We start from the raw sequence: 72,089 nt of genomic DNA on the forward strand, positions 1-72,089 counted from the left end.
GTAGACCACCTTCTTCATCTTCTTTTTCTTGTCGCCGCTCCGATGCGACTTGGCATGTGAAGGGGATCCCTTCATTTTGTTGTCGGACTCTCCCGATGGAGCCTTCCCGTGGCTTGTAGACTTGTCACCGCCGGTCACGATCTCCTTCTTGGCATGATCTCCCGACATCACTTCGAGCGGTTAGGCTCTAATGAAGTATCGGGCTCCGATACCAATTGAAAGTCACCTAGAGGGGGGTGAATAGGCGGAAACTGAAATTTACAACTTTAAACACAACTACAAGTCGGGGTTAGCGTTAGAAATAAATGCGAGTCCGAAAGAGAGGGCAAAAACAAATCACAAGCAAATGAAGAGAGTGACACGGTGATTTGTTTTACCGAGGTTCGGTTCTTACAAACCTAGTCCCCATTGAGGTGGTCACAAAGACCGGGTCTCTTTTAACCCTTTCCCTCTCTCAAACGGTCACCTAGATCGAGTGAGCTTTCTCCTCAATCAAATGGGTCACTTAGACCCCTACAAGGACCACCACAACTTGGTGTCTCTTGCTTTGATTACAAAAGTCTTAAGAACAAGAATGGGGAAGAAGAAAGCCAACCAAGCAACAAGAGCAACAAGAAAACACAAGCGATCCTCTCTCAAGTCCTAGAGTACTAGAATTGAATTTAGGGACTTTGATTGGATCGGAGGCTTTGATTTGTGTCTTGGAGTGTTGCACTTTGCTCTTGTATTGAATGCACTATTGTGAATGCTTGGATGCCTTGAATAGTGGTGGTGGTTGGGGGTATTTATAGCCCCAACCACCAAACCAACCGTTGGGGAGGCTGTCTATCGATGGGCGCACCGGACAGTCAGGTGCGCCACTGGACACTATCTGGTGCGCCAGCCACGTCACCCAACCGTTAGGGTTCTGACGGTTTCGACCGTTAGAGCTCTGTCTTCATGGGGCACCGGACAGTTCGGTGCCGCACCGGACAGGCACTGTTCACTGTCCGGTGCGCCTTCTGGCGCTGCTCTGACTTTGCGCGAACTGTCCGCGCACTGTTTACTTTTGCAAACGACCGTTGGCGAAGTAGCCGTTGCTCCGCTTGGCGCACCGGACAGTCCGGTGCTACACTGGACAGTCCGGTGAATTATAGCGGAGCGGCCTTCGAGAAACCCGAAGCTGAGGAGTTCGGAGTGTACGGTCCCTGGTGCACCGGACACTGTCCGGTGCGCCAGACCAGGGGAGCCTTCGGTTTCTTTTGCTCCTTTCTTTTTGAACCCTAACTTGATCTTTTTATTGGTTTGTGTTGAACCTTTGGCACCTGTAGAACATATAATCTAGAGCAAACTAGTTAGTCCAAATATTTGTGTTAGGCAATTCAACCACCAAAATCATTTAGGAAAATGTTTGACCCAATTTCCCTTTCAGAAACCCCACAATGCAATGCATGTCGAGTTTAGTTTAGTTCCATCATTTAATCATGCGAGAGGATCAAGCTGCTCATGACTGTAAGCACGACTGATATACCAGTTTTACACTATGAAGAGCTTGCACATCATTACCCACAAGTCGAGTTTCCCTTTCTAGCCTGGGTTTGCAAGGCCCTTAGGCATTCCAAGGTGAATGGTCAGGGATCCATTATGAGGCCTTTACAAAGTTTCACTAGCATGAGAAAACTAGTTATGGTTTCAGGCAAAAGGAAGTATAGAAATCCCTCGTCCAAAAAGCTATCATAGACAGATCGACCTGAGAACCTCCCTATACTTGCAGCGATTCACTCACCATTTGTCCCTTTCGGGAAAGGATTCTCACACACTAGCTTTCCTAGTTAATTGGTCAAGGGCGTCCCATTCCACCCTTTAGTAGCACAATTGTCTCAGTTGGCGCCTCATGTTCCATTTAAACACCGTAATCTTATCATGCACAATAATAAAGCCAATAATAACAGAACATGACCATCGTTCATAGGTATCATTAATCCAAAACCAAGTAGGGCAATAGCAAGACGATCCAATTATTCATTTGTATGTAGGGTGTAGGGTAAACAAAACCAGGTAACCTGCTAGGTCCCATCAATTTCATCTAACAGTGCATGCATGGTGTGAATATAAAAGTTAATGTTACTAGGTCAAACAATGTGATCAATAACACAACTTGCCTTTTAATTGTGATAACCTGCTGATGAGAGTCTTCAAAAGTATTGATCTACATATCCACGTACAATCACTCGTCTAATCGTAGCAGTACAAATAGACAGAAAAAATAATAATTAAAAATAACATTTCATCAAACAAAGAAACAAACTGTGTAACAATAATCTACGCGTCGAGACGAGTCTGTAGGTTTGAGAACTACTAAAGTTAGAGTTGAAATGGAGAAGTTATGGATTATCTAAGTTACTAGATTTATTTTTATACTAAAAATTATTTTCCAGTTTTCTTTTATTAATTTCAGTGACAGGTGAACTGCAGGTTTAAATTTTATGATGCTTAGGGTCTCATCCACAATTTAAAGGACCAAACTACAATTACTTTCTACTCTATACAGGACATCAAGTTTATTCCTCAAAATGTGGAGGACTTTTTTAGCAAACGTGCACGAAGGCTTAATACTTGGATGAATCCGAGCCCTCCGATCCAATAACTACGGTCCGATTAGAAGGCCGAAGGGGTACACGGCCAGAGTCGTGCATCCCTTGAGTCGTGCATCCCTTGATTTGTGGTCTAGATTCAAAATATCGAGTTGTTTTTCTCTCATCTAACCATGATACTACACAAGCGATCTGACGGTCCAGATTCTATAAAGCGAATGGATATTTCAGGTTCTAACTTATCATTCATTAATGGATTGACGACCATTGTTTATCTCCTTCTACCTCCCAATGCTCGGACGCGACGATGTGCACTAGCCCCGTGGCGGTGCTCCTACGACAAGCAACGAGCCACCCCCCTCGAATAATCTACTCTAAGCACGAACCCAAGCCAAACATGGAGGAAGCATTGGCAAACTCAGTCCTAGGCATTTTATCGAGAGTAGGGTGATGTAGAGTCTTGACCACGATGTCTAGTGACTCCACGACTACACTGCAACTCCGACAAGAAATTTCGGTTGCCCCAGTGTTCGAATGAAGGTGTGATAAGGTGTGAAACATTCCTAAGCATATGGCAAACTTGATTAGGACTTGCTTACCCTGAATAACTGTGATGACATTCCCTACCCACGGTGAGGTGTGGACCTACAACTGAAGATGAACATTGACGAGTGATTCCCATCCATCCGATAGACCCACACTCGGTAACGCCTTCATAAATCCCCTAGCCTGCACATGAGGTCTTCACCGACGATGCACTAGAGCACCCACCATGGCGGATCTCCCTCCTTGGAGTCTCTCCGCATGACACAGAGCTCTCGAACTCTGGTTTCCTAGTGGTGGTGAAGTTTGATAGGATCTCACGGAGATCTGATGGTTGGGCAAAGGATGCGGGTGCCCGATATTTATCCCCAAGCAAGGAGAAGTCTAGCGTCCGGGGATCATGGCCAGGCGGTTGTAGCCATGATCGATTTGTAACGATCCAAGGGAAGGGGACAAGCTGGCAAGGTGGTCCCACACGTCAGAGAAGACGTTGACACGGGTGCACGTGATCTCGGGGAATAGGAGGCTGGCCACCAGGGCCCACCTGTCAGCGCCAGGTTCCACAGTCAGGCTGGCTGGAGGGAATTAGGTACGTGGGCCAGGTGGTGACCCGCATAGCAAGGGGAGAGGGCAAGGCTGTTGGGCCGAGAGAGTGAGGATTCAACCCATGAACAGGTTAGCGTCCCTTTTTCTTTTTAATTTTCTATTTTCTATTTTAGATTTTAAAATTTGGTTTTGAATATGCACACATAAAAATCCAACATTAATGAAATTATAATTTTATTAAGTTATTTATTTATTATATTATTTAAGCAAAAAAATTAAATATGTAAATCACACTCACAAAAACTGGTACTTTAAGAAAAATATTTTTCTAGTGTATAAAATACTTTAGAGTACTTATAAATATATTTCAACAAAAGGATAACTAAAATCTTATAGAGAATTCTTTTATTTCTTTATTATAAAACATGTTTATTTTAAGGGATGTAACTTCAAAGGTACGAAAATCCTTATTTAGAAGATATTTAATTTCATACCTTTGGAGAACTTTATTAAATTCCTAAATAGATTTTTTGCTTGTTACACGAACTCAGGTAGCCTAAGGGCATGATTCCCTACATAGAACCCGTGTTTGTGCCATGCTTTATGGGAAGACTTGAGAGGGCAGTCACAATATTAATGGTTCATCCTAAGCTGGATCCCAACACCCTAACTACCGACGGTTGATCCTTGATCGGGCGAGGGTAGAGGAAAAGAAGATACTGGGAAAGGGTGAAGAAAGGAGTGATTCCATGGTATGCCTCACAAAGGTGGGAAAATGGCATATGCAAAATCGAGTTGGGATTAAGATTAACTAATTTGATATGATAATAATGAAGATCATAGAAGAAACGATATACATGCATGCGAAACCCATGCATCAAATGGTGAGTAAAGACAACGATTTGGTCAGCTTCAAGCATTGGGTAGGATTCCTTACCTAGGATTTTTTTCCCGTTGAATTATATTCTTCTGGAGCAGACCTACTATCACCAGAGTCCTTAGGTCTTTTGCCTCGACCATGGAGGTTTCAAATTCGTGTGGATGAGAGGTTACCATTGGTGCAATCTCTCGATCTGGTGATGATGAGGGAAAGCTAGGGTTTATATAGAGTTTGGGAATTGAACTGACAACCGTAAGGAACTAGTGGAAGGCTAGAATACTGAGGATGGTACGATGAAGCCCAAAAGTTTTAGGGCATTATTATTTTATCCTATTACAAAGGATGAAGTGTCATGGAGCTATGGAAGTCGAAGCACTACAAAGCCTTATTCTAAAGCTAAAAAGGAAGTCAAAGCGATTTGATTTTTCATAACATGTAGTGCCAGTCCAGTAAACTGACTGAGTCTTGAACAGTAAAATCCCGAGTTCAAGAGCTCGGGGGCTATGGTGTGATGATGGGGACTCGACCAAAAGGCAGAACAATCAGACCAAAAAAGAATCCAACCACATCAAGATCAAGCTATGTTTGAAGAGTCAAGTGAATAGTCTTACATCGTCTGAGTTAACGACCCAGCCAAATAAGGCTCAAGAGCTACTGTTAAAGACATACACCAAAGGTATCCTCCAATCATCCCCCTTGGCACGATGAGTAGCCTAGGGACTCAAACCACATCTCCGATGAAGATCTTCATGCAAGAAAGCTCCTATAAGATTACAATGGCAAAGACCTTATCAAATTAAGAGATAGCTTATGAATGTGGCAAATCATGTACCGATAAGGATATGATCCCTAGTAAATTAGGAGAGGCTCTGCCAAGGCTGGTTATTGTCCATATCCTCTAAGCGATCTAGATTCATATTATACAACCAACATAAACATGTAATTGTCGCTCTCCTTGGACTATAAAAGGATGACCGGGACGCTCCAAGAGGGTAGATCATCTAATCATATGGCATAGACAATAGCCAACACCACACATGATGCATGATATTATCTCACATTAAGAGACATGACTTATCTAAATTATCATGTCCCTTTGTCCCTTTACCTTCATTTCTCTATCTTTCGTGATCCATCCCATGAACTCGCTACCAAAAAATCCTCGACAAATAGATGATGTAAAATCTTTACCAAAACATAGGTTTTGTGTATGATATAAAGAAACCATTAAAACAATGCAGTATATATTGCTATTTATTTTTTAAACAAATGGTTATTTAAGTAACTTAAATTCAGGCGAGTCTTGAATTGAGATATGGAAAATATTATGAAGTCAATATGAATCTCCAATTGCATGTAGTGTTTTCTTTATATTGGATAGGAGATGGAAAATTAATGCTAACTTCATTGTGGCACAATAATGATTATTAAGGCTATTTTCAGCAGCTTACTCATTTTGATCTCTAATTTTAAACTACACAGTAAAATTATAAACCCCGCTCTATAAACAGTATGATCTACAATATAAAATAGTGATTTGTACTGCCTAAGAAACAAAGTATTCTAAGGGAACAATTGGATCTATACCATTAAAAGATCCAAACTTTAGATATATATCATGGACCCCACATGCCATTGACTCATGTGGACCCACATGTAAGTGAGATAGTAATGGTATGGATCCAAAGTGGTGATCTTTTAATGGTATGGATCCAAATTTCCCTATTCTAAGACAACGGTTGATGAACTATGACACATCAAATTTCACGTAGCCTAGTCCATTCCTTTTCTCAGTCTCATTCTCATACTCCCACGGGTCATGAAACCAAACATCCAAAGCTTTTCTTAAGTGGATGTGGATCGATGTCACAGTGATGTCGTGTCAGCCCCGTTCGTTTAGTGAACCGCAAAAATAAGGAAAAGAAAACGTTCCAGTACCACGTGGCACACGCTCACATAAAGGCATGGAACCAAATGCAGCTGCCCATTGACACGGCAGAGCAGGCAGGTAACAAGCACTCTGGTGCAGTAGTTGAGACTCGGGTTCAGAGTACAGACAAAAGTAGGCAAATACAGGTGTCGAATTATGAATTCGAACAGACCAGAGCTGGTTACATACATGTTATATTGTTATTATTACAAAAAAAAAAACAAGACAAGCAAAGCCAGCTAACCATTCTCGAAGACGTGCATCCTTCACGAGAAATCCATGGCATCTTCCGATGGATCATCATACCACTCCAATCATTGACGTTATCCGAGGCTATGATTATGAGCAATCCATGGACACAAAGGGTGAGCAAAAATGTGTTCTATTTCTCCCTTTGGTTTCACTTTTCCTAAGCGTCAGATGTCTGAATCTTGAGTTACACTAGACGTTATATTATGTTCTCTTTTAATTTATTTATAATTTGTTGGTTACCTTTGTATTGTATAATACATTAGTTTTTATCTTTGTCTAGCTATAAAAAATAATATAAATTATTAATCATCTTTGCCAAAATGTATTATGTTTTATTGTTTTATCAGATTTGTGACCTGTCTATCGGATTTTTTTTATTATTAATGAATCTGTCCGTAAACATTGCAACGAACTAAAGCTATATTTTAAAAAATATAAAGTACATAGCAAGCGTCACCTAAAAGGAAGTTAAAATCCACACATCTAAACTTTAGCAACTCGCTTGGTTTTTATATGCCCATTTGCATTTGGTTTTTATATCGTCATCGGCCGTGGCGAATTAGAGAGGAGGGGACCAGAGCGAGTTTTTACAGGCCGGACGCGGTGATGAAGAATATTGCTGTCGTCGGCCTTTGCACGTTGGATCTGCCCACAGCCCCACACGGCACCATGCGAGGTACTCCAGCCAGTCATAACGAGGCTGCTACGTCAAAAGTAGAAATGCTAGGTACACACATAAGGTCATAGGGACATCAACCCCCAGAATTAACAATACCCTGCTGGAGAACTACGAGGCTGTGTTTGGTTATTTTACATGTGGTTGTGGCGTGTCATAATAATTTTCTACCATTGTATCATATATGTTATAGACTTATTTTTTTCGCCAAATTTTATCATATGTGCAGCTTCGATTTTGATTGCCATACTTTTTATGATATCTCCTATTTGTTTAGTACTCTAATGTAGCAATGTTAGCAGCGAATCAAACATGTCATGTTTTTGTTCATGTATGTACTAATTTACTCTTATACTCGTATGTTGCAACAACAAATAGTTCAGCAATAGCACATGTGAGGTGACAACACATAATGCTCCCAGTTTTGTGAATGACCTATAGTCCATAAGTTGGAACTTAAGCCATCAAAATATAATTTAAATCAATCATACGATGTTCTTTGTTTGAATGGGAGCGTTTATGCTACACACGCTTCTAAAAGATTAGACAAAGTGCCCTTTATCTTTCAATATTACGAATTTGTAATCTATTCTAGACTCGAGGTTGCGGTAGAACATCCAAACTCAAAGCAGGTAGGGTCTTTTCATATAGTTGGACCGACTCATGAGAAACTTAATGTTTTTTTACTAATTAACAAGAAAACATATATACCTAAATTCGAGTTGAAGAGAACTCTAACATGAATGAATGAGTGCTTGACGAATGACTCCTAGCCTCGTTTACTCATATACCCTTCATGTGAGATTCTACTATGCTTCACATCATCACATAAGATTCTTGTTAACTATTAAACATATCACATTGTCTCTCTCCCTATTAATCTTAAATTTCCTACATCTGAGATTCCAATATGCTTCAGATAAGATTATTGCTAAGTTTTCAACGTATTATATAATTATAATGACTCTCTCCCTCTTAATCTTAAATGTCCTATGTGGCTATGCTAAAGCACAACAACGCCACCAAGAAAGTTGATATCACACAACAAACAATTAAATCTTAAGAGCAAGGTTAATAATATAGCCCACAACGAGCTTTATGATGTCACCATTTCATATATAGCCAACTAAAAATCTAAGCCATATAACAACTCTTCTATGATATAAGCTGTACATTTAATATTTAGCTCACTCTTTTTATCACAAACTATCATGGAGTTCATGAGTAACCTACTTTAGCTGACTGATGATGCAGTGTGCTTTCATTATTTTCTTTCTCTCACGTAACCACAAATTTGATGTGACATCTCTTGCAATCCACCTACGTCATATTATTATAATTGCTCTAATATTAAACACATACACGCCACCATCAATAATCTATATATGCAATAAACCATATATATGTTGTTGAAACAAAAAAAAGGGAAAGGAGTGCAAGAATGGCGTGGACTTAAGAAAAGCACCAGTGGCATCGAGCGCATCGCGCACTCGTGCTCGGGCTCGGCTCCGTCCGCGACTCCGCCCCACCCCTTTCCGTCAGCGGCCGCAACCACCACACCACCACCCAATGGAGGCCGGGGAAATCGGCGGGGCCCTTGTCTTCATCCTCGCCGCCGCCGCCGCCGTCGCGGCCGCCGTGTCCGTCGGCGCGGTCGACTTCAGCCGCCCGCTCACCGGTACACGCATTCGATGCTCCCATCCGTCATATTTCTCTCTCCCCCACCCCTCTCGCTCGGACGGCCGCGCTACAGCGCACGTGATTTGACCTGCCCTGCGCGGCTGCGCCCGCCGCCCGCTGGTTTTGTCCTGCTTCGTTCCGCAGCGGGGGCGCCGTTCGACTTCCAGGCGGCGGTGTCCTGGCTCATCGGCATCCTCGACGGCACGTCCTCGGCAGCGGCGGACGTGGACGGGGCGTGGGTGGCGGTGCGGGCCGGGGTGATCGCGCCGGTGCTGCAGGTGGCGGTGTGGGCGTGCATGGTGATGTCGGTGATGCTGGTGGTGGAGGCCGTGTACAACAGCGTCATCAGCCTCGGCGTCAAGGCCATTGGGTGGAGGCCTGAGTGGAGGTTCAAGTGGAAGCCCCTCGACAGCGCCGACGAGGAGAAGGGGACCGCCCACTTCCCTATGGTCCTGGTTCAGATACCCATGTACAACGAGCTGGAGGTGAGAACAGACCACCACAAAAAAAAGTCATTAAAATCGTATCGGAATATGTTAACTATCCATCCATTGATTATTTGATGAATTGTCCTTCCTCCTGTTGCTTTGTGAGATTAAAAATATTATTTTGATGCGGTGCGATTTTCCATGTGTGGTATGGGCTCTTAGGTGTACAAGCTGTCAATAGCGGCAGCATGTGAGCTGCAGTGGCCAAAGGACAGGATAGTAATTCAAGTGTTGGACGATTCTACTGACCCCTTTATCAAGGTAACCTGCCTCTCCTAGTTCCTCGTTTCATGGTTGGGGATGAATATGATTTCTACAGAACTCTTTGTTTGGTGGAGAAACTATTAATTTTGGTGCTGTTAGATCCTATCAGAACAAGTGAAACATCAAACTGGTTTGTTATAGCAGACGAATCCTCAAACTCACTACCAGCAGCATGATAAAGTTTTGACATGAGACTAACTGCAATAGCCTATTAGGAGCATGCTAAACATTTGGGGCGGTTGGGTGCAGAGAGAATATTTCCATTGTGAAGTGCGTAGCTAGCATTACAGATTACAGATGCTCCTTCCTACTTTTATGAGATTACTTACATGAAAGCTACTTCAGCATTTGGCATAAAGGGAAATTGAAAGGGTTGCCTTACCGGGATAAAATATTTCGTAATCACAAGTCATCATCCAAGTAGGGGTAAATGATCAGATATTTTAATGAGGTAAATGCAGAACGTATAGAAGAGAACGACACGAAGGCAGAGACGAGGCTGAGAATGAGAGCAAAGGTGAATAGTCATATGGACCATACACTCACATGACCAACTGCAGGTCGGACCCAGCAGCTGTCTGGGTTTTGCTGCCGTTGTCTGTTAGGTGCTAGCAGCTTTGTTTATGTAAAGAACTGAGTAACGGTACCAAAACTAATAATGTCAACTATTGTGGGGTATTGGACTAATGGTATCATTGAAGTCTGTCAGCAGCACCATGGGGAGTTTGGCCCTGAGATCTGCACACGCTGTATGGTACAGCCACATGAGAATAACTAATGCCTCCTGACATTTCACAGCATCATGATTCATGAGCCCCATCTCTGGCTTTCTGTTCACTTGTCTTTGTTTATTCAGAACCACAGATCTGAGGGAACGGTTCAATGATTGGTGGGCATATTCTTCTTTGGAATGGATTTTCCCCACCTCTCAAAAAGTTTCACTTCATAATTTGTAGGGCCTGCTAGATTCATGCATATCAAACACTGCTCCTATAAAATCCAATCTGTTTACATGACAACGAATCAATTTTTTTTTGTCTGTATTCATCCAAAAATCTTGCAATTTTTCATGAAGCTCCATTTTCAGAAAGCGAAGTTTCAAACAAAAAAATGTGAGCCAGTAAATTATATAATGAAAAGAGAGAGAAAAAGACGTCCATGACGTTCCTCTCTGTTGGCAATAGTAGTACGAATATTGATTGATCCATCTGGTTTGATTGAATTGTTCAGCGAATGGGTTGGTTTAGTGCGATGGAGCAGTAGTAGTTTGCAAGCACAGCTATACAAGGAAGAAGGAACCTTTGATGAAGCACCGATGGTCTCCCAAGCAAATAGAAGACACTCCTCTTGCTATCAGACTTAGGGGGTGTTTGAATGCACTAAAGCTAATAGTTAGTGGCTAAAATTAGTTGAGACATCCAAACACCCTAGCTAATAGTTCAGCTATTAGTTATTTTTTGTAAATTAGTTAATAGTTAGGTAGCTATTTGTTTGCTAGCTAATTCCACTACCAATTTTTAGTCAACTAACTATTAGTTCTAGTGCATTCAAACACCCCCTTATCCATTTGTGTTGACATAGCAGCTACTTGCCAGACTATCTTCAGATAGCGAGCAACTAAACCTTGCTTAGTATTTCAGTATCTGAACTGCCATTACAAGAGTTCGACCATCTTATTATCGTAGTGGGTTAGATAATTGAAAATACTACTGAACAGACCCAGTACTGGCGGCTCCCACATGAGTGGGGTCTAGAGAAGGAATATCTGAGGAAGTCCTAACTCTGCATTTTGCAGAGAGGCTACGTCAAACCACTGCACCAGGCTCGCCCTTCAATTGAAAATATTATTGGGTCTAACAAAAAAGAATATATGATGATTAGGATTACTATTACTTCATGCTGCAGAATTTGGTGGAGCTTGAATGTGAGCACTGGGTGAACAAAGGTGTCAATATTAAGTATGCCACAAGAACCAGCCGCAAGGGATTCAAGGCAGGAGCTCTGAAGAAAGGAATGGAATGTGACTATGCATGGCAAAGCGAATACATTGCTATATTTGATGCTGATTTCCAACCTGAACCAGATTTTCTGCTCCAAACTGTCCCATTCCTTCTGCACAATCCAGAAGTTGCACTTGTTCAAGCTCGGTGGTCCTTCGGTAAGTACTCCATTCCCTGCTAGTTCTTGAGCACACTTTTCCAGCTACCCGTCTATAACAAATGCACATGATTAATTTATGGAATAGAAAAATACTATGGGAAATATTTCTTAAACCTCATGTCAAATTTGTCAGATATGCTCTCCCACATTTCAGTATATCACCACAATGGAATACTTTCTCCATTTTCAGATGTTTTTCTTGTGAGAAGTGCACAAATAGTTCTTACAAATAGCACAAGGAACTTGGAACAGACAACCTCACTGTTTTGGGCTTATAAAATAGGCATCACGTTTCATAATGATGACAATAAAATATATTTTCACATTCTTTAATGATGATGCCAGAAAGATGGCATAGAACTGTTCAAAGATGATATAACATGAAAAAGAGAACTGCTAGTGCATAAGCTTCTCGAGCGATATAATATTTTTATTCACTCTGATCGGTCCAATTCTTAATTGACAGAATTTTGCAGTGAATGACACGACAAGCCTGCTGACAAGGGTACAAAAGATGTTTTACGACTACCACTTCAAAGTTGAACAAGAAGCAGGATCAGCGACCTTTGCCTTCTTCAGTTTCAACGGTACACATCTTTTGAAACCTCTAAAGAGTACAAACAAATTCCCCAAAAGAGGGGAACCACCCCAGAATGTCAATTTCAAGACCATAAATTCTTCCTGATGGTATGTCTATTCTAGGAACTGCTGGAGTGTGGCGTACAGGAGCCATAAGAGATGCAGGAGGTTGGAAGGACCGAACTACAGTTGAAGACATGGACTTGGCGGTTCGAGCAACACTAAAGGGCTGGAAATTCGTATATGTTGGAGACGTTAGAGTGAGTAGATTTTGACATATAAGAGTGTTGCCAAAATTAAATATATTTGATGTGATCATTTGACTATGCAAACATGTTATATTTACAGGTCAAGAGTGAACTGCCGTCCACTTACAAGGCCTACTGTCGGCAGCAATTCCGGTGGTCTAGTGGTGGTGCAAACTTATTCCGTAAGATGGCAAAGGATGTTTTGTTTGCCAAGGTGAGCATATATCTGCCCAGGTTCCCATTCTGGCAAATCATGCCTTTCGCAGGGGAAAATCTAAAAATTAGCCCCACTTGTTGTTCCGCTAGGATATATCACTCGTCAAGAAGTTCTATATGCTCTATAGCTTCTTCTTTGTGAGGAGAGTTGTAGCGCCGACGGCTGCCTGTATTCTCTACAATGTCATCATCCCCATCTCAGTCACAATCCCGGAGCTTTACCTACCAGTGTGGGGTGTTGCCTATATTCCCATGGTGCTTACCGTGGTCACAGCTATAAGACATCCAAAGTAAGTCTCTTTGTGACTGTGCCATGAGCTCTAGAACAACATTGCCCATCTGTCCTTCACCAGAACTAAAGCTAATGAACTTCGACTTGTCTTTGCAGAAATCTACACATACTGCCATTTTGGATTTTGTTTGAGAGTGTGATGACATTGCATCGGATGAGGGCTGCGATGACTGGACTGCTGGAGCTAGAAGGATTCAACCAGTGGATTGTGACAAAGAAGGTGGGGAATGATCTCGAGGACACTGAAGTTCCTTTGCTTCAGAAAACCCGGAAAAGGCTGAGAGACAGGTGAAAACTCGCAACTAATAAGGTTTTCTGGATTAGTACAAAATAAAAATTGTTATTAAGGGTAGCAAGCAGGCCAACACTACACGTCATGCAGTACTGATACCGTACTTTCTTGCAGAGTCAATCTCCCCGAGATTGGATTTTCGGTGTTTCTCTTCCTCTGTGCATCATACAACCTGGTGTTCCATGGGAAAACAAGCTACTACTTATATATGTACCTTCAGGGGTTAGCATTTCTGTTACTAGGGTTTAACTTCACTGGCAATTGTTCTTGCTACCAATGATAGCATGTCAAAGCTGTACGAATTGCTGATTGATATTCATTTTCTGGTCATGCGTTCGTAATGTTTCAAATGGTTTAGATCTTAGATGCATAGAAAGATGGCATTCATTATTCTGCACGCTTGCAGCGATTCAGATCTTGTAATACAATACTGTCTTAACAAAGCTCAAAGGAAGGGAATATGGAAGTCGCAATTTTCAGAAAGTGCGGGGTATTGAATGGGAGGGATTTGCTGTCAAGCAAACACAACCAACAGCCCTCCCTTCATACCGATGCCTCTAAAAACAGGTCCGATGCTGATCAATACACTTTAAAGCATTTTAAAAAAAATGCATTCAATTACTGCATTTTTTTTGCACAAAATGACTAGATACACACACAGGATGATTTTGCCGCTAAAAGGGAATGTATAGCTTCTGGGCTGACACGAAATTTGTTACATCAAAATGGACATTTCATCGAAATACAACCCTCAAACCCTTTGGACAGGGCATCCTCAACATTACAGGGGGAGTTCTGAAGGCAACCTCTTGAGTTGTGTAAATTCATATCCTCGTGGTAACCACCAGAGGAACTATTAGAGAAATGGGTAGTTTTGGCGGATTCCCCCGCTCCATATCTGGCGTCATGGCTTTCCTTGAGTCGCTTTATTGGTGTAAGATGGACAGAGCGCGTAAAGCTATCCGAAAGCTCTACATCCTCTTCATTGGATTTGAGGTGTGGGCATTTCCTCTTTGATCCAGGTTGAGGATCCAGTCCTGTAACACCAGATTCAGAACGGTGTATAATAACCCCCAAAAAAAACAATGCTCAAAATAATATTATAATACCTTTAAGGGTACTGGAAATGTTACACTGTGATTCCATCGCACTGCTGCAGTCAGTGGAGTGATAAATTCTAGAATTCACAGTCAGAGACACAAGTCAGCATACAGCTTGGAAGAAACTTTACTCTCCAGAGACAAGAAGACTAACTTAGCTTATCATGAAGAAGAAAATTCACTTAAACTGTATAGCTAATTAGCTATTGGACAAAACAAATCATCTCTGGGAAAGCCAGGGTTTCCCCCACGAGAAGCTTTCCATTACACATTCAAAAGAGGAACCGGCAGACAACAGTTACAGATGAATCAGTGGTGAGACGATCTACCACTTACTGCCGTTTTTGTGAGCCCCATCCTATTGTAATTTCTAGAAAGTCAATCTCATTTCTGCAATGTTTTCTTAAAAAAAAATTGCTACTTGGTATAGATTATCACTATGGTTTTCGATAGACAATAATATGCACCAATCACGTGAAGCTTTGCAAAAATAAACAAGTCAACCTTTTAGTCCTAAGTTAGGGTGAGCTAGAGTTAAAACCCAACAAAAGCCACGAATCAAGGTTTAGACATGTGAACATCTGTTTTTTTCATTCTCTCCTATTCAAGGCTTAATCAAGTATATTTCATCATTTTAAGTCTCCTTTTACTGCCTCTAATCTTTGCAAAATAAACAATTCTACAAACAACTAGTAGTAACTTATCAAAGCAAGCCGCATATAGTCCTAAACTCCAATAGAATGTTACATGAGTAAAATAGCTCTTGGGATCTTCCCATGAGTAAAAGAGCTTACAGAGCCTTGGACAATATGCAGAGCTTTAACAACAACAAAGCCTTTTAGTCCCAAAGAAGTTAGGGTAGGCTAGAGTTGAAAACCCTACAAAATCCACAAACCAAGATTCAGGCACACATAGATAGCTATTTTCCATGCACTCTTATTCAAGGCTAAGTATTTGGGTATATCACATCCTTTCGATCTTCTTTTACTGTCTCTATCCATGTCAAATTTGTTCTTCATCTTCCTCTTTTCTCATTGTTACCACACCTTAGGATGCCACTACACATTGGCACCTCTAGAGGTCTTCGTTGGATATGTCCAAACCATCTCAATCAATGTTGGACAGGCTTTCCTTCAATTGGTGCTACCCTTGGCCTATATCGTATATCATTATTTCAGACTTGATCCCTTCTTGTATGGCCACAAATCCAATAAAACAGATGCATTTCCGCAATCGAATATGTTGTCTTTTTGTAGGCCAATATTCTAAATCATACAACATAGCAGGTCTAATTGACTTCCTATAAAACTTGCCTTTTAGCTTCTGTGGTACCCTCTTGTCATATAGAACACCAAATGTTTGAGCCACTTCATGTCTTCATCCACCCTGCTTTTACAAGTCTTGTTGGCAGGTTTTACAGGCCGCTTTTACAAGTCTTGTTGGCAGGTTATCAAAGGTGATGTTATGTTGGCCCTCTCTGCTATCTATAATTTTTCTCGAAAACGCAGGAGAGTTGCGTTTCATTATATTAAGAAGAAGAGTAAGGGTCTAGAATAGACCCTTACTATAATGGCCATGTGTCCAAGTTTATACTCCTCAATTCGGCATTTATCACCTTACTGCCTAAGGCCAATGCTATTGAAGTAAAGGATTATTGTCCCATCAGTCTTGTGCACAGTTTTGCTAGGTTGGTCACAAAGCTCATGGCCAACCACCTGGCGTCCCGACTACCAGATATGGTGTCCATTAATCAGAGTGCCTTTGACAAAGGAAGGAGCATACATGACAATTTTCTGCTTGTTCAACAATTGGCAAGATGCTTATTTAAGAAAAAAGAACCTCATATTCTTTTCATGCTCGACATATCTAAAGTGTCCGACTCAGTTTCTTGGGCGTTTTTACTTGAGGTCCTGCACAACATGGGGTTTGGTCGAAAGTGGCGTAACCTGATGTGCCTTCTTCTCTCCACCTCCTCCACACAAGTTCTGGTTAATGGTGTGCCTGGAGAATCCATTCTGCATCATCGGGGGCTGAGGCAAGAGGATCCTTTATCCCCAATGTCGTTCTTGCTAGTCATGGAAGCACTGAATGCCTTAATCACTAAAGCTGTCCAAGCAAATTTCTTACAGCCGCTGGCTGTTCAGCAGGCTAAGCACCAGATTTCCTTATATGCGGATGATGCCATCTTGTTCCTCAGGCCAAATCGAGATGATCTCCTTCTCATATCTCAGCTGTTGAAGGCTTTTGGTCATGCGTTAGGCCTCCGGACCAATCTCGCTAAAAGCTTAGTGCCCCCATTAATTGCACAGTTGAAGACTTGAAGGTCATTTCTGAGCTCTTGGATTGTGAAATCAGGAATTTCCCTTGCACCTACTTGGGGATACCGCTTACTATTCGGAAACTAACCAAGACTGACCTGCTGCCTTTGATTGATAAAATAGCAGCTTGCCTCCCAAAATGGAAGGCTTCTCTCATGAGCCGAGCCGGTCGGCTTGTGACGGCCCGTGCTGTTTTTTCTGCCATCCCTATCCATGTTATGCTAGCTCTGGATCTCCCCAAATGGGTGATCAAAGCTATTGATAAGCTGCGACGGGGTTTCTAGTGGGCAGGCCGTCAAAATGCTAATGAAGGCAATTGCCTTGTGTCTCGGGAGAAGGTTCAAAGGCTGTTACAGTATGGTGGTCTGGGGATTCTCAACCTTGAAAAAATGGGATGGGCCTTACGCATCTGATGGCTTTGGCTGCAAAAAACAGATTCTTCTCGACCTTGGGAAGGGCCGCCCATTCGGGTTCCCTATAAGGCCCAAGCTCTCTTTCATGTGGCGGTGGAAACAAAGGTTGGAAATGGTGTTGATACCAAATTCTGGACTGACCAGTGGCTGCACGGTAGAAATGTGGGAGAACTGGCCCTGAATCTTTTTCAGTTAACACCTAAGAGAGCAAGAAGACAACGCTCTGTTTCTCAAGCCCTATCTAACAGGCGTCGGGTTGCTGACATCCAGGGAGCCCTCACAGTCCAGGTGGTTGTCGAATACCTGAAGCTTTTGGATGTTGGTGGAAGCTTTTACCTTGCAACCAGCCCTTCCTGATCATCACTTTTGGAAGTTCACAAGTTCAGGACAGTATTCTAGTAAATCTGCTTATAACACCTTTTCTTGGGATATGTTATGTTTGCACCTTGGAAAAAGACTTGAAAAACTTGGGCACCTCTCCAGTGCAAATTCTTCATATGGTAGGCAATCAAGAACAGAGTTTAGACGGCGGATCGCTTGCTGAAACATGGGCGCGACATCCTAGTGCCTGCCTCCTTAATGACCAGGAAGATGAGTCAGCTCCACACATTCTAGTGTCTTGCGTCTTCTCCCGGGAGACTTGGACCGAAATTCTATGTTATGTTGGGCTGCAGGTCGCTGCCCCGCAAACTGAGAAATTTTGCTCGCTGGTGGGGATGTGCAGTCAACAAAGTGCCAAAGGAGAAGAGAAAAGGATTTAATTCTCTCGTCATTCTTGTTGCTTGGACAATTTGGAAACTTAGGAATGTGTGTGTTTTTGAGGGGTCTTAGTCCCTAGTGTTTCCTTGGTTTGTCAGGAAATAGCAAAGGAGAGTGAGCTCTGGTGTATGGCCGGAAACACGTCCATGAGCTGCTCGGCAAGAAGCCAAGACTGGAAGCTTGAGCAGCCCTGTGTGGTTGTTTCTTTTAGGTTTAGTGTGTGGCGCGTTTGTATCCTTTTGGTGATGTGTTGAGGGGGGCTTCTTTCGACCCCCTCGGGTGTGTATCATTTTATTCTTAAATGAAATGACACGTAGCTCTCCTGCGTCGTTCGAGAAAAAAAAATGTCTAACATCATCATTAATATCCTCGTCCAGTCGTCCCTTTGTAGTATTTATCCTAAATACCTAAAGGTGTCCTTTTTAGGCACTACTTGACCTTCCAAATTAACATCTACTTCCTCATGTGTAGTGCTAAAATCACATCTCATATATTCTATTTTAGTTCTAATGAGTCTAAAACCTTTGGATTCTAGAATCTCTCGCCACAACTCTAGTTTCCTATTTACTGATGTCTGACTTTCATCAACTAGCGTTATCACATTGTATGTCCCTTGTGACCTTATCCATCATCAATACAAAAAGGCAAAAGGTAAGGGCCCAAAACTGATCATTGATGTAGTCCTATTCTAATAGGAAGTCATTTGTGTCCACATCACTTGTTCGAACACTAGCCCCAACATTATTGTACATATCCTTGATGAGTACAACGTACTTCGTTAGAACTTTATGCTTGTCTAAAGCCCAATACATAACATTCCTTTGTATTTTGTCATAAGCCTTCTCCAAGTCAATAAAAACCATGTGTAGATCATTATTTTGTTCCATATACTGCTCCATCACTTGTCTTATTAAGAAAATGGCTTCCATGGTTGACCTTCTAGGCATGAAACCAAACTGGTTCAAAAAGCTACTCGTTATTCCTCTCAGACAATGCTCGATAACTCTCTCTCTCATACCTTTATACTATGCTTCATCAACATAATTCCTCATTAATTAGTATAGCTTTGAATATCTCCCTTATTCTTGTAGATCTCCACTCGTCGGACATTTTGTTCAACAGGAAGATATGATTGAAGTCATTGAACAACTTGGCTAGCCATACTGTAGCTATGTCCCCGATATATTACCATACCTTAATTGGGATACCATCAGGGCCCAACGCCTTACTCCCTTCCCTTTCATCATTTTCAATGTCTCTTTAATCTCGTATTATTGGATCCTAAGTGGCTACGTACAAAGCCCCTGTTGGTATCATCAAAAGAGCCATCCAACTGAAAGGTTATGTCCCTATTCTCCCAACTGAACGATTTGTCAAAATACTCGTCATCTATGTCTGATCTCATCCTCCTTCACCAAGAGGTGCTCGGTTCAATCCTTCATGCACTTTGTTGAACTTGGTTGAAGTCCCTTGTCTTCCTCTCATGAACCCTAGCCTTCATATATATGTACTTCTCCCATTCCTTCATACTCAAGTGTTGGTAAAGGTCCTCATATGCCCTACCCTTTGCCACACTTACAGATCGTTTTTCAGTCTTCTTTGATATATTGTACTTCTCAATCCACACTCTTGTCATGGTACAAACGTCTATAGCATTCTTTCTTCTCCTTAATAGCCCTTTGGACTTTCTCATTCTACCACCAAGTATCTTTAGCTTTGCCTCCACTCCCTTTAGTTACTCCACACACCTCTAAGGCTACCTTCCAAATGCAGGTTGTCATCTTCTCCCACATGTTGTTAGTGTCATCTTCTTTCTTGCAAGTGCCCTCCTTGATGGTCCTTTCCATGAAGACTTCTGACTTCTCTTTCAGCTTCCACCACTTTGTTCTCACAACCTTGGCTTGTTTATCCCTACAGGCACGTGCCTGAAAACGAAAGACCAACACCACAAGCTTATGTTAAGAGACAACACACTCCCTAGGTATCTCCTTGCAATCTAAGCATGTTCGTTTATCCTCACTTCTTGTGAGGACAAAGTCAATTTGACTAAAGTGCTGGCCACTACTATAGGTTACTAAATGGGAGTCTCTCTTTCTAAAAAGGTGTTGGCTACAATAGGTCAAAAGCTACCGCAAAGTCAAAGACTTTCTCTCACTCTTGATTCCCACTAGCATACCCAAAACCTCCATGAACAGCCTTCATACACTCCCTAATTTATTTTTTCTTTATTCAATTATAATTGGGGAAATCCAAGGGTATCACAGTGAGAGAGAAAACATAACCCATTTATGTTGCATGACTAATTTAAGAAAGAATTTACTGCAATGAAATTGACAGCATAACCAGTGGAAAGAAAATGAATACTGATGAAAATCACTACATACTTCCATTATCGGTTTAATGATTACGCTTTATGTTTGAAAACAGAAATAACATATATAATATACAAACTGAACTGCAAGAGAATATAATCATATTGTGGCAACAAACCTGTGCATTTGCTCAACAAAATCATCAATCAGAACAGGCCAAGCACCTGAAAATAGACACGGAACGGGAACTAAATTTTTTTCTTAATTATCTTAATTATCATGGAGCTACGCTATAAAGGCAGGTGCAGATATAGAATTGACAAATCGAAGTAGTAGTCATATAGACAGAATTTGTACCTCGTGGGTCATAACCTTCCAGATCTTCATTTACACACCTGCTGAAAGCTAGCAGCTGCTGCCAAGTATCCTCGGATATGTTATGGCGTTGGTACTTCTGAGAAAGAGTATTGTAGTTTTAGCTAAGAAAAACACAGTAAAGTCTATTTATGACTGTTCGTCATAGGAAAGGGGGTGTAATTATTGATGAAGCTAATTTCCATTTCTAAAGAGGAAAAATGAAATATTCAAGAGCGGTATGACTGTATGAGAAACCCGGTAACTAACTAACTAACAAAGTAAACAATTTCATTAATAGTGTTTGATTTGAAGAATTACTCCATCCTATATGAGGTGGTGCATCATGAGTTGATTCCTCAAATTCGGTGGAATGGCTCCATTCCTCATACCAGAACTTATGAGGAACGAGGTAGTGACGCATCATCCTATTCCATCCCACAAACCAAACAAAAAAAGTGAAATGAATAGTTGAGGGGCTAACTCATTCTTCAAACCAAACACCCCCCTAAGTCACCGGAGACAGTCCAAATCTGGAAAATTATTGTAAAGCTATCAACAAACGATGGGAATCGAGATATATTAGACTGGTGGTTTACTGGTCTCAAGAAAAAAAAGACTATTAATGGTTTATTGAGGACTAAAGGTTTGAACTGTCGCAAAGCAGTAGTATAGTACTTCAACTTTAGGTGTTCAACATTTCTTCCCAACACAAGATGGCAAATGATAACTAAAACAACTACGCATTTTGCAGCATGCTAACTAAAATATGCATCTCACAACACTAATTAGGTTTTACAAGAACATAATCCATCCATCTCAGGATAGTAGGTGTAACTGCTTTTCTTGTGAGTCCCCGGATACAAGCCGGCAACTCTCCGGCTCCTGTTGTGGTTCTCAGCTTTGCATGCAGAATTTACTGCTGCTTTGGTTAGATATAGACCCATTAGATATAGATGTTAGTACTAGAGCGCAGTTACTAGCAGGAGATGTCATGTACGGTCGCACATACAGGCGCGCCCGTGACACACGCCGAGCAGCTGAACGTGCTGGGCGCGCGCGCGAGCTGGGAGATGCCAGCAGCTGAGAAGGAAAGCAGTCCTACAAATAAAGATACTGCCAGCAGCCGAGAAGGAAAGCAGTCCAACAATAAAGATACTGCCAGCAGCTAGTAGGAAAGGAGCCAGTAAGAAGGGAAGTAGGATATCCCTTTCCTAGAATAAAGTAGTTTCCTTCTGCAGCAAGAGATAAGAGGGAAAGTAGGAATTCTATTACTAAAATTGTAGCCTAGAATCAGGAAGGGGTTTTCCCTCCATATTGGTCGGCCGTTTGGGCTATAAAAGCTGCACCAGCCGGCTGGAAGGGCAGCAAGCACTTTATCTCTAATCTCCTACCGTTCTCAAGCCACCAGCAGAGGGGTATAACCTCGTGGTGAGGCCTGGAGCGCGACTACGAGTTACGTAGTCGCGGTCCGGCGACCCTGGGAGCCGAGACACTTGACAACCTGGTATCACGATCCAGACGATCCTCCCCTTCGCGTTCCACTTTTCCACCTCCAGCCGAACCACTCCCCACCGCTGCGCCACCGTCCCCCACATCATCGTCCGCCGCTTCCTGTGCTGCGTCCATGGACGACACCAGCGAGCTCAAGGTCACCATTGCGCAGCTCGCCGAAAGCGTCAGGGCCCTTCAGGCGACCGCGGAGGCCAACGCCAGGGCCATCCTCGAGCTGTCCGGCTCCAAGCAAGTCGTGGGCGAACGCAACACCGACCGGCCACCCCCACGTTTCCAAAAGCTCGACTTCCCCAAATATGATGGCAAGTCCGACCCCCTCCTTTTTATTAATCGGTGTGAATCGTACTTCCACCAACAACGAATCATGGAACATAAGGTCTGGATGGCGGGGTACAACCTGGAGGACGGCGCCCAAATGTGGTGGATCCAAGTCCAGCAGGACGAGGGCACTCCATCCTGGCGCCGTTTCACCGAACTCATCAACCTCCGGTACGGACCACCACTCCGATCCGCGCCGCTCTTCGAGCTCGTCGACTGCCGGCGCACGGGGTCGGTCACGGAGTACCAAGACCGATTCCAGGCGCTGCTTCCCCGCGCCGGGCGTCTGGAGGAAGCACAGAGGGTCCAGCTCTTCACCGGCGGCTTGCTACCCCCGCTCAGCCACGTCGTCTGCATCCACAACCCGCACACGCTGGCAGCTGCGATGAGCTTGGCGCGCCAACTAGAGTTGATCGCGCACTCGACGCCGGTATTGCCACCGCCTCTGGCCGCGCCGCGCACACCGCTGCAGGGCCCTCAGCCGCGTCTCGTCCCGCCAACACCCGAAACGGCCCCGGCGCCACCTCCAATGAAGCGCCTCTCCCAAGCGGAACAGGCGGAATGACGACGTCTCGGCCTCTGCTACAACTGCGACGAGAAGTACACACGTGGCCACAACCGCACCTGTCGCCGTATCTTCTTCATCGACGGAGTGGAGCTCTCCGACGCCGACGACGCTGCAGGGGCCATGGACCAGGACGCCGAGGCGCCCGTCTTCTCCCTCCAGGCCTTGGCCGGGGTCCCCGTCGCCGACACCATGCAGGTCGCGGTTGAGCTTGGGCCAACGTCGCTGGTTGCTCTGCTGGACTCCGGCAGCACACACAACTTCATCTCGGAGACGGCGGCCCGGCACTCCGGCCTACCGCTGCACCAACGGCCCCGCCTAACGGTCATGGTCGCCAACGGCGAACGCGTTACATGCGCGGGCGTCATCAAGGCAGCACCTCTCTTCATCGACGGCGCATCATTCCCGACCGACCTCTTCGTAATGCCGCTGGCGGGCTACAATGTGGTGTTGGGCACAAGGTGGCTGGGCGCACTAGGACCCATCATCTGGGACTTGGCCAACCGCAGGATGACATTCCAGCACCAAGGGCGCACCGTTTGCTGGTCCGGCGTCCCGACACCAGGTCCGCCGACTCTCAGCGTCACCACATCCAGCGAGCCCCTCCTGGATGGGCTCTTGGCCACCTTCGAGGACATCTTCGTCGAGCCTACAGGACTACCTCCCAAGCGCGCGCGCGACCACCGCATCATCCTCAAGCCGAACGCCCAGCCGGTGGCTGTCCGCCCCTACAGGTACCCGGCGGCTCACAAGGACGAGCTCGAGCGCCAGTGTGCCGCCATGATCGAGCAAGGCATCGTCCGCCACAGCGACTCTCCGTTTTCTTCGCCGGTCCTCCTCGTCAAGAAGCCAGACGGTTCCTGGCGCTTCTGTGTCGACTATCGCGCCTTGAACGCGCTCACCGTCAAGGACGTGTTCCCCATCCCGGTGGTCGACGAGCTACTCGATGAGCTCCATGGTGCGCAGTTCTTCTCCAAGCTGGACCTTCGGTCCGGGTACCATCAGGTGCGCATGCGACCGGAAGATGTGCACAAGACTGCATTTCGCACCCACGACGGCCTCTACGAGTTCCGGGTGATGGCATTTGGGCTCTGCAATGCCCCGGCTACGTTCCAGGCCCTCATGAATGACGTACTCCGACCTTTCCTTCGTCGTTTTGTCCTTGTTTTCTTTGACAACATTTTGGTCTATAGCAAGACTTGGGCGGATCATCTTCACCACCTTCGGGCCGTCCTCAACGAGCTACGCCATCACCATCTCTTCGTCAAACGAGCCAAGTGCTCCTTTGGCGCCCCTTCATTCGCCTACCTCGGCCATATGATATCCGGTGAAGGAGTCGTCATGGATCCAGCAAAGGTGAAGGCCATCCTCGACTGGCCGACCCCTCGTTCGGCTCGAGCCGTCCGCGGCTTCCTCGGCTTAGCAGGATACTACCGCAAGTTCGTCCACAACTACGGCACTGTCGCAGCGCCCCTCACTGTCCTCCTCAAGAAGGACGGTTACTCTTGGGACGACGAAGCAGCCGCGGCGTTCGCGGCCCTAAAGACCGCGGTCACCACAGCCCCGGTTCTGGCCATGCCAAACTTCGCCATGCTCTTCATCGTCGAATGCGATGCATCGTCCCACGGGTTCGGCGCCGTCCTGGTACAGGATCGGCACCCAATCGCCTTCTTCAGCAGACCCGTCGCCCCGCGGCACCGCGCCCTCGCCGCTTACGAGCGGGAGCTCATCGGCCTTGTCCAGGCAGTGCGACATTGGCGACCGTACTTATGGGGACGGCACTTCATTGTCAAGACGGACCACTACAGCCTCAAGTACCTTCTCGACCAGCGTCTGGCAACGATTCCGCAACACCACTGGGTTGGGAAGCTCTTGGGCTTCGACTTTTCGGTGGAGTACAGATCGGGTGCAACAAACACCGTCGCTGACGCCCTGTCCCGACGGGATACGGAGGAAGGCACCATGCTGGCCATCTCCGCCCCCCGGTTTGACTTCATTGATCGACTACGCCACGCGCAGGCCACGGATCCCGAGCTGGCCGCCATACATGCTGAACTCAGCGCAGGCAAAAGAGCTGCGCCATGGGCCATGGTTGATGGCATGATCGCGTTCGACGGGCGCCTCTATATCCCACCTGCAGGAGATCCTGGCCACGGTCCATGACGACGGCCATGAGGGCGTCCATCGCACGCTCCACCGCCTCCGCCGCGACTTTCATTTCCCCAACATGCGCAGCTGGGTGCAAGACTTTGTGGGGGCATGTGCAACCTGCCAGAAGTACAAGTCCGAACATCTCCACCCAGCGGGCTTACTGCAGCCTCTACCAGTGCCATCCATTGTCTGGGCGGGCATAGGTCTCGACTTCGTGGAGGCACTACCCCGCGTGCACGGCAAGACGGTCATTCTTTCCGTCGTGGACCGCTTCAGCAAGTACTGCCACTTCGTCCCCTTGGCGCATCCATACACCGCCGAGTCCGTGGCACAGGCATTCTTCACCGACATCGTGCGCCTCCACGGAATCCCACAATCCATCGTGTCCGATCGGGATCCAGTGTTCACCTTGGTGTTCTGGCGCGAGCTCCTGCGCCTCATGGGCACAAAACTACACATGTCGTCGGCATTCCACCCCCAGACGGACGGCCAGACAGAGGCAGCAAACCGTGTCATCATCATGTACCTACGGTGCTTCACCGGCGATCGACCCCGACAATGGCTGCGCTGGCTGCCGTGGGCTGAGTACATCTACAACACCGCATACCAGTCCTCACTCCACGAGACACCATTCCGGGTGGTCTACGGACGTGACCCGCCCTCCATCCGCTCCTACGAGCCCGGTGAGACTCGTGTGGTGGCTGTCGCCCAGGAGATGGAAGATCGTGCGACCTTCCTCGACGATGTCAGGTACCGACTCGAACAGGCGCAAGCAGTACAGAAGAAACACTACGACAAGCATCACCGCCCGGTATCCTACCAGGAAGGCGACTGGGCTCTTTTTCGGCTCCGGCAGCGCCCAGCCTCGTCCCTGCCGCATGCGCCCAAGGGAAAACTCAAGCCTCGTTACATCGGACCATACCGCATCACGGAAGTCATCAACAACGTAGCCGTGCAGCTACAGCTTCCGCCGAGGAGCCCGTCTTCACGATGTGTTCCATTTCGGCGTGCTCAAGAAGTTCATCGGCACCCCACCGGCCACTACGCCACCAATGCCCCCTACAGTCCATGGGGCGGTTCTGCCAGAGCCCGCAAGCGTCACGCAGGCTCGCCTGGCACGCGGCATTCGCCAGGTGCTTGTCCAGTGGAAAGACGAGCCTGATACATCAGCAACCTGGGAAGACCTCGACGATTTCCGCACCAAGTACCCAGACTTTCAGCTCGAGGACGAGCTGGACTTCGACGGTGGGGGAGATGTTATGTACGGTCGCACATACAGGCGCGCCCGTGACACACGCCGAGCAGCTGAACGTGCTGGGCGCGCGCGCGAGCTGGGAGATGCCAGCAACTGAGAAGGAAAGCAGTCCTACAATAAAGATACTGCCAGCAGCTGAGAAGGAAAGCAGTCCAACAATAAAGATACTGCCAGCAGCTAGTAGGACAGGAGCCAGAGCCTAAGAAGGGAAGTAGGATATCCCTTTCCTAGAATAAAGTAGTTTCCTTCTGCAGCAAGAGATAAGAGGGAAAGTAGGAATTCTATTACTAAAATTGTAGCCTAGAATCAGGAAGGGGTTTTCCCTCCATATTGGTCGGCCGTTTGGGCTATAAAAGCTGCACCAGCCGGCTGGAAGGGCAGCAAGCACTTTATCTCTAATCTCCTTTTCTCCTACCGTTCTCAAGCCACCAGCAGAGGGGTATAACCTCGTGGTGAGGCCTGGAGCGCGACTACGAGTTACGTAGTCGCGGTCCGGTGACCCTGGGAGCCGAGACACTTGACAACCCCTGGAGCGCGACTACGAGTTACGTAGTCGTGGTCCGGCGACCCTGGGAGCCGAGACACTTGACAGGAGAAAATTTGCATGTGCATGCATGCATACACGTGAAGTCAGCGTAACGGCGCTGGATGGAGAAATGTTTCCTGCAGTTATTTGGAGATGGAAACCGAAGGGACATTCCTAAGAGCACGTGATAATTGATTTACTTGGTCTTAGCATTTATTGAGTTATGCCTACTATACCGAGACGGAGGGAGTAAGTATTAGCTAGAATAACACAGCTGGAAACAAACATCTATAATTACCATGTGCATCAACATTCTAACATTTCTGTTAGTCAATAGTCATCATGTATCAAACCATACAAGTTTACAGCATAAGCCATCCATTCAACTAGAGTGAAGTGGTTATTTTCAATTTTTCATACATATATGCTATGTCTTAGTGTCAGTAGAACAGAAACTATATAGCATCCATTATTCCATTTCAATCTTCCTTTCACTATTCTCTAGAGTAACTGGATAAGAATGGAGCACTAGTGCACTACTAATACTTCAATAAACAATCATAAAAACAAATACCAGAACAACACATATTTGAGTTCAATTCTGGAAATTCTGTATCATGGCCAAGCAGAGTGATTTCTGTACCTCAACGAAGTTACACCATCGATCAAGCAAACGGAACCTTCCACTTAGAACAATCCTCCATGCTGCTACAGCTCTCTGAATAGCTATACATGTGAAAATGGGAATTCCAGTTAGTGTTCTATGGGGATAAGAAGTATATACTAGGATCTGAGGATATAGGATCTTACTGACACTCTTTTGACCCTTTTCACGGCAGATGAAGAAAACAAAATCGTAGAAGCAACTGAATAGGCTCATATCCTCCTAAAAAAGAAGGTACTCGATTGACATAAGGTAGTAAAGAAGGCTCTTGGTTAACTAAAGGTAGTAAAGACCTACAAAAATTCTCAATCGGCTTGGAATGCATCACTTACCAGATCAATAAATGGAATGAGCTTTGGAATATCAGCAAATATCACATCCCTGCATGAATATTAGGATGTTTTAATCAAGTGAAAGGCGAACATAGGATGAGAAAAATAAAACAGAACCAAATATGATACAAAAAAAGAAACATACATTCACATGAAATGGGAGGTTATGTAGGTTTATGTGGTCAGGGCTGATTAAGGATGGCTAGGATATACGAGCGACGAGCAATGAAAAATGTCATGATGTTTGCAACATTGAATAACCACCATGCTATTTTTTTACTTCCAAATAAAAACAGTTAAATGTCATCATGATGGTAACATTACCACGGGAAAATCAGCTAAAAAAATTTATATGTTTACAACAACAGATAGACAGGAACAACAACTAAACAGAAATTATTATATGTCGACATATTTCTCTAATTCTCAGAAAATGTTTCATATTTCAACTCTAAATATGCATGCAAGAAGTAGAAAAGCATGCATCTTGTCATGAAGTTTCAAGTGCAGGATATATATCGTAATAAAAAGAACTCTCAAAGATACGAACCTCATTCCTTCAATTCCGTCTATAGCTAGTGAAAGCTCAACCAATGCTTGTCTTGACTCCGCACTTGTACCTCCTGATACAATACCTAGCGAAACAAAGGCCAAAAGGACCAATTGGTCGATATAGTGCCCCAATAAACACAGTTTGGACTGACAATTTGAACACCATAACCGGTTACCGCACAATAAACGTCTGCACTATGCACGAGGCGTGATTCTAATCCCTGAGAAATTTTGTCTACTCTAGGTGCCAAAGGATGGTATGATCGAATTGTGCAGGAATTATCAAGTGTACAGACTCGAGGTATGAATTTCTGTAAATAAAAGCATATCAGCTTGCACGAGTCCTTTCGGATAGCATCTGACTTGACTAAGGCTTCTTGGAATTTTTCATCACTCAAGAAAGAAAGAATCGATAAGAAAACGACCCATTTTCGTAAAGAAGACAGACAATTGACCACGTTAAAGATCACTTCTCTAGTACTAGAAATCTAGAACCCACCCGTTTAGCAGAATTCCCAGTTTGAAAGCCACGAGGTTCATCAGAATTCGCAAAAAGGAATACGAAAATCCAAAAAAAAAACCACTAAACCCACCTAAAAACCGCAAGCATCCGCTCCCAACCCGCAAACGGCTACCGAAAGAACCCTGGACCAACAGATCGACCGGAACACTCGCGAGCAAGCGAATTCGACGGCGGAGAGCTCACCATAGTACTTAAGGAAGGCCTCGGCGGCGGAGGGGCACGCGGCCACCGCGGCCGCGAAGCCTCCGGATCCCATGGGCCAGGGCGCGGATCCAAACCAGGAAGGCAGGAAACCCTAGGCCCCCGCGGCTCGCCGCCGATACCACAACGACCCCAAGTCCACCACCTCCCCGATCTCACGTTTAGAGCGAGCCGACACGAAACGGAGGCGAGCGCGAGAAGGCAAGAAGTTGAGAGGGAGACGAGAGGGAGAGAGCTGTCTAGTTCGGCGGAGGGCCAGGGTGTCAGGCATCTGCTAGCGCCGAAGTGGTCTTGAGTGGGTCCATATACGTCAGTGTCAGATCCAGCTAAAAATCCTCTACTCTGTGCCAAATTTTTAAATTTATGCATTTATTCAAAAATTCACGTTTACATCTCCTAGTGGTTAAAATCACGACTTTGATCATAAGGATCGACGTTATAGACTATAATGTCTAGCTAAAGGATAGCATTAAGTGTAAGAAGCCTAACCTTCGATATAAAGTTCTGTTTGGTATAGTCGGTGCTAGTTGAAAAAATAGTTTATCTGATAAACCGGTGAAAAGCATCTTCTGTTTATTATCTACTTTTGGTTCATTTAAAAATTTAGTTGAATTGATAAATTGTTGTAGAAGCTCCCTATTTAGTATAGCTTCTGCTTAAATATATGAAGAAGTTGAAAATAAGTTGTGCCAAATAGGACCTAAAACTCGAGTAAGGGAAAAGTAGACTCCGACTATGATGTGGGACAGAAGACGATGTACTCGCCAGCCTCCTCCCGAGATGTCCATGGTGGAAAGGTCGTTCGACGGTTGGATGGACCTAGACAGAGATCAATGGTGGACCCTATTATAGGATCTCTCAAACTTTGTCCAGTCCCTCCAGAGATGGTCGGGGATGAAAGGAGCAACCATTATATATAGAGAAGGTTGCAAAGAAGATCACGAGGAAATCGAGAGTAAGAAGACGGTTGAAAAATGCAAAGGTTGAAGCAGCTTCACGTGAAAAAGGTGAGGTGCACATACCCATTTAAAGCTTTTATCTTCCTCACCCTCTCTCCTATTCATTGGGTGAAGAATCCGAAGCGTCACATGAGTCGCTTAAAAATGTGAGTCGTGCAATATGATAAGGCATGCGGGTGAAACTGTCCATCTAATATGGTGATTATGCCCAAGATTATTATCGTATTGATAGGACAACTATGTCAGGCATGCTTAGCGCTTGAGATCACACTCAGAGTCTATGAGGATTATTATATTAATTGCCCCACCAAGAAATTAGTAATAATTAAGATTCATTCATGTAATGATTGGGTTCCTAGCCCAAAGAATGTCACGTCTTCCTAAACGGTGAGAGTGTGAAGTGTGACCGTTACCATCCTTCGACTTCCGAGTTAAGGTTAGTGATAACTGGTAACTAGACCCACATGTACATGTGTAAGGCTTAGAGATGAAATCCAAGGGACAACTAAAACATGGCATGAATCATTTTTTCCATCATGTTCACTTATGGTGAGATGCACATACCCATTTAAACCTTTTTGCCATGATGTTCCTTAGCCTGGTTCAATCTTCCTCTTATGCTCAGTTGCACTAGGGACCTAGTTGTCATGATGTCTACTGAATCCCCTAATGGTGACATGTGAAGAATTAGGTCTCGCATTCTCGAATTCTGTTTCACTAGTCATCCAACGAGTAAAATAGGTATGCCTATAGAACTACTCCAATAGTAAACCTAGGAGCCTCTATTAGCGTAAAGGGAAGGTCATATCCCTTTATGCCACTAAGGTGCATTCAAGGATCCTAATACATGAAGATACCATGAGACCCACTATGTTGTGACCACCGCTCTTAGGTCCCATGCCCCGAGCACTTCCTTTGGCCCCGGGTAGGGAGGGGGCTTAACAAGGTATTGAGAGCACCTAGAGGGGGTGAATAGGTGATCCTGTAAAACTTAAAACTTAACACAACAAACTTGATTAAGAGTTAGTATAATGAAATCAAGTGAGTAGAGAGGAGAACTCTTGTGAAGCACAGTAGACACAATAAGGACAAGCACAAGAGACACGAGGATTTATCCCGTGGTTCGGCCAAGTACAAAACTTGCCTACTCCACGTTGTGGCGTCCCAACGGACGAGAGTTGCACTCAACTCCTCTCAAGTGATCCAAAGATCAACTTGAATACCAATGTGCTATTCTTTACTTCGCTCTTTTCCCGTTTGCGAGGAATCTCCACAACTTGGAGTCTCTCGCCCTTACAATAAGAATCAATATGAAGCACAAGAGTAAGGGAGGGAAACAACACACTCAAATCCACAGCAAATACGCACACACAAGATCAAGACTTGAGCTCAAGACAATATCTCGAGGTTCTCACTAGAACGGAGCTCAAATCACTAAGAATGTCGAACAAGTGCGCAAGAATGAAGTGTGAGTGATCAACAATGCTCAAGGAATGCTTGGTGTTATCCTCCATGCGTCTAGGGGTCCCTTTTATAGCCCCAAGGCAGCTAGGAGCCATTGAGAGCATTCCAGGAAGGCAATTCTTGCCTTCTGTCGCCTGGCGCACCGGACAGTCCGGTGCACCACCGGACACTGTCCGATGCGGATTTCTTTCCTTCTTTGGCGAAGCCGACCATTGGCGGTTCAGAGCCGTTGGCACACCGGACAGTCCGGTGCCCCCTTCTGACCGTTGGCTCTGCCATGCGTCGCGCGCGGATTACGCGGCCGACCGTTGGCCCTACCGACTGTTGGCTCACCGGACAGTCCGGTGAATTTTAGCCGTACGCCGCCGATGATTTCCCGAGAGCAGCCAGTTCGCAGATGCCAGCCTGGCGCACCGGACACTGTCCGGTGCACCCAGACTGCGCAGACTCTTGGCTGCTTCGAGCCAAGCTTTTCCAAATGAATTTTCTCTGATTCTAGCACTTAGACAAATATGTTAGTACACAAAAACCAATGTACTAAGTCTAGAATCATACCTTTGTATTGATTTGCACCTTATCCACAATTTGGCATAGTTTATCACTTAAGCACTTGTGTTGGACACTCAATCACCAAAATACTTAGAAATGGCCCGAGGGCACATTTCCCTTTCAATCTCCCCATTTTTGGTGATTTATGCCAACACAACAAAAAGCAACTAAAAGAAGTGCAACATCAATGCAAATGAAAACACAAATTTGTTTTGTCTTAAATTTGGCATATTTGGATCATCCTTTGCCACCACTTGGTTTGTTTTTGCAAATGAATCTCAATTTCCTATCTCTAAGTCAAACACACTTGTTGAGACATAAAGAGAGTTGTTCCAAGAGAATTTGATCAAAGATTTCAAAAACTCCCCCTTTTCCCATAATCAACCATTCTCCCCACAAGAGGCCAACTTTTGACAAAAGAGACAATAAGAGACAAACCAAAAACTCTATTCTACTATTTTTCAAAATTCTCAAGTGGTAGTTGATCCATTTGTTGCTTTGGCCTTATTTTCTCCCCGTTTGGCATCAAGCGCCAAAACGGGATCAATCTTGGCCCTTTAACCACATTGCCTCACCAAAATCTTCAACTAAGAGTAAAAAGGCAATAAGAGTACATAGATGAACTTGGAATGAGTTACTCTCTCATCGGAGTGCACTGGAAGTCTTGCATGGTCCAAGTCCACCTTTTCCCTTTCAAACCTCCTTTGAGACTAAATTAAGCAAACTCAAGCACATAGTTAGTCTCAAAGAGTCAAGTTGTAGTACATCTCCCCCTAAATATGTGCATCACTTGCAAATGGACTTGTGAGGTACGGGGAGTGCTTGTACAACTTGAGCACCATAAATAAACAACGAAATGCATTAAGGAACATGATCAAGGCATAAAACACATGTATGCTAATCCAGGTTCCGCGAATCTAAGACATTTAGCTCACTACGCAGCTTGCAAAAGGTCGACTCATCTAGAGGCTTGGTGAAGATATCGGCTAGCTGGTTCTCGGTGCTAACATGAAACACTTCGATATCTCCCTTTTGCTGGTGGTCTCTCAAAAAGTGATGTCGGATGTCAATGTGCTTTGTGCGGTGTGTTCAACAGGATTATCCGCCATGCGGATAGCACTCTCATTATCACATAGGAGTGGGACTTTGCTCAGATTGTACCCAAAGTCCCTGAGGGTTTGCCTCATCCAAAGTAGTTGCGCGCAACACTGTCCTGCGGCAACATACTCGGCCTAAGCGGTGGATAGGGCAACTGAAGTTTGTTTCTTAGAGCTCTACTACACCAGGGACCTTCCTAAGAATTGGCACGTCCCTGATGTACTCTTCCTATCGACCTTACATCCAGCATAGTCGGAGTTTGAATATCCAATTAAGTCAAAGGTAGACCACTTTGGATACCAGATCCCGAAGCAAGGCGTAGCAACTAAATATCTAAGAATTCGCTTCATGGCCACTAAGTGACACTCCCTTGGATCGGATTGAAATCTAGCACACATGCATACGCTAAGCATAATATCCGGTCTACTAGCACATAAATAAAGTAAAGACCCTATCATAGACCGGTATGCCTTTTGATCAACGGACTTACCTCCTTTGTTGAGGTCGGTGTGTCCGTCGATTCCCATTGGAGTCTTTGCGGGCTTGGCGTCCTTCATCCCAAACCGCTTGATCAAGTCTTGCGTGTACTTCATTTGGGAAATGAAGGTCCCATCCTTGAGTTGCTTCACTTGAAACCCAAGGAAATAGCTCAACTCGCCCATCATCGACATCTCAAACTTTTGAGTCATCATCCTGCTAAACTCTTCACAAGACTTTTGGTTAGTAGAACCAAATATTATGTCATCGACATAAATTTGGCACACAAAAAGATCACCATCACAGGTCTTAGTAAAAAGAGTTGGATCGGCTTTCCCAACCTTGAAAGCATTAGCAATTAAAAAGTCTCTAAGGCATTCATACCATGCTCTTGGGGCTTGCTTAAGTCCATAGAGCGCCTTAGAGAGCTTACACACGTGGTCGGGGTACCGTTCATCCTCGAAGCCAGGGGGTTGCTCCACGTACACCTCCTCCTTGATTGGCCCGTTGAGAAAAGCGCTCTTCACATCCATTTGGAACAACCTGAAAGAATGGTGAGTAGCATAGGCTAACAGTATGCGAATTGACTCTAGCCTAGCCACTGGAGCAAAAGTCTCCTCAAAGTCCAAACCTGCGACTTGGGCATAACCTTTTGCCACAAGTCTTGCCTTGTTCCTTGTCACCATCCCGTGCTCGTCTTGTTTGTTGCGGAACACCCACTTGGTTCCCACAACATTTTGCTTGGGACGAGGCACCAGTGTCCAAACTTCATTTCTCTTGAAGTTGTTGAGCTCCTCTTGCATGGCCAACACCCAGTCCGGATCTAGCAAGGCCTCTTCTACCCTGAAAGGCTCAATAGAAGAGACAAAGGAGTAATGCTCACAAAAATTAACTAATCTAGAACGAGTAGTTACTCCCTTGCTTATGTCACCCAATATTTGGTCGACGGGATGATTCCTTTGAATCGTCGCTCGAACATGGGTTGGAGGTGCCGGTTGCACTTCTTCTTCTATCACATGAACATCTTGTGCTCCCCCTTGATCACACGCCTCTTCTTGATGAACCTGTTCATCGTCTTGAGTTGGGGGATGCACCATTGTTGAGGAATAAGGTTGATCTTGCTCCTTTTGTTCCAGTGGCCTCACATCTCCAATCGCCATGGTGCGCATTGCGGCCGTTGGAATGTCTTCTTCATCTACATCATCAATATCAACAACTTGCTCTCTTGGAGAGCCATTAGTCTCATCAAATACAACGTCGCTAGAGACTTCAACCAAACCCGATGATTTGTTGAAGACCCTATACGCCTTTGTATTTGAGTCATAACCTAACAAAAACCCTTCTACAGCTTTGGGAGCAAACTTAAAATTTCTACCTTTCTTCACTAGAATATAACATTTGCTCCCAAATACACGAAAATACGATACATTGGGTTTGTTACCGGTTAGTAGCTCATATGAAGTCTTCTTGAGGAGGCGATGAAGATAGACCCGGTTTATGGAGTGGCAAGCCGTGCTCACGGCTTCCGTCCAAAACCGGTCGAGCGTCTTGAATTCGCCAAGCATCGTTCTTGCCATGTCTAGTAGCGTCCTGTTCTTCCTCTCTACCACACCATTTTGCTGTGGTGTGTAGGGAGCGGAGAACTCGTGCTTGATTCCTTCCTCCTCAAGATACTCCTCCACTTGAAGGTTCTTGAACTCGGACCCATTGTCGCTTCTTATCTTCTTCACCTTGAGCTCAAACTCATTTTGAGCTCTCCTTAGGAAGCGCTTGAGGGTCCCTTGGGTTTCAGATTTATCCTGCAAAAAGAATACCCAAGTGAAGCGGGAAAAATCATCAACTATAACAAGACCATACTTACTTCCTCCTATACTTAGATAGGCGACGGGTCCGAAGAGGTCCATATGAAGTAACTCCAGGGGTCTTGATGTTGTCATCACATTTTTGGTATGATGAGAGCTTCCCACCTGTTTACCTGCTTAACAAGCTGCATAAGGTCTATCTTTTTCGAAAGTTACATTAGTTAGACCTATCACGTGTTCTCCCTTTAGAAGCTTGTGAAGGTTCTTCAGCCCCACATGTGCCAAACGGCGATGCCACAACTAGCCCATGCTAGTCTTAGCAATTAAGTATGCATCTAGACCGGCCTCCTCTTTTGCAAAATCAACTAAATAAAGTTTGTCGTCTAGTACACCCTTAAAAGCTAATGAACCGTCACTTCTTCTAAAGGCAGACACATCTACATTTGTGAATAAACAATTATATCCCATATTACACAGTTGACTCACAGACAACAAGTTATATCCAAGCGACTCAACTAAGAACACATTCGAAATAGAGTGCTCGGATGAAATAGCAATTTTTCCTAACCCTTTCACCTTGCCTTGGTTCCCATCACCGAATATGATTGAATCTTGGGGATCCTTGTTCTTGACGTAGGAAGAGAACATCCTCTTTTCCCCCGTCATGTGGTTTGTGCATCCGCTGTCGATAATCCAGCTTGAGCCCCCGGATGCATAAACCTGCAAGGCAAATTTAGGCTTGGATCTTAGGTACCCAACTCATGTTGGGTCCTACAAGGTTAGTTACAATAGTCTTAGGGACCCAAATGCAAGTCTTGTCTCCCTTACATTTGGCCCCTAATTTCCTAGCAATTACCTTCTTATCCTTTCTACAAATAGCAAAGGAAGCATTGCAAGCATAATAAATTGTAGAAGGTTCATTCATTACTTTTCCTAGGAACATGAACAATATTTCTTCTAGGCATAGCATTTTTCTTAGCCAAATTTCTATGATGCATAGAAGAACTAGACGCAAACATTGCATTTGAATCATAAGCATGTGAAACAACATCATTGGAACTCCTATCATGATGAACATTCCTAGAATATCTCCTATCATGATATAAGAAAGCATGGTTCTTTTGAATACTATTTGCCATAGGGGCCTTCCCTTTCTCCTTGATGGAGATGGAAGCCTTATGGCTTGTTAAGTTCTTAACTTCCCTCTTGAAGCCAAGACCATCCTTAATTGAGGGGTGTCTACCAACCGTGTAGGCATCCCTTGCAAATTTTAGTTTATCAAAATCATTTTTGCTAATCTTAAGTTGGGCATTAAGACTAGCCACTTCATCATTCAATTTAGAAATTAAAACTAGGTGTTCACTACAAGCATCAATATTAAAATCTTTACACCTATTGCAAATTGCAACATGTTCTACACAAGATGTTGATTTATTGGCTATTTCTAACTTAGCATTCAAATCATCATTTATGCTCTTTAAGCTAGAAATAGAGTCATGGCATGTAGACAATTCACAAGAGAGCATTTCATTTCTTTTAATTTCTAACGCAAGGGAGTTTTGTGCCTCTACAAACTTATCATGCTCATCATATAAGAGATCCTCTTGCTTTTCTAACAATCTATTCTTATCATTCAAAGCATCAATCAATTCATTTATTTTATCAATCTTAGTTCTATCTAGTCCCTTGAATAAACTAACATAGTCTATTTCATCATCATCACTAGACTCATACTCACTAGAAGAAACATAAGTGGATTTTCGATAGTTTACCTTCTTCTCCTTTGCCATGAGGCAGGTGTGATGCTCATTGGGGAAGAGGGACGCTTTGTTGAAGGCGGTGGCGGCGAGTCCTTCGTTGTCGGAGTCGGACGACGAACAATCCGAGTCCCACTCCTTTCCAAGGTGTGCCTCGCCCTTAGCTTTCTTGCAAGCCTTCTTCTTTTCCCTCTTGTTCCCTTGTTCCTGGTCACTATCATTATCGGGACAATTAGCGATAAAATGACCAATCTTACCACATTTAAAGCATGAGCACTTCCCCTTTGTCTTGGTCTTGTTGGGATGCTCCTTGTGACCCCTTAGCGTCGTCTTGAAGCGCTTGATGATGAGGGCCATCTCTTCCTCATTGAGTCCCGCCGCCTCAACTTGTGCCACCTTGCTAGGTAGTGCCTCCTTGCTCCTCGTTGCTTTGAGAGCAACGATTTGAGGCTCGTGGATTGGACCATTCAAAGCATCATCAATGTATCTAGCCTCCTTGATCATCATCCGCCCGCTCACGAACTTTCCAAGTATCTCCTCGTGCGTCATCTTGGTGTACCTAGGATTTTCACGAATATTGTTCACAAGATGCGGATCAAGGACAGTAAAAGACCTTAGCATTAGGCGGACGACGTCGTGGTCCGTCCATCGCGTGCTTCCATAGCTCCTTATTTTGTTGACGAGGGTCTTGAGCCGGTTGTACGTTTGGGTTGGCTCCTCGCCCCTGATCATTGCGAATCTCCCAAGTTCGCCCTCCACCAACTCCATTTTGGTGAGCATGGTGACGTCGTTCCCCTCATGTGAGATTTTGAGGGTGTCCCAATTCTTCTTGGCGTTATCCAAGCCGCTCACCTTATGGTATTCATCCCTGCACAATGAAGCTAGAAGAACAGTAGTAGCTTGTGCATTTTTGTGAATTTGCTCATTAATAAACATGGGACTATCACTGCTATAAAATTGCATTCCACTCTCTACTATCTCTCATATGCTTGGATGGAGAGAGAACAAGTGACTACGCATTTTGTGACTCCAAAATCCGTAGTCCTCTCCATCAAAGTGAGGAGGTTTACCAAGTGGAATGGAGAGTAAATGAGCATTTGCATTTTGCGGAATACGAGAATAATCAAAAGAGAAGTTTGAATTGACCGTTTTCTTTTTCTCGTAGTTGTCGTCGTCTTTTTGGGAAGAAGAGGACTCGTCGCTGTCGTCGTAGTAGACGATCTCCTTGATGCGCCTTGTTTTCTTCTTCTTCCCATCTTTTCTTTTGTGGCTTGAGCTCGAGTCAGTAGGCTTGTCATCTTTTGGATCATTGACGAAGGACTCCTCCTTATCATTGACCACCATCCCCTTGCCCCTAGGATCCATCTCTTCGGGCGATTAGTCCCTTTCTTGAAGAGAACGGCTCCGATACCAATTGAGAGCACCTAGAGGGGGGGTGAATAGGTGATCCTGTAAAACTTAAAACTTAACACAACAAACTTGATTAAGAGTTAGTATAATGAAATCAAGTGAGTAGAGAGGAGAACTCTTGTGAAGCACAATAGACACAATAAGGACAAGCACAAGAGACACGAGGATTTATCTCGTGGTTCGGCCAAGTACAAAACTTGCCTACTCCACGTTTTGGCGTCCCAACGGACGAGAGTTGCACTCAACTTCTCTCAAGTGATCCAAAGATCAACTTGAATACCACGATGTTATCCTTTACTTCGCTCTTTTCCCGTTTACGAGGAATCTCCACAACTTGGAGTCTCTCGCCCTTACAATAAGAATCAATATGAAGCACAAGAGTAAGGGAGGGGAACAACACACTCAAATCCACAGCAAATACGCACACACAAGATCAAGACTTGAGCTCAAGACAATATATCGAGGTTCTCACTAGAACGGAGCTCAAATCACTAAGAATGTCGAACAAGTGCGCAAGAATGAAGTGTGAGTGATCAATAATGCTCAAGGAATGCTTGGTGTTATCCTCCATGCGCCTAGGGGTCCCTTTTATAGCCCCAAGGCAGCTAGGAGCCGTTGAGAGCATTCCAAGAAGGCAATTCTTGCCTTCTGTCGCCTGGCGCACCGGACAGTCCGGTGTGGATGTCTTTCCTTCTTTGGCGAAGCCGACCGTTGGCGGTTCAGAGCCGTTGGCGCACCGGACACTGTCCGGTGCACACCGGACAGTCCGGTGCCCCCTTCTGACCGTTGGCTCTGCCACGCGTCGCGCGCGGATTACGCGGCCGACCGTTAGCCCGGCTGACTGTTGGCTCACCGGACAGTCCGGTGCACACCGGACAGTCCGGTGAATTTTAGCCGTACGCCGCCGACGATTTCCCGAGAGCAGTCAGTTCGCAGATGCCAGCCTGGCGCACCGGACACTGTCCGGTGCACCACCGGACAGTCCGGTGCACCCAGACTGAGCAGACTCTTGGCTGCTTCGAGCCAAGCTTTTCCAAATGAATCTTCTCTGATTCTAGCACTTAGACAAATATGTTAGTACACAAAAACCAATGTACTAAGTCTAGAATCATACCTTTGTATTGATTTGCACCTTATCCACAATTTGGCATAGTTTATCACTTAAGCACTTGTGTTGGACACTTAATCACCAAAATACTTAGAAATGGTCCGAGGGCACATTTCCCTTTCAGGTATCTTGATAATAGGGCACTCTAGAGGAATTGCAACACACTACTAAGTCACATATGTGAAAGGGAAATGTGTCCCTGGGGTATTTCTATATTGTTTTGGTGATTAGATGCACAACACAATATGTGTGAACTAACATAATGTTGAACAAAGGTATATCTAGATGGAACAAGAATAAAAGTAAGTTCTAGGCTCTTAGTCAATTGTTTTATGTGCTAAACATGCTTGTCTAAGTGCCAGGAATTCAATTAATTCAAGTTCAAAAGGAGCAAAAGGAGTTTAGCTGAAACAGTGTCATGTGCCCAGGCTGGCTCAGCGACGAACTCGATGCTCTCGGGAATCGCCGAGGACGTTGTGGCTAAAATTCACCGGACTGTCCGGTGTGCACCGGACTGTCCGATGAGCCAACAACATCCGCGCCAATGGTCGTCAGCGCGATTGGCGTGCAATCAATGGGCGACGCGTGGCTGTAGCCAACGGTCACTAGGCAGCACCGGACTTGCCAAGGGGACCGAGGGTTCAATGGTCGGCTTCGCCGAAGAAGGAAAGAAATTATGCACTGTTCATGTCCGGTGGTGCACCGGACCGTCCGGTGCGCCAACGGACAGAAGGCAATAATTGCCTACCAAATGGAACTCCAACGGCTCCTAGCTGCCTCGGGGCTATACAAGGGACTAAAAGTCGCTTAGAGGGGGTGGATAGGCGGAAACTGAAATTTACAACTTCAAACACACTACGAACCGGGGTTAGCGTTGGAATAAATGTTAAGTCCGGGAGAGAGGTGAAAAACAAATCAACTAAGAAATAAAGTGAAATGACACGGTGATTTATTTTACCGAGGTTCGACTCTAAAGAACCTAGTCCCCGTTGAGGTGGTCACTAATACCGGGTCTCTTTCAACCCTTTCCCTCTCTCAAACGGTCACTTAGACCGAGTGAGGCTTCTTCCTTAATCTCACGGGTCACTTAGACCCCGCAAGGACCACCACAGAATTGGTGTCTCTTACCTAGCTTACAAAGCACTTAAGAGTAAGAAGTGAGAAAGAAAAGAAAGCCAAGCCAAGCAAACAAGAGCAACAAGAAACACAAGTGATCCTCTCACAAGTCCTAATGCACTAGAATTAAATTGGGGACTTTGATCGGATCGGTGGCTTTGATTTGTGTCTTGGAGTGTTGCACTTTGCTCTTGTATTGAATGAGGAGTGTTGAATGCTTGGATGGTTGGAGTGGTGGTGGTAGCCCTCACCCACCAAAACAACCGTTGGGGCAGGCTGCTGTTGATGGGCGCACCGGACAGTCCGGTGCGCCAGCCACGTCACCCAACCATTAGGGTTCTGACGCAGTCGACCGTTAGAGCGCTGACTTCTGGTAGCACCGGACAGTCTGCTGCCACACCGGACAGGCACTGTTCACTGTCCAGTGCGCCTCTGACCTCTGCTCTGACTTCTGTCGCGAGCTGTAGCGCTGTCAGGGGCACTATGCAGTTAAACGTTGCGCCGAAGAGCCGTTGCTCCGGTGTCACACGGGACAGTCTGGTGGCACACCGGACAGACCGGTGAATTATAGCGGAGCGGCGCTGGAAAAACCTGAGCGTGGCGAGTTTGAAATTGTACGGTCCTGGTGCACCGGACACAGTCCGGTGGCACACCGGACAGTCCGGTGCGCCAAACCAGGGCACACTTGGGTTTCTTTGCTCCTTTCTTTTTGAACCCTTTCTTTAATCTTTTTATTGGTTTGTGTTGAACCTTTATGCACCTCTGAAATATAATCTAGAGCAAACTAGTTAGTCAAATTATTTGTGTTGGGCATTCAACCACCAAAAATATTTATAGGAAAAGGTTAAACCCTATTTCCCTTTCAATCTCCCCCTTTTTGGTGATTGATGCCAACATAAACCAAAGCAAAAATATAAGTGCTGAATTGAACTAGTTTGCATAAGGTAAGTGCATAGGTTACTTAGAATTAAACCAATTTATAATTTTATTAGATGTGCATGGTTGCTTTCTTTTATTTAATATTTTGGACCACATTTGCACCACTTGTTTTGTTTTTGCAAATTCTTTTGGAATATCTTTTCAAAGTCTTTTTGCAAATAGTCAAAGGTATATGAATAGGATTGCAAGAAGCATTTTCAAGATTTGAAATTTCTCTCCCTATTTCAAATGTTTTTCCTTTGACTTAAAAAAACTCCCCCTGAATCAAATGCTCCTCTTAGTGTTCAAGAGGGTTTTACCAATTTTTGTAAATACCAAATTTAATTAAGATCAAATACATTTAGATACCAATTTGAAAAGTTCTTGAAGATTTTGAAATTGGTGGTGGTGCGGTACTTTTTGCTTTAGGCTTAATATTTCTCCCCCTTTGGCATTAATCACCAAAAACGGAGATGTTGAGAGCCCTTTTTATTTTCTCCCCCATTGGTACAAGGAAATATGAGTGAATGTTATACCAATTTGGAGATGATGCGAAGTGACGGCGAAGGGTAAATGATACCGATAGAGTGGAGTGGAAGCCTTGTCTTCGCCGAAGACTCCATTTCCCTTTCAATCTACGACTTAGCAGAGAGATGCACTTGAAAACACATTAGTCGTAGTCATGAAAGAGATGTGATCAAAGGTATATAAATGAGCTATGAGTGCAATGTTTCAATCAAAATTCCGAGAATCAAGAATAGTTAGCTCATTCCTAAGTTTGCTAAAGGTTTTCTCATCTAATGGTTTGGTAAAGATATCAGCTAATTGTTCTTTGGTGCTAACATAAGCAATCTCGATATCCCCCTTTGTTGGTGATCCCTCAAAAAGTGATACCGAATGTCTATGTGCTTAGTGCGGTTGTGTTCAACGGTATTATCCGCCATGCATATTGCACTCTCATTGTCACATAGGAGAGGGACTTTGCTCAATTTGTACCCATAGTCCCTGAGGGTTTGCCTCATCCAAAGCAATTGCGTGCAACAATGGCCTGCGGAAATATACTCGGCTTTGACGGTAGAAAGAGCTACTGAGTTTTGTTTCTTTGAAGCCCAGGACACCAGGGATCTCCCCAAAAACTGACAAGTCCCTGATGTGCTCTTCCTATCAATTTTACACCCTGCCCAATCAGCATCTGAATTTGGCATACAAACAAATCATTTGCAATAGTCTTAGTAAAGAGAGTAAGATCGGCTTTTCTGACTTTGAAGCCATTAGTGATAAGAAAATCTCTTAGGCATTCATACCATGCTCTTGGGGCTTGCTTGAGCCCATAAAGCGCCTTAGAGAGTTTATAGACATGATTAGGGTACTCACTATCTTCAAAGCCGGAAGGTTGCTCAACATAGACCTCCTCCTTGATTGGTCCATTGAGGAAGGCACTTTTCACGTCCATTTGATAAAGCTTAAAGCCATGGTAAGTAGCATAGGAAAGTAATATACGAATTTACTCAAGCCTAGGTACGGGTGCATAGGTTTCACCGAAGTCCAAACCTTCGACTTGTGAATAACCCTTGGCCACAAGTTGGGCTTTGTTCCTTGTCACCACACCATGCTCATCTTGCTTGTTGCGGAATACCCACTTGGTTCCTACAATATTTTGGTTATGACGTGGAACTAAATGTCATACCCCATTCCTTGTGAAGTTGTTGAGCTCCTCTTGCATTGCCAACACCCAATCCGAGTCTCTTAGTGCATCCTCCACTCTGTATGGCTCAATAGAGGACACAAAAGAGTAATGTTCACAAAAATGAGCGACTCGAGATCGAGTGGTTACCCCCTTATGAATATCACCAAGAATGGAGTTGACGGGGTGATCTCTTTGAATCGCTTGGTGAACTCTTGGGTGTGGCGGTCTTTGACCCTGAATCTATTGCTCATCTTCCTTATCCTTATTGACTTGATCTCCCCCCTTGATCATTGTCCTCCTCTTGAGGTGGCTCATCCTCTTGATCTTCATCTTCATTGTCTTGAGCCTGATCCTCATCTTGAGTTGGTGGAGATGCTTGATTGGAAGATGATGGTTGATCTTGTGCTTGTGTGGGCTCTTCGGATTCCTTAGGACACACATCCCCAATGGACATGTTCCTTAGTGCGACGCATGGAGCCTCTTCATCATCTAGCTCATCAAGATCAACTTGCTCCACTTGGGAGCCATTAGTCTCATCAAACACAATGTCACAAGAAACCTCAACTAATCCAGTGGATTTGTTGAATACTCTATATGCTCTTGTTTTTGAGTCATAACCAAGTAAAAAGCCTTCTATAGCCTTGGGAGCAAATTTAGATTTTCTACCTATTTTAATAAGATTAAAACAATTGCTACCAAAGACTCTAAAATATGAAACATTGGGCTTTTTACCGGTGAGGAGTTCATAAGATGTCTTCTTGAGGATTCGGTGAAGGTAGAGTCGGTTGATGGAGTAGCAGGCGGTGTTAATCGCCTCAGCCCAAAACCGGTCTGGTATCTTGTACTCATCAAGCATGGTCCTCGCCATGTCCAGTAGAGTTATATTCTTCCTCTCTACTACACCATTTTGTTGAGGTGTGTAGGGAGAAGAGAACTCATGCTTGATGCCCTCACCCTCAAGAAAGCCTTCGATTTGAGAGTTCTTGAACTCCGTCCCATTATCGCTTCTTATTTTCTTGATCCTTAATCTGAACTCATTTTGAGTCCGTCTCAAGAATCCTTTTAAGGTCTCTTGGGTTTGTGATTTTTCCTGCAGAAAGAATACCCAAGTGAAGCGAGAATAGTCATCCACAATTACTAGACAGTATTTACTCCCGCCGATGCTTATGTAAGCTATAGGGTCGAATAGATCCATGTGGAGTAGCTCCAGTGGCCTGTCCGTTGTCATTATGTTCTTGTGTGGATGATGGGTGCCAACTTGCTTTCCTGCTTGACATGCACTACAGACCCTGTCTTTCTCAAAATGAACATTGGTTAGTCCCAAAATGTGCTCTCCCTTTAGAAGCTTGTGAAGATTCTTCATCCCAACATGGGCTAGTCGGCGATGTCAAAGCCAACCCATATTAGTCTTAGCAATTAAGCAAGTATCGAGTTTAGCTCTATTGAAATCAACTAAGTATAGATGACCCTCTAATACTCCCTTAAATGCTACTGAATCATCACTTCTTATAAAGACAGTAACACCTATATCCGTAAAAAGACAGTTGTAACCCATTTTGCACAATTGAGAAACTGAAAGCAAGTTGTAATCTAAATAATCTACAAGAAAAACATTGGAAATAGAGTGGTCAGGTGATATAGCAATTTTACCAAGTCCTTTGACCAAACCTTGATTTCCATCCTCGAATGTGATAGCTCTTTGGGGATCTTCATTTTTCTTGTAGGAGGAGAACATCCTTTTCTCCCCTGTCATGTGGTTTGTGCATCCGCTATCAATTATCCAACTTGAGCCCCCAGATGCATAAACCTGCAAAACAATTTAGGCCTTGTTCTTAGGTACCCAAACAATCTTGGGTCCTTTCACGTTAGAAACAAGCACCTTGGGTACCCAAACACAAGTCTTGGAGCCCTTGTGTTTGCCCCCAACATATTTGGCAACTACTTTGCCTGAATTGTTAGTTAAAACATAAGATGCATCAAAAGTCTTAAATGACATGTTAGGTTCAATTGATGCAGTAGGAGTTTTCTTTTTAGACATTTTAACATGGGTAGAATGCCTAGAGCTAGAAGCCTCATTCTTATACATAAATGCATGATGAGAAACATAATGAGTTTTCTTAGCATGAATTCTCCTAATCTTGTGCTCAGGATAATTGGCAGGATATAAAATGTAACCCTCATTATCCTGAACCATGGGAGCCTTGCCCTTAACAAAATTAGACAATCTTTCAGGGGCATTAAGTTTGACATTGCTTCACTGTTGGAAACCATTGCCATCCTTGATGCTAGGGCGTCTCCCATTATAGAGCATGCTTCTAGCAAATTTAAATTTTTCATTTTCAATTTCATGCTCATTGATTTTACTTGTTAATTGAGCTATATGATCATTTTGTTGTTTAATTAAAGCAAGGTGATCATGAATAGCATCAATATTAACATCTCTACATCTAGTACTAATAGTAACATGATCAACAATAGATGTAGAGGGTTTGCAAGCATTCAATTCTTCTATCTTAGCATGTAATATGGCATTTTCATCTCTAAGACAGGAAATAGAATAATTGCAAACATTTAAATCTCTAGCCTTGGAAATTAAACTAGCATTTCAGTTTTAAGGCTAGAAATTGATTCATTCAACTTATCAATCTTAGCAAGTAAACTAGCATTTTCATTTCTAAGATTAGTAATTGAATCATGGCAAGCATTTAATTTTCAACCTTAGCAATTAAACTATCATTCTCAGTTCTAAGGTTTGAAATAGTGTCATGGCAAATGCTAAGCTCCTTAGTCAAGTTTTCATTTTTCTCTACTTTCTGAGCATAAGCATTTTTTACTTTAACATGATTTTTGTTTTCCTTAATAAGGAATTCCTCTTGGCTGTCCAAGAGTTCATCCTTCTCATGAATAGCACCTATCAATTCATTCAATTTTTCTTTCTGTTGCATGTTAAGGTTGGCAAAAAGGGTAAGTAAATTATCCTCATCTTCACTAGAGCTACCCTCATCACTAGATGTTGTATATTTGGTGGAGGCTCTAGATTTTACCTTCTTCCTTTTGTCGTCCTTTGCCATGAGGCACTTGTGGCCGACGTTTGGGAAGAGAAGACCTTTGTTGATGGCGATGTTGGTGGCATCCTCATCGGAGGAGGAGTCGGTGGAGCTCTCATCAGAGTTCCATTCCCGACACACATGGGCATCGCCGCCCTTCTTCTTGTAGTACTTCTTCTCCTTCTTTCTCCCCTTCTTGTAGTTATCCCTGTCACTATCACTAGACATAGCACACTTAGCGATAAAATGACCGGGCTTACCACATTTGTAGCACACCCTCTTGGAGCGGGGTTTGTAGTCCTTCTCCCTCTTTGCTTGAGGATTTGACGGAAGCTCTTGATGATGAGCGTCATCTCCTCATTGTTGAACTTGGAGGCGTCGATGGGGAGCCTACTTGATGTAGACTCTTCTTTCTTCTCTTCCGTCGCTTTGAATGTGACGGGTTGCACCTCGGGTGTGGAGGTGTCGCCTTGCTCCAAGTTGACGATTTGTTTGGAGCCTTTGATCATCAATTCAAATCTCACAAACTTTCCTATAACTTCCTTGGGAGACATTAGCTTATATCTAGGATCACCATGTATTAATTGAACTTGCGTAGGATTGCGAAAAAGGAGTGATCTTAGAATAACCTTGACCATTTCATGGTCATCCCATTTGGTGCTCCCGAGGTTGCACACTTAATTCACCAAGGTCTTGAGCCGGTTGTACATAGCTTGTGGCTCCTCTCCTTGGTTAAGGACGAAACGACCGAGCTCCCCCTCGATTGTCTCCCATTTGGTGATCTTGGTCACCTCATCTCCCTCGTGCGCGGTCTTGAGCACGTCCCAGATCTCCTTGGCACTCTTCAACCCTTGCACTTTATTATACTCCTCTCGACATAGAGAGGCGAGGAGTATAGTAGTGGCTTATGAGTTGAAGTGCCGGATTTGGGCGACCTCGTCCGAGTCGTAGCCCTCGTCCCCTACGGATGGTACATGTGCTCCAAACTCAACAATATCCCATATACTTGCGTGGAGTTAGGTTAGGTGATGCCTCATTTTATCACTCCACATACAATAGTCCTCACCATCAAATAATGGTGGTTTGCCTAATGGGACGGAAAGTAAAAGAGTGCGCTTAGAGATACGGGGATAACGAAGTGGCATCTTACTATACTTCTTGCGCTCATGGCGCTTAGAAGTGACGGACGCCGCGTCGGAGCCGGATGTGGAGGGCGACGAAGAATCGGTCTCGTAGTAGACCACTTTCTTCATCTTCATCTTCTTGTCACCACTCTGATGCGACTTGACGCGGGGAGGTGATTCCTCCCTTCCTTTGGCACCGGACTCCCTTGATGGAGCCTTCCCGTGGCTTGTGCCAATTTCCATCTCCCTCTTGGTGGATCCTCCCGACATCACTTCGAGTGGTCTCGCATTCTCAAATTCCGTTTCACTAGTCATCCAACGAGTAAAATAGGTATGTCTATATGAAGCGCCCCAATTCTCTGAGACTCAAATGTGATACAATTACTAGTCCTAGGAGGCTAGTAAACACATTTATACATCAGATGATTACAGATCTGCTTAAACGATACAAACCTAGAAAGGTGGCGAACAACTTTAAGAGTTGGTCCACAACTCGGGACATATCATCAGAGTGGGGCTGAAGCAGCCCGATATACGCAATGAAGCAATTCAGCGGTCCAACAGCCACATGCAAGGTTGGGAACAGTCGTAACTCTTACCAGATCTCCTTTTTCTGAAAAACAACAAATAAGCAAGGGTGAGTACAAACGTACTCAGCAGGTCACCTTCACTCGCGGAATGGGGAAATCGGATATAATGCATGGAATATCTGGAGCTCAGGATATTTTATACAGGGTTGTTTTGTAAAACATTTTGTATTTTGCAAATCGCGTCCTCTCCCTAAAGAGCAGGAAGTTTTTCAATATAGAACAAAATCCCCTGTACTAAACCATCCAGGTATCTCAGCAGTTTCCCACTGGTTTTCATTTTCAAAAACAGCTATTGGACTTCCCGTCCACCATAACTCACGGCTCAACCGCCGGACCTTTTAAAAACCACTTTTCTCAAAATCACCTTTTTTTTAAAACAAAACATTAATTGCCATACCTTACCAGACTCGTCCATTCCTGTGGACACAGACTATTCGAATAGGTTTTCAAACTCTGCGCAGAGGGGTACACTTTACCCACTAGTCCGGTTTCTGCGATCTCACCATCGTGAGACCCGAATGCCGAATCTCTTTCTTTCCTCGCACGTCCTAACCTCAACGGTTATACCGGAAGGAGTCAGGCCACTGCCATGTCCAAACCGGACAAAACATCCCCCTCCTTATCCTCCTGGTGCTCCCCAGCCTTCATAACCCTGGGGTTGGACCGTACGAGTTCAGATTGAGTGACTACCCACACAGTCTCGAGTGGTTGTACTTATCATGAGTACAGGTAGTGAAGGATGACAAACCGGTCCTTATGTGAGGGGACAATCCTTATGCTCACACCTAAACTAGTTGAGCCATCACCTTAGGCCCTCCCCTAAACCAGGGAGTCCCTGATCATCCCTACTCAAAGGTGATAAGGGTGAAAACCCTTCATCGTACACATTTTGAAAAGCTATTTCTTTTGAAAACTCACACCTTTCCTCAAATCATTTGTAACAAATATATTAGGGATTGATTGCGGCAAGCGACTGGGTGGCCATAATAACTTGTCTCAAAATCATATCATGCATAAAATAACGGGCTGAGGGCTGTGGATGAAAAACATAGGTAATTTATGCATCAAAGGGATCCAGTGAGCTTGTCGTGCTTATCCAGCGAAGGGGGAAGGGGAGCTCGTGGAACTGGCTTCTGGCTCCACCGCCTGGCGTAGACTTGCAGATCTGGCCTCCACGAGACGACACGAACGCTCCGATAACTATGCAACAAGAATAAGCAAACATACAAACAAGCAAGTATGCCAACAAATATTTAGTATAGTGGTCAGAATAGCGATATATGGATGGGTAGAGTCTTGAGTAGAATCTGTGTCATGTGGTGTTGAGATACTGCTGGTGGTGGAGCGAAGGTGCTTACCAGGAGGGTGGACTGGAGACGAAGCGACACTATGCGTGTAGCCGGCAGAGCGGATTAACTCAGTGGGTGGGGTGTTTGCCCTGGCTAAGGGTGTTGAGTGTGTGTGGAGAGGGAGAGGGTAGCTGGGTGTATTTATAGCTGGGTGTATGTGGTGTAGTACAGTGAAGTTCACTGTTGGTGAGAATAGTGACGAATGAATCGTCTGACTTAATATGAACAGGAGAGTTATAGACAGAATATGGGACAAGAGTATTTTAAGAGTTTTCTAGAATATGAACCATGCATAAGGGATGACATGGTTGAATAGGGAATAGTTTGACAAGAATTTTAGAAACAAGAATGACTGAAATCTGAGTTTGGATGGAGGAGTTTTAGATTTTATAATCATAGGGAGAAAAAGAAAAGGAAAGGAATATTCTTGGAATATTCTAGAATTTGAATATTTAGAAATGTATTTTTAGCAGGGTGCGAGGAATTATTTTTGGGCTTTTCTTGGGCAGAGGTTTATGTTGGTGGAAACTGTTCCTACCTGCTGTGTCACATCAGACAGCAGTGAGGTGGGACCCAAATAGCTGGAATGTTGTGGTATTCTGGTTCCAGTGGGCTGTGGTATCTTGGGCCAGGTTTTTGAGAGCACCTAGAGGGGGGGTGAATAGGTGATCCTGTAAAACTTAAAAACTTAAGCCACAAAACTTGGTTAAACGTTAGCACAGTTAATGCCAAGTGGCTAGAGAGAAGATCTTGCACAATACGATAACCACAAAGAGTTCAACACAGAGAAGACACAGTGGTTTATCCCGTGGTTCGGCCAAGTACAAAACTTGCCTACTCCACGTTGTGGCGTCCCAACGGACTAGAGTTGCACTCAACTCCTCTCAAGTGATCCAATGATCAACTTGAATACCACAATGTTATGCTTTTCTTTTCTTATCGCGTTCGCGAGGAATCTCCACAACTTGGAGTCTCTCGCCCTTACACTTGAAGTTCACAAAGAAGCACGGAGTAAGGAAGGGAAGCAACACACACAAATCCACAGCAAAATGCGCACACACACGGCCAAGAATCGAGCTCAAAAGACTATCTCAAAGTTCTCACTAGAACGGAGCTCGTATCACTGAGAATGACAAACGAATGCGCAAAGACTGAGTGTGGATGATCAAGAATGCTCTAAGGTTGCTTGGTCTACTCCTCCATGCGCCTAGGGGTCCCTTTTATAGCCCCAAGGCAGCTAGGAGCCGTTGAGAGCAAATCTGGAAGGCCATCCTTGCCTTCTGTCGTCTGGCGCACCGGACAGTCCGGTGCACACCGGACACTGTCCGGTGTCAGATTTCTTTCCTTAAATGGCGAAGCCGACCGTTGGCAGACTTGGAGCCGTTGGCGCACCGGACATGTCTGGTGCACACCGGACAGTCCGGTGCCCCTTCCGACCGTTGGCTCGGCCACGTGTCCCGCGCAGATCGCGCGGCCGACCGTTGGCTCGGCCGACCGTTGGCTCACCGGACAGTCTGGTGCACACCGGACAGTCCGGTGAATTTTAGCCGTACGCCGTCGGCGAATTCCCGAGAGCGGCCAGTTCACTTCGAGTCAGCCTGGCGCACCGGACAGTCCGGTGCCCCAGACCGAAACAGCCTTTTGGCTGTACACAGCCACCTCTTCTCTTTTCTTCTTCTTTCTGTTTCTAATACTTGGACAAGTATATTAGTACACAAAACCAATGTACTAAGACTTAGAAACATACCTTTACTTCTTGTTTTGCACTTTGTCCATCCACAATCATGAATTCACATTAAAGCACTTGTGTTGGCACTCAATCACCAAAATACTTAGAAATGGACCAATGGCACATTTCCCTTTCAATCTCCCCCTTTTTGGTGATTTATGCCAACACAACATAAAGCAACTAGAATAAGTGCAAAAACACTTCAAATAAAACTCAAATTTATTTTGATTCATTTTTGGCATATATGGATCATCCTTTGCCACCACTTGGTTTGTTTTTGCAAATCAAACTCAAATCTCTATCTCTAAGTCAAACACACATGTTGAAGCATAAAGAGAGTCATTCCAAAAGAGATTGATCAAAGATTTCAAAAACTCCCCCTATTTCCCATACTCAACACTTCTCCCCACAAGAGGCCAACTTTTGACAAAAGAGACAATGCAAGAGTTTTGACAAACCAAAAGCTCTATTCTACTAAATTTCGACAATGCAAGAGTTTTGACAAACCAAAAGCTCTATTCTACTATTTTCAAAATTTCTCAAGTGGTAGCTTATCCATCTATTGCTTTGGCCTTTATTTTCTCCCCCTTTGGCATCAAGCACCAAAACGGAATCAATCTTGGCCCTGTAACCCCATTGCCTCACCAAATTCTTCAATTAAGAGCAAAATAGGCAATAAGAGTTTAAAGATGAACTTGGAAAAGTTACTCTTTTCATCGGAGTGCAGTGGAAGTCTTCATGGTCCAAGTCCACCTTTTCCCTTTCAATTCTCCTTCGAGACTAAATCAAGCAAACTCAAGCATATGGTTAGTCTCAAAGGGTCAAGTTGTAACACTTCTCCCCCTAAAACTGTGCATCACTTTGCAACGGACTTGTGAGGTCCAGGGAGTGTTTGTACAACTTGAGCGCCATACTAAACAACAAAATGCAAAAGGAACATGATCATAGGCATAAACACATGTATGCTACAATTCAATCCAAGTTCCGCGAATCTAAGACATTTAGCTCACTACGCAACCTGCAAAAGGTCTTCTCATCTAGAGGCTTGGTAAAGATATCGGCTAGCTGGTTCTCGGTGCTAACATGAAACACTTCGATATCTCCCTTTTGCTGGTGGTCTCTCAAAAAGTGATGCCGGATGTCTATGTGCTTTGTGCAGCTGTGTTCAACAGGATTTTCCGCCATGCGGATAGCACTCTCATTATCACATAGGAGTGGGACTTTGCTCAGATTGTAGCCAAAGTCCCGGAGGGTTTGCCTCATCCAAAGTAGTTGTGCGCAACACTGTCCTGCGGCAACATACTCGGCCTCAGCGGTGGATAGGGCAACGGAGGTTTGTTTCTTAGAGTTCCACGACACCAGGGACCTTCCTAAGAATTGGCACGTCCCTGATGTACTCTTCCTATCGACCTTACATCCAGCATAGTCGGAATCTGAGTATCCAACCAAGTCAAAGGTAGACCCCTTTGGATACCAGAGCCCGAAGCAAGGCGTAGCAACCAAATATCTAAGAATTCGCTTCACCGCCACTAAGTGACACTCCTTAGGATCGGATTGAAATCTAGCACACATGCATACGCTAAGCATAATATCCGGTCTACTAGCACATAAATAAAGCAAAGAACCTATCATGGACCGGTATGCTTTTTGATCAACGGACTTACCTCCTTTGTTGAGGTCGGTGTGTCCGTCGGTTCCCATCGAAGTCTTTGCGGGCTTGGCGTCCTTCATCCCAAACCGCTTTAGCAAGTCGTGTGTGTACTTCGTTTGGGAGATGAAGGTGTCGTCCTTGAGTTGCTTCACTTGGAACCCAAGGAAGTAGTTCAACTCGCCCATCATTGACATCTCGAATTTCTGCGTCATTACCCTGCTAAACTCTTCACAAGACTTTTGATTAGTAGAACCAAATATTATGTCATCGACATAAATTTGGTACACAAAGAGATCACCATTGCAAGTCTTAGTGAAAAGAGTTGGATCGGCTTTCCCAACCTTGAAAGCATTAGCAATTAAAAAGTCTCTAAGGCATTCATACCATGCTCTTGGGGCTTGCTTAAGTCCATAGAGCGCCTTAGAGAGCTTACACACGTGGTCGGGGTACCGTTCATCCTCGAAGCCAGGGGGTTGCTCCACGTACACCTCCTCCTTGATCGGCCCGTTGAGGAAAACACTCTTCACATCCATTTGGTACAACCTGAAAGAATGGTGAGCGGCATATGCTAGCAAGATGCGAATTGACTCTAGCCTAGCCACAGGAGCAAACGTCTCCTCAAAGTCCAAACCTGCGACTTGGGCATAACCTTTTGCCACAAGTCGAGCCTTGTTCCTCGTCACCACCCCGTGCTCGTCTTGTTTGTTGCGGAACACCCATTTGGTTCCCACAACATTTTGCTTGGGACGAGGCACCAGTGTCCAAACTTCATTGCGCTTGAAGTTGTTGAGTTCCTCCTGCATGGCCAACACCCAGTCCGGATCTAGCAAGGCTTCTTCTACCCTAAAATTTGGTCGACGGGATGATCCCTTTGAATCACCGCTCGAACTTGGGTTGGAGGTGCCGGTTGCGCTTCTTCCTCCATCACGTGATCATCTTGTGCTCCCCCTTGATCACACGCCTCCTTTTGATGAACCTGTTCATCGTCTTGAGTTGGGGGATGCACCGTCGTTGAGGAAGAAGGTTGATCTCGTTCATCTTGTTCCTGTGGCCGCACTTCTCCAATCGCCAAGGTTCGTATAGCGGCCGTCGAAACATCTTCTTCATCTACATCATCACAATCAACAACTTGCTCTCTTGGAGAGCCATTAGTCTCATCAAATACAACGTCGCTAGAGACTTCAACCAAACCCGATGATTTGTTGAAGACTCTATATGCCTTTGTATTTGAGTCATAACCTAACAAAAACCCTTCTACGGCTTTGGGAGCAAATTTGGAATTCCTACCCTTCTTCACTAGAATGTAGCATTTACTCCCAAAAACACGAAAATACGATACATTAGGTTTGTTACCGGTTAGCAGCTCATACGACGTCTTCTTGAGGAGGCAGTGAAGGTAGACCCTGTTGATGGCGTGGCAAGCCGTGTTCACGGCTTCCGACCAAAAGCACTCGGGGGTCTTGAATTCTCCAAGCATAGTCCTCGCCATATCTATGAGCGTCCTGTTCTTCCTCTCTACCACACCATTTTGCTGAGGTGTGTAGGGAGCGGAGAACTCGTGCTTGATCCCCTCCTCCTCAAGGAACTCTTCCACTTGAAGGTTCTTGAATTCGGATCCGTTGTCGCTCCTTATCTTCTTCACCTTGAGCTCAAACTCATTTTGAGCTCTCCTTAGGAAGCGCTTGAGGGTCCCTTGGGTTTCAGACTTATCCTGCAAAAAGAACACCCAAGTGAAGCGGGAAAAGTCATCAACAATAACTAAACCATACTTACTTCCTCCTATGCTTAGATAGGCGACGGGTCCGAAGAGGTCCATATGTAGCAGCTCGAGGGGTCTTGATGTGGTCATCACATTCTTGCTGTGATGCGCTCCTCCCACCTGTTTACCTGCCTGACAAGCTGCACAAGGTCTATCTTTTTCGAATTGTACGTTAGTCAAACCTATCACGTGTTCTCCCTTTAGAAGCTTGTGAAGGTTCTTCATCCCCACATGTGCTAAGCGGCGATGCCACAACCAGCTCATGCTAGTCTTAGCAATTAAGCATGCATCTAGACCGGCCTCTTCTTTTGCAAAATCAACTAAGTAAAGCTTGTCGTCTAATACACCCTTAAAGGCTAGTGAACCATCACTTCTTCTAAAGACAGACACATCTACATTTGTAAAAAGACAATTATATCCCATATTGCATAGTTGACTAACAGATAGCAAATTGTAACCAAGAGACTCAACTAAAAACACATTTGAGATAGAGTGCTCATTAGAAATTGCAATTTTACCTAACCCTTTTACCTTGCCTTGATTCCCATCACCGAATATAATTGAATCTTGGGAATCCTTATTCTTGACGTAGGAGGTGAACATCTTCTTCTCCCCCGTCATATGGTTTGTGCATCCGCTGTCGATAATCCAGCTTGAACCCCCGGATGCATAAACCTGCAAGGCAAATTTAGGCTTGGGTCTTAGGTACCCAACTCATGTTGGGTCCTGCAAGGTTAGCACAAATATCCTTAGGGACCCAAATGCAAGTTTTGTCTCCCTTGCATCTTGCCCCTAATTTTCTAGCAACTATCTTCCTATCCTTTCTACAAATAGCAAAAGAAGCATTTAAAGCATGATATATTGTAGAAGGTTCATTTACTTTCCTAGGAACATTAACAACATTTCTCCTAGACAAATTATGAACAACATTTCTCCTACCAACATTTCTATCATGCACATAAGAAGAACTAGAAGCAAACATGGCATGAGAATCAAGGGCATTATATGCATTACAACTCCTATAAGAATTTCTAGATTGTCTCCTATCATGGTACATAAAAGCATGGTTCTTTTGCACACTACTAGCCATAGGGGCTTTTCCTTTCTCCTTGGCGGAGATGGGAGCCTTATGGCTTGTCAAGTTCTTGGCTTCCCTCTTGTAGCCAAGTCCATCCTTAATTGAGGGGTGTCTACCAATCGTGTAGGCATCCCTTGCAAATTTTAGCTTGTCAAATTCATTCTTGCTAGTCTTAAGTTGGGCATTAAGACTAGCTAATTCCTCATTTAATTTAGAAATTGAAACTAAATGATCACTACAAGCATCAATGTCAAAATCTTTACACCTATTACAAGTTTCAACAATTTCTACACAAGAGTTAGATTTACTAGCTACTTCTAGTTTAGCATTTAAATCATCATTAAAACTTTTTAACTTAGCAATAGTTTCATGACAAGAAGATAATTCACTAGAGAGCATTTCATTCCTCTTAATTTCTAGAGCAAGAGATTTCTGAGCTTCTACAAATTTACCATGTTCTTCATACAACAGATCCTCTTGCTTTTCTAACAGTATATTCCTATCATTCAAGGCATCAATCAATTCATTAATTTTGTCTACCTTAGTTCTATCTAATCCCTTGAATAAGCATGAGTAATCTATCTCATCATCATCACTAGACTCATCCTCACTTGAAGAAGCATAAGTACTAGTATTAGGAGTGCTTACTTTCTTCTCCCTTGCCATGAGGCAAGTGTGACGCTCGTTGGGGAAGAGGGATGACTTGTTGAAGGCAGTGGCGGCGAGTCCCTCATTGTCGGAGTCGGACGAGGAGCAGTCCGAATCCCACTCCTTGCCAAGATGAGCCTCGCCCTTTGCCTTCTTATAGTTCTTCTTTTTCTCCCTCTTATTCCCTTGATCCTGGTCACTATCATTGTCGGGACAGTTAGCAATAAAATGACCAAGCTTACCGCATTTGAAGCATGAGCGTTTCCCCTTGGCTTTGGTCTTGCTTGGCTGTCCCTTGCGGCCTTTAAGCACCGTCTTGAATCTTTTGATGATGAGAGCCATCTCTTCATCATTAAGTCTGGCCGCCTCAATCTGTGCCACCTTGCTAGGTAGCGCCTCCTTGCTTCGTGTTGCCTTGAGAGCAAGGGGTTGCGGCTCGTTGATCGGACCATTCAAGGCGTCGTCCACGTATCTCACCTCCTTGATCATCATTCGCCCGCTAACGAATTTCCCAAGAACTTCTTCGGGCGACATCTTGGTGTACCTGGGATTTTCACGAATATTGTTCACCAAATGAGGATCAAGAACGGTAAATGACCTTAGCATTAGGCGGACGACGTCGTGATCCGTCCATCGCATGCTCCCGTAGCTCCTTATTTTGTTGATAAGGGTCTTGAGCCGGTTGTATGTTTGTGTCGGCTCCTCGCCCCTTATCATCGCGAACCGTCCAAGCTCGCCTTCCACCAACTCCATTTTGGTGAGCAAGGTGACGTCGTTTCCCTCATGAGAGATCTTGAGGGTGTCCCAGATCTGCTTGGCATTGTCCAAGCCACTCACCTTGTGATACTCGTCCCTGCACAAAGAGGCTAGCAACACAGTAGTAGCTTGTGCATTTTTATGAATCTGTTCATTAATAAACACAGGGCTATCCGAGCTATCAAATTTCATTCCACTTTCCACAATCTCCCAAATGCTTGGATGGAGAGAAAACAGGTGAGTACGCATTTTGTGGCTCCAAAATCCGTAGTCCTCTCCATCAAAGTGAGGGGACTTGCCAAGTGGAATGGGGAGCAATTGAGCATTTGAACTATGCGGGATGCACGAATAATCGAAAGAAAAGTTTGAGTTAACCGTCTTTCGTCTATCGTGGTCGTCGTCGTCCTTTTGGGAGGAGGAAGATTCGTCGCTGTCGTAGTAGACAATTTCCTTGACGCGCCTTGTCTTCTTCTTCCTCCCGTCTTTTCTTTTGTGGCCCGAGCCTGAGTCGGTGGGCTTGTCATCATTGGGCTCGTTGACGAAGGTCTCCTTCTCCTTGTCGTTGATCACCATCCCCTTTCCCTTAGGATCCATCTCTTCGGGCGGTTAGTCCCTTTCTTGAAGAGAACGGCTCTGATACCAATTGAGAGCACCTAGAGGGGGGGGGGGTGAATAGGTGATCCTGTAAAACTTAAAAACTTAAGCCACAAAACTTGGTTAAACGTTAGCACAGTTAATGTCAAGTGGCTAGAGAGAAGATCTTGCACAATACGATAACCACAAAGAGTTCAACACAGAGAAGACACAGTGGTTTATCCCGTGGTTCGGCCAAGTACAAAACTTGCCTACTCCACGTTGTGGCGTCCCAACGGACGAGAGTTGCACTCAACTCCTCTCAAGTGATCCAATGATCAACTTGAATACCACAGTGTTATGCTTTTCTTTTCTTATCGCGTTCGCGAGGAATCTCCACAACTTGGAGTCTCTCGCCCTTACACTTGAAGTTCACAAAGAAGCACGGAGTAAGGAAGGGAAGCAACACACACAAATCCACAGCAAAATGCGCACACACACGGCCAAGAATCGAGCTCAAAAGACTATCTCAAAGTTCTCACTAGAACGGAGCTCGTATCACTGAGAATGACAAACGAATGCGCAAAGACTGAGTGTGGATGATCAAGAATGCTCTAAGGTTGCTTGGTCTACTCCTCCATGCGCCTAGGGGTCCCTTTTATAGCCCCAAGGCAGCTAGGAGCCGTTGAGAGCAAATCTGGAAGGCCATCCTTGCCTTCTGTCGTCTGGCGCACCGGACAGTCCGGTGCACACCGGACACTGTCCGGTGCCAGATTTCTTTCCTTAAATGGCGAAGCCGACCGTTGGCAGACTTGGAGCCGTTGGCGCACCGGACATGTCCGGTGCACACCGGACAGTCCGGTGCCCCCTTCCGACCGTTGGCTCGGCCACGTGTCCCGCGCAGATCGCGCGGCCGACCGTTGGCTCGGCCGACCGTTGGCTCACCGGACAGTCCGGTGCACACCGGACAGTCCGGTGAATTTTAGCCGTACGCCGTCGGCGAATTCCCAAGAGCGGCCAGTTCACTTCGAGTCAGCCTGGCGCACCGGACACTGTCCGGTGCACCACCGGACAGTCCGGTGCCCCAGACCGAAACAGCCTTTTGGCTGTACACAGCCACCTCTTCTCTTTTCTTCTTCTTTCTGTTTCTAATACTTGGACAAGTATATTAGTACACAAAACCAATGTACTAAGACTTAGAAACATACCTTTGCTTCTTGTTTTGCACTTTGTCCATCCACAATCATGAATTCACATTAAAGCACTTGTGTTGGCACTCAATCACCAAAATACTTAGAAATGGCCCAAGGGCACATTTCCCTTTCAGTTTTAAAGGATTGAAGACGTATCCATACAAACATGGTTTGCCTTTCTTTTTGGAAGTATGGCTTGAAAGAATCCCAAAGTTAAGCGTGCTCAACTTGGAGAAATCTAGGATGGGTGATCAGATGGGAAGTTCCCTACTGGAATGAAAATCACATTCACCGGAGTTCGTATGACTGGAATATGGGTCTGGCTGGTCTTAGGTGGACCGAACAACATGATGGATGAGTAGTTGAAATTTGGGGTGATCGGATGATCAATGAATAATAACGGTGAATAATAATGGTGAATAGTGATGGTGAATAGTTCGTATGAACGAACGATGAACGGTGAATAGTGACGATGAACGATGAATAGGAACTATGAATGAACGATCGAATGATCGAACGAACGATTGAAATTTCGACAGCATAACGGCATGAAAAAGATTATTTGGACGAACGAACGGGCGAACGATCGAACGATCAGACGAACGGACGAACGGACCATGAACGATCGGACGAACGATCGAACGAACCAACGAACAAACTAAGAACAGGGGGACGAACGATCGAAGAACGACTGAACGATCCTTGTGCTAGTGTGGGAGGTGGAGTGGGAGTGGGCGTGTGGGTGTGGGGGGAGGGAGGGAGTTGCCATGAAATGGCTTGGGGTGGGATGAGAGGAGGCCCTTGCCCCTCTATTTATAGCCATGGTGGGGGGATTAGGGGGAGGGATGAGAGGATTAGTGGGAGGATGAGAGGATTAGTGGGAGATTAGCATGTATTTGTCTTATATGAGTGTAATTAGCTTGTAGAGCTCACCTTATGACACCGGAGGCATACGTATATGTATGGGCATGAGGAAAGTTATGAAGAAAATATTTGTAGGGACTTCAAAAATGATTCTGAAGGTATTTCTCAGGAAGAAAATACTTGGAGATATATCGGTGGAATATCTAGGCAATATTTCTGGAAAGAACTTGAAGGGGATCACTAGGGAAAATATTTGTAGGATATTTTGAGGAGGATTTTGGAGAGAATATAGACCACTATATTTTATTTGCTGATATCAACTCGCAAACAAACATTTTGAAATGAAATTTGAAATTCATTTTGAATTTAGAGCGAGTTTGAGAAAATTTCAAGATTTGAATTTTTGGGATGCTACAAATCTACCCCACTTAAAAGGAATCTCGTCCTCGAGATTCGGCTTAGAAGGGTTATGGGTATAGCTTTACTTCAGCTACATATCTTCACTTTGCAGGCTCTTCGAGGAGATGGAGCTTCAACAAAATCTGGCCTTTGAGGAGCATCCGGTTGCCGATTGCAAACGCCGATTCTTGCTACTCAAGGATCATCTTCAGGCCTCTGGCTTTCGCTTGCCAGCTAGCTTATTGAGGAAGCATCGATGCCAACACGCAAACTTTTCTCTTGCGAACTCCCACATGGATTCCTTCCTTGATTGGTCTTCTGGTGCTTCATTAACGGGACTTGGGTGACCACTTCTCATCCAGAAACTTATATGCTTTGATGATCTGGTCCTCGACAAGCTTGCTACAGGCCTTCTTCTTTTTCTCCACAACAGGAACCTTACTGGAACACTACCCCACTTAAAAAGAATGAGGGTAGAACTCTTGAATCTTGGGGATTTGAACTCCTTGAAGTACCTCATAACAAGGGTGTTACGGGGCCTTCTTCTGCTGTTGCTGCTTGACCAGGCTGCAGAGAGATGACTGACACAGGGTTGATTTTGGGATAACCTTCTTCTTATCTTCTCTTCACTATTTTCTTTTCTCTTCTCACTTCACCTCTCACTGCCTCTTTCTTTCTCTTTGCTCTTCCCACTGGAGGATTCTATCAAAGAGTATTACCATCATACACTGGAGGAAACCGAAGATGTTGAACTGTTGGGGTCGTGCTTCGGTGCGCCGAAGGTCTCACACGAAGAAGCAGCTTCGGCTGAAGTCGTCTCCAAGAGATGGCCGAAGGTCCCTTTTCATGGAGCTTCGGCGTTTTAAACCGACATAGAGATAGAATGACCTTTTTATACATATAGGTCTGAGTCAATGCTATAAACTTTCGCAAGGGGCATAATTGTAATTTGTCACAGGCTGCGACCTGTGCCTATAAATAGATGAACAGTACCTCTGTACTATTCACGGGAACCTGTCATTTGCTTTCGCATCACGCTTGTACTTTTGCCTTCCGCAGGACCGAAGGTACATTTGTAATTCAAAGTCATTTACATTCATTAATACAAGTATAGACAATTCTATGACAATATTTAAATGTTTATTTCATATTCTATGATTTATGCGAATGCATCATTCTTCGTTGTTATGCTTACGAAGGTATGTCCTTCGTAACCTTCGTCCGAGATGCTTTATATCCCGAAGGGATATATCGTTATGGAGGACGAAGGATCTTAACACTTAACATTTTTTGTGTTGCCTTGTTCTTAATTCTTAGCATTTGAGAACAAGTCCCCAACATTGGCGCCCACCTCCGGTCAACTCACTTCCACCTTTCTGAGCTGATGGCTTCGTTCAACACTCAAGCTGGAGCTGCTTCGGCTTCGAAGCTGGTGCTCCCGATAACAGGCGGTTCTTGCTCAGAGCCAGCTAACAAAAAGCAGAAGAAGGAGGCTCAGAGAAGGGTGCAGCATGTTGGAGTGCAGGGACCCTTCATTAAGTCAAAATGGTCTCACATTCCAATTACTTTCTCTCAGGAAGATCTTCAGCTCAAGGACTATCCTCACAATGATGCTATGGTCATTTCTTGTGTGATCAAAGGGTTTCTGGTTCACAATGTCCTAGTTGACACAGGCAGTGCAGCTGACATTATATTTGCCAAAGCCTTCAGACAGATGCAAGAGCCTGAAGACAAGATTCATGATGCTACGCACCCTCTTTGTGGCTTCGGAGGGCGGCAGATTGTGGCACTCGGGAAGATTACCATGCCGGTAACCTTCGGATTTGTTAATAACACAAGGACTGAGCAAATTGTGTTTGATATTGTTGACATGGAATACCCCTACAACGCCATCATTGGTCGTGGTACCCTAAATGCTTTTGAAGCAATTCTTCACCCAGCTTATCTCTGCATGAAGATACCTTCGGACCAAGGGCCTATTGCTATTCATGGGAGTCAGGAAGCTGCCAGAAGGGCCGAAGGAAGCTGGACTGATTCCAAGGCAATCCATAATATAGATGGAGTTGAAACTGGTGAACAGTACAAGTTCAGGAGGGAAAAAGCAGCTTCGGCTGATCAGCCGAAGCCCATGCTGCTGTGTGAGGATATAGCAGAGCAGAAGGTGCTATTGGGCTCGCAATTATCTGAAGATCAAGAGAAAACCTTGATAAGGTTTTTATTCAACAATAAAGATGTTTTTGCATGGTCAGCCAATGATCTTTGTGGAGTGAATCGGGATGTTATTGAACATTCGCTCAATGTTGACCCATCCTTCAGACCCCGCAAGCAGAGGCTTCGGAAAATGTCTGATGACAAGGCCGAAGGGGCTCGCAACGAAGTAAAAAGACTCCTAAGTGCAGGAGTTATCAGAGAAGTGAAGTATCCAGAATGGCTAGCTAACACTGTTATGGTGAAGAAGGCCAATGGAAAGTGGAGAATGTGTATTGATTTCACAGATCTCAACAAGGCTTGTCCGAAGGATGAGTTCCCGCTGCCACGGATAGACTCTTTAGTTGATGCAGCAGCTTCTTCGGAACTCATGAGTCTCCTGGATTGTTACTCAGGCTATCATCAAATCTGGATGAAAAAGGAGGATGAGCCGAAGACTAGTTTCATAACCCCAAGTGGTACATATTGCTATCTTCGGATGCCTGAGGGGCTTAAGAATGCAGGAGGGAGTTTCAGCAGGATGACTGCGAAGGTTCTCCAATCTCAGATAGGCAGAAATGTGTTGACCTATGTTGATGACATTATTGTAAAAAGCACGAAGCAAGAAGACCATATTGCTGATCTGCAGGAGACCTTCGCCAGCTTCAGACAAGCTGGTCTGAAGCTGAATCCAGAAAAATGTGTCTTCGGAGTAAAGAAGGGTAAGTTCCTTGGATGCTTGGTTTCAACAAAGGGAATTGAAGCTAATCCAAACAAAATCGAAGCTATACTTCGAATGGAGCCACCAACCACAAGAAAGGGGGCCCAAAGATTGACAGGAAGACTGGCATCTCTTAACAGATTTATATCCAGATCAGCGGAAAGAAATCTACCCTTCTTCGAGGTGCTAAAATCAGCTGAAGTCTTTCAATGGGGCCCAGCTCAACAAAAAGCTTTCGAAGAACTCAAGCAATACCTGATAGATCTAACAACATTAACTCCACCAATGCCAGGGGCTCCTCTGTTGTTGTATGTGGCAGCTTCGCACTCAGCAGTAAGTGCGGCACTTGTGCAGGAGAAGTTTGATGGACAAATCAAGAAGCAGGTCCCAGTATATTTTGTATCTGAAGTCCTTAGTGTCTCAAAGAAAAATTATACAGAACTGGAGAAGGTGTTGTATGCCGTTCTAATGGCATCCAGGAAGCTTCGGCATTATTTTCAGGCATATAATATTATTGTTCCTTCTTCGCAGCCGTTGAAAGATATCATGAGAAATAAAGAAGCTACTGGCCGAATTGGAAAATGGGCTGCGGAGCTTAATGAATTTTACATTGATTATGTGCACAGATCCTCGATCCAATCTCAAGCATTGGCAGATTTTATTGCCGACTGGACGCCAGGGGCTCGGGGCGAAGAAGCGAATAAAGATGCCGAAGCATGGACAGTGTTTTGTGATGGCTCCTGGGGAACCTTCGGAGCAGGAGCAGCTGCTGTTTTGGTTTCACCGTCCAAGGTTAAAACTTGCTACGCAGCAAGACTGGATTTCAGCTGCACAAATAATATTGCTGAGTACGAAGCCTTGCTCCTGGGTCTTCGGAAACTAAAGGCGATGGGGATCAGGAGGGCGATCCTTAAAACTGATTCTCAGATTGTTTCGGGTCATATTGACAAAAGTTGCAAGGCTAAAGACCCGAAGCTTGAAAAATACCTAGACACAGTCCGAAGGATCGAAGCTTCCTTCGAAGGATTCTCTGTTAAGAATATCCCTCGAGGGCAAAATGAACATGCTGATTTGTTAGCCAGGTCTGCAGCACAGGGGCTGCCGCTACCTTCGGATGTATTCTTCGAAACAATAAAGGCACCTTCAGTGGAGTTACTTGAAAGAGCAGTTCTTACTATTTCTCCTGTGTACAGTGAAGATTGGAGAACTGAAATAATTTCTTACCTTCAGGGCAAATTCCTATCAGATGACGAAGCTTACAATAAAAGAATAGAGGCAAGAGCCCGTCCGTATATCATTATAGAAGGGGAGTTATACAAGCATGGAGTTTGTGCCCCGCTGCTCAAGTGCTTGTCTAGAGCCGAAGGTATAGAGTTGATGAAGGAGATACATGCAGGCCTTTGTGGATCCCACATCGGATCCAGGCCGTTACTTGGAAAAGTGTTCCGTCAAGGATTTTATTGGCCGAAGGCAGCTTCGGATGCAGCTCAGTTAGTTCAAAAGTGCGAAGGTTGTCAGAAATGTGCAAGAGATCAAAAACAACCTTCGTCTTTGACACAGCTAATACAACCCATCTGGCCATTGCAAAGGTGGGGCCTCGATTTGCTGGGCCCATTACCACCGGCTCAAGGCAATCTGAAATATGTTGTAGTTGTTGTGGAATATTTTTCCAAGTGGATTGAGGCGAAGCCATTAGCTACAATAACTTCGGCCACTGTCCAAAAATTTTTCTGGCAGAATATTGTCTGTCGCTTCGGAGTGCCGAAGGCTATAACTGTAGATAATGGAACACAATTTGACTCCGAAGAATTCAGAAATTTTTGTGATCAAATTGGCACGAAGATCCACTTTGCGTCAGTCAGGCACCCGGAGTCGAATGGGCTTGTTGAAAGGGCCAACGGCATCATAATGACAGGAATAATGAAGCTAATCTTCAATCAACCAAGGGGAAAGTGGCCAGATCAGCTTACCAAAGTGGTATGGAGCCATAACACAACAACATCAAGATCTACAGGCTTTACCCCATTTAAGTTGTTATTTGGTGACGAAGCAATAACCCCGGAAGAAGCCAAAGCTGGATCAATAAGAGTGGTAGCTTCGGCAGAATCAGGTCCCGAAGATACTTGTCTCGTGGAAAAAGATGCCTTAGAAGGGATCAGGCTCCAGGCCGTCGAGAATATCAATAAGTACCAGGCTGAAACAGTTAAATGGCGAGATAGAAAGGTCCGGCTAAAAAATATTGAGCCAGGACACTTGGTGCTTCGGAGAGTGGCCAATCCGGATACAGTGGGCAAATTGCAACTGAAATGGGAAGGGCCTTTCTTAGTAGCATCTTTGTCAAGGCCTGGTTCGTACAGACTGAAGGACATGGATGGCAATGAAATTCCAAGATCTTGGAATGCGGATGAGCTTCGGCGGTTTTATGTATAACTCGATGTAATTTTGACTTTTTTTTTCTTTTTCATGGCACCCTTTTCCTTTCTAAAGGGGGAGAAAGGTTTTTAATGGGGCCATCACATGTAATTTTTCTTTTTAGTTTTATAAGAGCAAAATCCCCCAAAGATGTACATGTAAAAGCTGAGAGCGCACCATCGAGTGCCGAAACTGAAAAAGAGAAAAAGCTCCGAAGACGTCCCTAAGGGGATGCAGAGCTTACAGCGAAAAGTCAACGCTGATTCCGCCGAAAGTAAAAGGCAAAGAAGCTCCAAAGACGTTCCCAAGGGAATGCAGAGCTTATACCGTCTAAGTAAAAGACGAAGAAGCTCCAAAGACGTCCCTAAGGGGATGCAGAGCTTACAGCGAAAAGTCAACGCTGATATTGCCTAAGTAAGAGGCGAAGAAGCTCCAAAGTCGTTCCTAAGGGAATGCAGAGCTAATGTGTGGTTGTTTCCAAGTAATGGCTGACAATATGGCTTCGGACATATGCTTCGGACATTCATTCGTGCATTACATTACATCATAACATTCGCATGCATAAGCATTCATTCATAGCATTTGTGTTCCCAAGTGGCTGCTTCGGCAAAAAAAGCTTCGGAGAAGTGCCTTTTTATGACTTGTTACGCTATGTTGTGTGCAAAAGTGAAAAGTTCCGTTGCTTTGGCACAAAGAAAAGTTTCAGTATAAGGGAGAACTGGATTTTTATGAATCGTTGTGTAAAAGAGTAGTAGTCTTTTATGTTTTGTCATGTAAAGGAAAGCTTTGGCAGAAAAGAGAAGTAGTTTTTTATGTTTTGTAAAGAAAAGCTTCGGCAGAAAGGAGAAGTAGTCTTTTATGTTTTGTCATGTACAAAAAAGCAAAGCTTCGGCAAAAAGAGGAAGCGACCTTTTAGGCTTCGTTGTGTACGAAAAGAAGGGAAGGTGTTTTTTCGCCTTCGGCTCAAAATACTGATTTCGTCCACATCAAAGCGCCTCAAGCAGAGGGTAAGAATATATTACAAGGTATGTACAAAGTTCCTTGAAGATAGTCTAGTTGTATTTACAAGGATTGTTACAAAAATATCCTGAGTTTTTCTACAGTACACGTCTACTGATCTTCATTAAGTTTCAGCTTCGACGACATAATTTAGGCATCATCTTCACCTTCGTCATCCTACATAAATTAAGAGATTATGAGTAAAAATCAAGACCAAAGGAAAAGGTAACTCCGAAGTATCATTTCTTACTGGTTCAAGATGACTTCGTGCTTCGTCTCCAGCTTTCTCCCGCCCGCCTTTTGTCCATATCATTTTTATAAATCTATTGGAGATGCTTCGGGCGAGGTCAGGCATATCATCCAGGATTGATGGAGATAAGGTGAAGTTGGGCCTGTTGACAATTTTTCCGCCATGTACAACAGTCTTCAACCCAAGAATCACCAAGCATTGTGATTTTAGGGGCGAGGGAGTGGGAAATGGGGTTGCTTGCGATTTGGCATAGGGGGTTTTATCTGGAGTGTGCTTTGCTTTGAGTGAGATGGGAGTTGATGGAGCTGGGGGTTTATAGGCGAGCAACACTGATTGTGGTGCTCAGGGGGTGTGGAGTGATGGTGATGGAGCAGGTGCCACAAGGCAACAAGTGCGATGGAGGGGGGGTGGTGTTGCTGGCGGTAATGGTGGTGGATGTGCTTCAAAAGGGGGGTGGGCGGCAGTAGTGTGCTGCAAAGGGGGTGTGGGGGGCGGTGGTAGTGCACATGGAGGCGGGGCACGTATGCGGGGGGGCATGAGTGAGTGGTGGGGTCAATGACCCTGATGTTTGTGGTCTCTGGTTCCAAGAATCTTTGCCTCTGTATGGTAATAACTCCTTTTGTCCTCTTTTTCTGTTTACTTTGACTCAGGGGCAGTGCTTTGATTCTCACGGTCGGTCCTTTTGACTGAGCGGGTGGACTGGTTGCTTATGTAGCTTATTCCAGGCTTCAAGGTAAGCTTCCTTATATCTTCTTGGGTAAGATACTTTTCTCTTGAGATGGGTTAAGGGGAGAATGGAAGCATAAGGTGAGGATTAGCTCTAATTTGTGATCTATTTTTTTAGAGAAAACCTTTCTTAAAAAGAAAGAGAACACACAAGCTCAGCAATGATAAGCACAAACAATTCAAATATTTTGAATAGGGTAAGAATAGAGTTTTTCCAAAGCACAAACTACTCAGATTCGGGGGCTAAGCATAACTACTATTGCTTGGCTCCTTAATTGAGAATTATGCTAAATGCAACTTATGAGCACTAACGTTGAAGCATCACATATGCACTCAAAAAGGGGAGTAAACATCAGGCAAAATTCATTTCGAAATGCCCTAGGGGGCCACACAATTAGAGTTTTGCAAAACACGAGTCTACACGATTACCTCTCATACATGCAGGGCTCTAGCCAAAGTGAAGAAAAACTTCACTACCCAATGCATGCAGAGGACTGGGCATAACTAACTTCAGACCAGGCAGCTTCTCTTCTGGCAAGGCTGGCGCACAACTTCAATCTGAGACATCTCCTGGATGGGTCAAGAGGGAGCTGATGTTGATGACTTCTTCTGGCGGCAACTGAGATGGCAAGACGGGGTCGAACTCTTCTTCAAGATGAACCGGCTCTTGTAGTTCCTTAGAGGGCGGCGGTGCTGGCGGGGTGCTTGCAGCTTCTTTCTTGACTTCAAGGGATGGTGCCGGAATCTTCTTCATGGTGAGGGGCTCAAACAACTCCGGCGGGGGATCTTGGGAGGATTCAGGGTGCTCTTGCTTATCCATAGCCTGAGGGAAGACTGGAATTCCTTCCAAGACTATGGCTCCTTTCGGGAGTTCCCAAGCTTTCTTCTCTCCTCTGATAGAGATTGGGTGACCTTCAAGAATCTGGGGATCTTCAGTTCTCATGGGTTGAACTGGGTTGGATGAAGCGGGCTCTTGGATCCGCAGGGCTCTACGTTGGTTATGGGTTACCAAGTAGGCCGCCATCAACTTCTGGACGTGCTCATCCTTGGCTTGCTTCAGGGCTTCAACAGCAATGGCTTCACGACTTTCCAAGGCAGCTACACGGGCTTGAGCTGAGGTGAGATCCACATGGAGCTTACGGTTGCGCTTCTCTGCATCTTCTGCTCGGGCAATCATCTGACGGTGGTGTCGAGCTAAGAAATCATACTGGGCATCCAGGGTGAGCAGGTATGCAGTGAGGTACACGACTGAGGGGTCGTCCTCAAGCAGTTGCTGCCCTACCAATGCATGCATCCTGGCCATCCAAACGGGACGATTTCTCTGAAAGGGCGGAAAGAATCTGAGCGGTGTGTCGGCCACTTCTTCTTCATAAATTTGACATAGGGTCCTCAATGCCTTACGAGCGACGACTCGGCAGGTGTCTTTGAATCTGTGCCCCGTAGCAGTGACACTCCATTCCACATGGTGCGGACTGGATCCAATGTATACAGTCACGACACACTACTCTGTGCCATGCTCGACAAATTCACGACCATCATACTCTGGCTGTCTCCTGATTCTGAGGCGGACTGTGCATGCTCTCAACAACTTGGGGAGACCATCTTCATTTTGGCAAAAGCTGGTTTGGCAACGGACCTCCATCTGACTTCTGAGAGAAGGAAAGGGGAAAGCATTTTTGAAATGAAGGGATGAGAGCAAGATTTTTTTAAGAAAATAGTTTTGACTCAAAAACTTTTGGATCAGGCTAAGGGTTACGTCCTGCGGCCAACCTAACAGCTCTGATACCACCTGAAGCGCCCCAATCCTCTGGGACTCAAATGTGATACAATTACTAGTCTTAGGAGGCTAGTAAACACATTTATACATCAGATGATTACAGATCTGCTTAAACGATACAAACCTATAAAGGTGGCGAACAACTTTAAGAGTTGGTCCACAACTCGGGACATATCATCAGAGTGGGGATGAAGCAGCCCGATATACGTAGCGAAGCAATTCAGCGGTCCAACAGCCACATGCAAGGTTGGGAACAGTCGTAACTCTTATCCGATCTTCTTTTTCTGAAAAACAACAGATAAGCAAGGGTGAGTACAAACGTACTCAGCAGCCCACCTTCACCCGCGGAATGGGGAAATCAGATATAATGCATGGAATATCTGGAGCTCAGGATATTTTGCAGAAACAGCAATATTTTATGCAGGGTTGTTTTGTAAAACATTTTGTATTTTGCCAAGCGCATCCTCTCCCAAAAGTGCAGGAAGTTTTTCAATATAGAACAAAATCCCCTGGACTAAACCATCCAGGTATCTCAGTAGTTTCCCATTGGTTTTCATTTTCAAAAACAGCTACTGGACTTCCCGTCCACCATAGCTCACGGCTCAACCGCCGGACCTTTTAAAAACCAATTTTCTCAAAATCACCCTTTTTTGAAAACAAAACATTAATTGCCATGCCAAACCAGACTCGTCCATTCCTGTGGACACGGACTATTCGAATAGGTTTTCGAACTCTGCGTAGAGGGGTACACTTTACCCACTAGTCCGGTTTCTGCGATCTCACCGTCGTGAGACCCGAATGTCGAATCTCTTTCTTTCCTCGCATGTCCTAACCTCAACGATTATACCGGAAGGAGTCAGGCCACCGCCATGTCCAAACCGGACAAAACATTTCCCCTCCTTATCCTCACGGTGCTCCCCAGCCTTCATAACCCTGGGGTTGGACCGTACGAGTTCAGATTGAGTGACTGCCCACACAGTCTCGAGTGGTTGTACTTATCATGAGTATAGGTAGTAAAGGATGACAAACCGGTCCTTATGTGAGAGGACAGTCCTTCTCCTCACACCTAAACCAGCTGAGCCATCACCTTAGGCCCTCCCCTAAACCAGGGAGTCCCTGATCATCCCTACTCAAAGGTGATAAGGGTGAAAACCCTTCATCATACACATTTTGAAAAGCATTTTCTTTTGAAAACTCACACCTTTGCTCAAATCATTTGTAACAAATATATCAAGGATTGATTGCGGCAAGCGGCTGGGTGGCCATAATAACTTGTCTCAAAATCATATCATGCATAAAATAACAGGCTGAGGGTTGTGGTTGAAAAACATAGGTAATTTATGCATCAAAGGGATCCAGTGAGCTTGTCGTGCTTATCCGGCGAAGGGGGAAGGGGAGCTCGCAGAACTGGCTTCTGGCTCCACCTCCTGGCGTAGACTTGCAGATCTGGCCTCCACGAGACGGCACGAACGCTCCGATAACTATGCAACATGAATAAGAAAACATACAAACAAGCAAGTATGCCAACAAATATTTAGTATAGTGGTCAGAATAGCGATATATGGATGGGTAGAGTCTTGAGTAGAATCTGTGTCATGTGGTGTTGAGATACTGCTGGTGGTGGAGCGAAGGTGCTTACCAGGAGGGTGGACTGGAGACGAAGCGACACTATGCGTGTAGCCGGCAGAGCGGAGTAACTGAGTGCGTGGGGTGTTTGCCCTGGCTAAGGGTGTTGTGTGTGTGGAGAGGGAGAGGGTAGCTGGGTATATTTATAGTTGGGTGTATGTGGTGTAGTACAGTGAAGTTCACTGTTGGTGATAATAGTGACGAATGAATCGTCTGACTTAATATGAACAGGAGAGTTATAGACAGAATATGGGACAAGAGTATTTTGGGAGTTTTCTGGAATATGAACCATGCTTAAGGGATGACATGGTTGGATAGGAAATAGTTTGACAAGAATTTTAGAAACAAGAATGACTGAAATCTGAGTTTGGATGGAGGACTTTTGGATTTTATAATCATAGGGAGAAAAAGGAATATTCTCGGAATATTCTAGAATTTGAATATTTAGAGATATTTGGAAAATCAAAAATACAAATGTATTTTTGAGCGGGTGCGAGGAATTATTTTTGGGCTTTTCTTGGACAGAGGTTTATGTTGGTGGAAACTGTTCCTACCTACTGTGTCACATCAGACAGCAGTGAGGCGGGACCCAAATAGCTGGAATGTTGTGGTATTTTGGTCTAAGTGGGCTGTGGTATCTTGGGCCAGGTTTTATAGGATTGAAGACGTATCCATACAAACATGGTTTGCCTTTCTTTTTGGAAGTCTGGCTTGAAAGAATCTCAAAGTTAAGCGTGCTCAACTTGGAGAAATCTAGGATGGGTGATCAGATGAAAAGTTTCCTAGTGGAATGAAAATCACATTCACCG

General features: G+C 44.7%; 2 protein-coding genes across 4 annotated transcripts; one reads left to right on the plus strand and one right to left on the minus strand.

Annotated features, from left to right (window-relative positions):
• The first annotated feature begins 8,787 nt into the window (after nt 1–8,787).
• Nucleotides 8,788–14,092, plus strand: LOC103633466 (probable glucomannan 4-beta-mannosyltransferase 7). 3 transcript variants are annotated; one of them, XM_008655159.4, is made up of 10 exons: nt 8,788–9,078; nt 9,225–9,565; nt 9,731–9,829; nt 11,738–11,990; nt 12,469–12,579; nt 12,695–12,831; nt 12,920–13,033; nt 13,126–13,325; nt 13,424–13,615; nt 13,734–14,069. In XM_008655159.4, the coding sequence occupies exons 1-10, from the start codon at nt 8,970–8,972 to the stop codon at nt 13,897–13,899; spliced, it is 1,722 nt and encodes a 573-aa protein (XP_008653381.1). In that variant the 5' UTR covers nt 8,788–8,969; the 3' UTR covers nt 13,900–14,069. The 3 variants fall into 3 exon arrangements, with proteins under 3 accessions (XP_008653381.1, XP_020396877.1, XP_035817047.1); XM_035961154.1 differs by having other exon boundaries at nt 8,881–9,078; nt 12,459–12,579; XM_020541288.2 differs by having other exon boundaries at nt 8,839–9,565; nt 13,734–14,092.
• On the minus strand, nt 13,986–29,688 carry LOC100277354 (uncharacterized). The gene is given in 9 exon segments (NM_001150944.1): nt 13,986–14,656; nt 14,729–14,796; nt 20,700–20,745; nt 20,879–20,975; nt 27,849–27,931; nt 28,016–28,091; nt 28,202–28,250; nt 28,752–28,836; nt 29,460–29,688. Coding segments are annotated over 9 exon segments (894 nt in total). The 5' UTR covers nt 29,533–29,688; the 3' UTR covers nt 13,986–14,339.
• Between the last annotated feature and the right edge of the window lie 42,401 nt (nt 29,689–72,089).

This window comes from Zea mays, chromosome 7 (assembly GCF_902167145.1).
Source record: "Zea mays cultivar B73 chromosome 7, Zm-B73-REFERENCE-NAM-5.0, whole genome shotgun sequence".
Lineage (NCBI taxonomy): Eukaryota > Viridiplantae > Streptophyta > Magnoliopsida > Poales > Poaceae > Zea > Zea mays.

Bases quoted from the DNA above. Each gene is read 5' to 3' on its own strand.
- LOC103633466 (XM_020541288.2), top strand. From the start codon at position 9,092: ATGCTCCCATCCGTCATATTTCTCTCTCCCCCACCCCTCTCGCTCGGA. The intron at 9,830-11,737 runs GTAACCTGCCTC...TTCATGCTGCAG, and splicing joins CTACTGACCCCTTTATCAAG to AATTTGGTGGAGCTTGAATG. The intron at 12,580-12,694 runs GTACACATCTTT...TGTCTATTCTAG, and splicing joins TGCCTTCTTCAGTTTCAACG to GAACTGCTGGAGTGTGGCGT.